The sequence below is a fragment of the Aquila chrysaetos genome, chromosome 11 (genome assembly GCF_900496995.4).
Source record: "Aquila chrysaetos chrysaetos chromosome 11, bAquChr1.4, whole genome shotgun sequence".
Taxonomy (NCBI): domain Eukaryota; kingdom Metazoa; phylum Chordata; class Aves; order Accipitriformes; family Accipitridae; genus Aquila; species Aquila chrysaetos.
Window position 1 is genome coordinate 4907106 of NC_044014.1, and position 72089 is coordinate 4979194.

General features: G+C 42.5%; 1 protein-coding gene across 1 annotated transcript; it reads right to left on the reverse strand.

The window, feature by feature from the left end:
- Positions 1–440: 440 nt before the first annotated feature.
- GPR26 (G protein-coupled receptor 26) lies at positions 441–15781 on the reverse strand. The gene is made up of 3 exons (XM_030030971.1): positions 14663–15781; positions 8957–9070; positions 441–1365 (listed from the first exon to the last, which is right to left on the reverse strand). Exons 1-3 carry the CDS (start codon positions 15328–15330, stop codon positions 1134–1136), a joined length of 1014 nt encoding a protein of 337 aa, XP_029886831.1. The 5' UTR covers positions 15331–15781; the 3' UTR covers positions 441–1133.
- Between the last annotated feature and the right edge of the window lie 56308 nt (positions 15782–72089).

Below are 72089 nucleotides of genomic sequence, written 5' to 3' on the forward strand. Positions count from 1 at the left end.
TGCAAATGTTACTGGTATTTAGACCTATGTTAGCTGCAGGCTGAACTGAATGCATGGTAAATGTTAATAGCATTACTATGCATAGGTGCAATCTAGAGCTATAAAGATCTATAATGAAACCTTCTGAGATTTGCACATTCGGATGTGGATTCAGATTATTGGCTGCACTTTCATGGTGGGGAAGGGGTCTATTATTTTTGGTCCACTTGCTTTGGAAATTATATTTTTAAACTCAGCTTTAGGCTCGTATTTCCTTTAAGTAACATATCTGTAGGAAAAAAAAACCATGATTAATAACACCTCAGGAAAAGATTTTTTTTTTAATTTTTTTTTTTTCCCCTGGGCACAGGGCCCAGTTCTGCAGCTTTGGGCAAAATCCGTCTCTTTACAGCTCAGATATACTGGAAGGTAGGCATCCTGACCTTTCCATCCTGTCTACCGTTTTTACTTTTCTGAAATTTAATGGGAAGAAAACTAATGGGATTCTGTGGAAGTTACTTAAAAAACTTAGAGAAGACATGGCTGAATCCAGCCTTTAGCATGCTTCAAAACTGATTTTTCTCTGCCTTCAATTCTACAGGATTGTTCAAAAAATATGTATCAGAAGAGGTTGAAAGCTATGTTGGGCACTCTATGAGTATCTAGGTAAAGATTTTTCTGTTAAGTTTTTCCTATTAAGAGTTTTTGTAAAGCCAGGTTGGCAGCTCCATCAGAGGGAGCGTTCCCTGCAGCCAGTGAAAAAAAGCAGCACAAATAACCCTGTGCAGCTTTTTAGAATAATCTTACGATGGCACCAGTTTGCTCCCATTACTTTCATGAGTCCTTCTGCTGAGGACTAGCTTTTTACCCTATATGTGTGTGTCACTGCCGATGGAAATCAATGGGAGATTTGTATTTGCGGAGCCTGCAGGACCGCGATCAATAGCGCTCTTTCAGTCGGAGGCAGGAGGTGCAAAGTAGCCTGCTTCCCTTAGGTGTTACGTGGGCTACCGGAGGGACACGGGCTGGGCTTCAACCTCTCCACGACTGCCTCCCGAAACCTTGACAGCTGAGGATAGCTACTAGGGATAGGCCAGTTACTCTTGTTTCCCATCTATCTTTCTATGCGTCTCGTAGGTCCCATACCAGGCTCCTCATTCGTTCAGCTGCAATATATTCTGATTGTGCGATTCGCTCGTGAGGGCTGAGGAATTGATGGAGCTTCTTTTGAGGATCTTGTTTATGATGTCTTTCCATGTCTTCTTGTACTGATGCCGTAGCAGAGAGTACACAAAAGGGTCTGAAACAACTTTGCTGTAAGCTAAGCACTTGGAAATGATTCCCCAGTGGGAATTGATGTGGACCACAGAGGATAATTCAACAAGTCTGTGGAAAGAGGAAGGTTGAAAAAGTGAATATTCACATTAAAAACATGGAGAAACAGCACAACTATAAGGCAATGACCCCCCCCCCCACCCCCCAAACTGCAATTTATTCCTGGGCAATTGCAAGAAAACAAAGTAAAGAAAGCCATACTCGTGAAAATGTGAATGTAGTCTTCCCCTTACACATTTCTAAGACTGCAAATGTAAACTCGAGGTCAGTTTCCCAAGGATGGGACTACACAGCTCCTATCAGAGCGTCTTGACCTCCAAACTTCAAGGCATCTTTGACTCTGTAGATTTAGCTGTACATTCACTGAGGCTGGAAGTGGACCTTGGATGTGTTGCCTCCTAAAAGGCTCTCTTGATCATTTGCCTCAACAAATGTTGAAGAGTTTAGTGCAAAATGGAAAAGCTCCATGAGGATATGAGGAAGTCTTCAAAAGAGCCTATTTATTTGTTATCAGAATACACCTTTTGGAGACTGAAAACTGAGTCCAAATCTTTGATGTAGAGCTGGGTTTTCAACTCATCTGGCTCACTCAGGCCATCAAGTTACTTTATAAAGGGGTACCCCTCTCTCTAAAGTACTGTAACCTAGCCCTAATTTTACTGTCTAGTGAACACCGTGTTTGGGATCATAAATACTCTGTGGTAAGCAGGTAAACACTTCACAGAAAGTTTACTGTTGATGAAAAATATCATGCAGCATCTACTCAAAATAATTTCCTGCATAACATATCCTCAACCATTATGCTTTTAGTCTCTGTACCAAAACTTATCCATACGGGCAATGTGTGTTACTTTCTCTGATGACTCTAGGGTTCTCAGTCCTAAGAAGATCTCTTGTTAGATAGTAACATTTCACCGCTTTTTTTTTTTTTTTTCTTCATTTAGTGCTTTTGCATTTTTCTAGTCATGTGGGTCATAAGATCATGTTTCTGGCAGCTGAAGTTCATCACAGACTTAATATAGCTCTAAAGGGAATGAAAGGAGTAGGATCTCCCCAGGTATGTTTCCTCATGACTTTCACACTCATTATCACTATTGAATCCATCCTGCACAGCAAATTTAACTGCAAGTATTGTAAAAAATAATTTCTGCATAGCCTAACATAATTTTCTAAATATTGATGCAAAACCACACTTCGAGCACTAAAGTTTGAGATTGGGACAAAAACTGCCATTGCTTGGTCTCATAGGACTCATATTGCCTTAATTTTAGCTATCTAAAAATCCAGCATCTAGTCTGAACTCGTGGTTCTAGGTCCCCTCTAGAGTATCTGAGAAACCACCTCACCAGTGCTAGCCAGCTTTCTCAGCCAGTCCAGCTCCTAGAGAGAGAGTCTGATGCTTTTGAACAGTTTGTCTGGGTCACAGGAGAAGCACACAAGGAAGGAAAATTCATCATTGAGAGATGGCATAATATATCTTGAATTTAAAAACCAGTCAGTTAAAGGCTAAACTTATACATTTGCAACAAATTTAGCAAGGAAAACCTTTTAACTCATTAGGGGAGGGAGGGAGAGAGGGAGGCAAAAGCTTTATATACTCCTTATACCTACATTAGCACAGACAGTTCACTTTGTACTGAGACAGGGTATTTTTGACAGTGAAATATTGATAACTCCACAAGGTTTTCTTTCCCTGTGTCTTTGAGCAACACTGAAGGGCAGTTCTGTTCAATATGTCTCTACAACTGTTGAGAAACTATTGATTTTTCTAGAGGACAAACAGCCGCGTGTCCTACTAGAGAGCACCCCTATGCAATGGCAAATAAGATCTTTGCTGAAACTGTCTTCAGCTGCAGGTGCTCTTACACCTGCCTGGAAAATACTTCAGTTGCTGATATTTCTTCAGAAAATGCATCGTTTCCAAGGAGCATTCTGAAGTGTGGTCTCTGCAGCAGCAATGACAATAGTGGTGGTACTTCAAGCAGTTTAGAGATGATTTTTTTTCCTCAGTCATTTTATTCTCATTCCATAAACTTTCACTACATCATATTGTTTAAAATAGCGCTGGCAGATGGCATGGTCCAGTCACTTGAGCACAAAAGTGGGACTAAGGAGCCTTAATTTGTTACACCACTGACTACCAGCTTCTGTCTTCTCTCTCCGTTCTGGTTTGCCCAGACAGCAAACTCCACGGCAAAGGACTGTTTCTCCCTGGATATGTGTGCTGGGCTTAGCACCCACGGGTCTGCTGCCAGTGCTCGGGCTTTAGCCGCTGTCATGGAATTGGTAATTCTAATACCGAGAATAGTTTTGTGTACTTTGTGCTAGTAATTTTATCATTTTGTGTATCACTTCCATCAGGAGTGAGGCACACCTGTACAATGATGTTTTTAGAGGTGGTGACATTAGCCAAAATACTCTTTGGGCTCACAGATGCGTGAGACGGTTGAGGTGACCAGGCTAGGTTACAGGAAAATACTTGGGAATGGCTCTTGCCTCTTGACCCACTGGTGCCTCTTGGCTCAGCTGATCACTGTTAAGTAACTTCGAGATACCAAAGAACCGCCGTCTGTCCCATTTCTCTCTCCTTTCATCTCAACTAAACAAATGCTGTTCTTTCAACCTCTCCTTGTAACTCATGGTTGATATCTTTCTTACAAGGTAGGATCCAAACTCAGACATAATTATGTACTCAAGCTGTCGGGGGGTCTCATCTGGTATATTCTCTCTTGTTTAATAAAACGTAGCTTATGACACCCACATTAATATGCTCTAAAATGAGAACTGACTATTTGGAAATTAATAATCTACTGAGTCATATTTACTTTGTAATCTACCATGAGCCATCCTTCTTCTTGTCATTCTCCACTTCACGTATTTGATGCCTTCTTTGCATTTTGAATTTCATCATGTTGAATTTAATCTGGTTGATATACTTTTACCGAATACTTTATGGATGTGCATATGATTAAGTTTAATTAAATTCAGTGGATGCCTTGAATGACCAAAATATGACAAATTTGTGTCTGAGTCTCTGTCAATCAGTTCTACGAGATGTTAACAATCTCCATGTAAAGCATATCAAATAGATACTTCAGGGTTGCAAGCCTAGACTTGCTAATTATACCTTCATTGACCGATCAACTGAAAAGCCTACACTTTTCTTGACAGAGTTTTAAATATTTTCTTTGATTATGTTCCCTAACTGTCCTTGATATTTACACATTTTGCAATTCTTGTGTATTATTTTTTATAGGAAATTACATTTGCAGATATCAAGCATCAAACACAGAAATGCAGATAAATCCTAAGCTATGCTATTCCATTTCGTCTACAAACAATTAAATGTCAGTCTTTCAAGGCATATCACATACTTTATTGCCTTTGAAAGAGGGTTTTGTTTCTCCTTTATGAGGGAAATTATATGCAGAGCTTCAATTTTCATGAAAAGTTTCAGCCAAAAAGACGACACTTTCAGTGAAGGAGCATTAATATTTCAGTGCTCCCTGTAAATTAAATTCTACAATATCAACTACATAATTCCCTATCTTGCTTTCATAACCCACTCTTCTACTGTCTGGTCTTCAATACCTCTTTATTTCAAAGCTATAAGCTGTTTTGCTGTGATATTTTGTTAATATTTTAGAAACTTATAATTCTAGAGCGTGTATCATGTCAAATGGCTAGCCAATTATTTTATTTCACTTTCAGTAAACAAATGAGAATGTTACGTTGAAGATTAAGACCTTGATCTTTTATGCAGATAATGAATACACACTGAAAACCCTTTGCGTACATGTGCAGTTTATCACTTTAATAAAATATATTACTGAACTTGTATATGACCAGCTGGAGGCTACTATGATGGCAACATATCTGTTGTGCATTGCTTAAACTTGAGAACTTAACTGAGTTATGGGGAATATTCTGTATAGATCAGAGTCTCAAACAAGCTAAAATACCTTGTTGTTCAGGAGTGAAACAAAGCTGGCACTACATTGTGGAGCTGGTAGATGATGAAGTTCTCACAAGAAGAAATTCAGTCCTTTCCCCAGGAATTTGGATCAGCTCTTTAAGCTTGCATTCCTAACATTTCTGTTTGTGTCTAATTCTGATTTTTCTTTTTCCCACACAAGTCCCATAGTATCAGAATTAGACCTGAGTTGTTTCTTTTGTGCTAATGTTATGAATAGGCTGACCATGAGTTTTATCTTGATGATGATTTTACTTTATTTTCACTTTATCGCTTGGTAGACTGAATCTTTTATATGTTGTCTTGCTAGTAAAAAAAGCCCTATTTTAATGATCGCTTCTTGATACAAAAATGACATCGCAGTGATTGTTAGCTGATTTACCCTTAGCCAGTTTTGCCTCTTAAGTGGTGCATATATTACAACTGGCCAGCTTCTGTGCAGAAGCAGACCTCTGGACTCCTATAGCTAATCTTGCAAATCTCTTGTAGCAAATCTTGCAAACCATTGCTTTTAGCCCTTGCTGTTCTCCAGAGCTGCAGGAACCACCTGTCAGTCCAGAGATAAGAAGACAGCAAGGCATCGCGGAGATATGGTGATAGAAAGCAGCACTGTCCAGCTTGTACCGAAAGGTTTTTCTATCCAGGAGGAAAATATCTCTACCTCACATCAGCTGAGACATTTGACGAAGACTAGAAGGCCACTTTCTTCGAGTATGTCAGCCTAAGATTGCATAGGAAAAATCATGCATTTATATGCACAGGCAGGCAAGAACATAACTTGCAGAGGAATTCTGAACTTGCTTGTCTACCCGAGCAGGATTTGCATGCAGAGGGCAGGCAACCACTTTAATAACAGAGGTTGTTTACCCCTTGTCCCCAGAGATGCTACAAGGGAATTTTAGTATTCTTCTGCCTGTTCCACCATCCTCCTCTGTAACCTGAGGGCTTGGGGCTATGAACTTCTTTCTGATATTACTTCAGGATTTTTAATTTAAAAACAATTTCCTCACACATTGACAGCACTTATTAAGTTACATGAGCAAAGTTCTGTATTTCAGTATGAAATGCCTGGAGTTGGAAATTAATATTAGAAATTAGTATGACTTATTTTAATTTTTCTTGTGAAAAAGCTCCTTGGAGAAAATAGGTTTTGAACAATGTTATTTAATTGCGTAATGATAAATATAGCAAAAGGAGAGATGTGTACTAATAGAATTTTTACAAAGCAAGAAACAAGCTATGCCTAGAAATAAATAATACAGGTAATACATCTGTCATACTGGTACAGTGGAAATGAATCAAGAAGAATCAGATTCTATTGAGATAGTACTTAAGGTCAGCCACTGAACTAATTAGAAAGGTGTTTTCTTGATAAAAGAGGTGCTTAATCTGTTTTTTTACCTCAATGTAATCTGAAAAACTCTGGTGTACCCAGAGAAGAATTTATCTAGCTGGGGTTATAAGCACAACTGCTTCACTGGTTCGTGGAATTGCTAGAAACAACTATTTGGTTTTAGTGTGGAAGCAGAAAGATGTTATAGTAAAGCCTTGTGATTTGCTGCTTTCAGGCCTCAATTCATGAAATACTTAAAAGCATGTTTAATTTAAGCATATTGCTGATTAGAGCTGGCTGTCCAAATGAGAGGCTGAGCAATACACTTCATCGGCTATCTTCTGTTCACTGCCTTGAACTGTGATTGATTGCCTCTATCTTGTGAAGGCAAAGCTCTGAACATAGTCCAGAAAATAATACTTGCTCAAAAGCCTCCTAATCCCCTTGACTTCAACACCCTCAGACGTACGTGTGAGGCATCGGGAAGCACAGCAACGCACGTCCTCGAATACCCATCCACGCGGTGTAGGGTCCAGTAAGGTCTCGAGGGGGATCCGAGTAGCTGAAGAGGGAATTCCCCATAGCCTGACGTGCAGTGATGGCCCTAGATGTTCTGGAACCGAAAAGGCCAGGGAAGTGATAGCCTTTACCCCACCTGGCATGCCTGGTCAGCGCCCAACCCTTCAAGAATTCTTCGCGCATTCTTCATGCATTCAAGACCCCACATCTTGAGTCTTCTCGGAATTGCTCCCTGCGGCAAAGCTATTAGTCCTCAACAGACCGAAGACTCAGGGGAACATTTAAGTGATCCTTGTATGGACTAAAGGGAGGAGGATCGGGATTTTTCTAAGCCCTCTTCTGTATCTTAGGGCTACTGGGACACCAGTTAGGATGCCACAGAGTTGAGAGGAGGTGGGGAGGTGGTGCCTGAATGCTGGGCTGAGGTGCCCATGGAGAAGTACAAAAATACTTCTGACAAGGACAAAAATACTTCTGACAGTCCTGGTTAGAGCACTCGGCGTCACTCGGGACAGAGCCACGAGCTATTCTGTGGCTGCGATGATTTTCATTAAGTTCCGAGACCCAACATAAAAGGAAATTTAACCATTTGTAATGAGACAAATACTCTAATATCTTACAGCCTGAGAACTAAGACTGAATGCCTGTAACTATAAATCCTTTCATACCCTTTTAGTGTGTGTGGCATGGAGTGTCTTCTCATGACTACTAAGTGAAAGTGAAGGTAAACCTAGTAACACTGATACAAATGTATTTGCAACATTGTTACAAATAAACAGCATGAATCAATTAGCTGTTAGTCACGAACAAAAAATCAATGTGACATGCAGGTTTCCATTTTTACCAAGAGACCACAAGACCTTCTTGAGAATTGTTTTGTTAGAATTAGAAATACAGGATATTATACTGAATTGGAAAAAGTTGGGGTTGGCTACATGCCCACTTATATTGAGTCTTATTTCAGCTTTCTCAATGATTTTTTTATGATAGAGCTGAGTTTGACTGAAGTCAGCCCCAATAATTTCTATTTGATACTGTTGGAATAGGAGATACTTCAAAAATATTTTTTTCCTTTCTCTGTTCTGCATAGCAGCATTTCAGTTTTTCCAGAGTCTTTTAATAAGGAATGCAAGTTGTAAATTTCCTTCAACAACTAGATAACACTTTGCTGGATATACTCACTTTTAAATACTTTCTGTTTCATAGGAATAATTTTGTGTTTCCCAAAGGAGCCATTTCCAAAGATAAGCTAGTAGATAGATAGACATCTGACCATAAATCACAACAATTTTTTTTTAGCTATGAGCCAGAACAGCTTTGATATTTGATGTTTATGACTAATAAACTCTATCCAGTCAGACAAAACTATCGTTTAAGTCTGTGGACATGTTCTCACCTCAGCTGGATCTTGTTGACCAGATTTTATTACAGTCTGACCTATTCAGACAAGTGTCTTCCCCTGCAGATCAGCCCCTGAACCGGGGAAGCAATCTGAGGAGTAGGTGACTACTTGACCTGAAAAAAGTCTGCAAAATCCTGTGTACTGACTTCCTAAATCATTCCCACGTGGCCAGCGTCTTGACTGGGCTGACTGAACAGAGTTTGGCTCACAGACTGCATCAGGATTGTATCAGATAAGTGCTATGACATTTTACATAGTTTTGTTAGCTCAGTAAATGCGATCTCTGTATAGGAGTGGAAACATTGCACAAAATTTTCACAGGAGACTTGAATCATTTTCTGGTTAAGAGTGCCCTACTTCTCTGAGTTAAGAGTGCATCTCAGTAGTCTTTTCCAGTACGTAGGTTCACACTTACCTTGTGATTACATAAGGTGCAAAACAAAGTATAAAAGTACCAATAAAGGTACTTATTTTCTTTGTTGCTCGCTGCCTCCGTCTCTTTTGTTCTTCTAGACAACGCTCTCTTACGCTGTGTGACATTCAACACAAACAAGAACATGAATCATAATATCAGGTAGCAGATTTTAAAGGCTTTACATACGGAATGATGGAAATCAATCTTTCCAGTAACTGTTGTATTCGCATAAGCCAGTACCAGGTGCACTGCATTTATATGGGACAATACCCAAGTATTAGTGCATTGTATGATCGTCTTAACCTCCAAAAACAATTACTGAGAAATACGTGATTATATATTTATATACACACACCCCCCCCCCCCCATTATATCGATTTATATATAGTCAAATTGGTGGAATTCAGCCTTGAATTCAGTTGCAGCTGCTTTTTGAATTACTGTAAGCTGTATTTGCAGGCCAGAGTTTGCCTCATGATATTCAGAGGTTTGTAAAATATCCAGAGTGGGGTAGGCAGCATGCTACTTCCCTAGAAACAGCAATTCCAACACCACTACCTTAGATAGATAGGAGAAACTTCCCAGCAAGATAAGCAAGAAAGCACAATAAAATCATAACGGGAAAAAACATGCTCTGAACATTCAGCCCAGTGTTGGAGCAATCACTATATCCCATAGCTTTGAACTGTGTGGCCATAAATCTTTCAGCAGCCTGTGCAGCTCTGCACGGCTGCCGTGCCGAACGCTCTGCAAAGCCCAGAATTGTACAATAAATCCACAGCACTGCGATACTGACTCCTCACCTCAAACCAGCCTTGTTCCCAACTAAACAGATACAAATTAGTCACACCCTGGGTTTTATCCCACCTGTGGCATTTTAGGACAAGAGTTTCTCCTTTGAGTTTCTCGCTGGTGGTCTCACCAGGCCACCCCAGAGCTGCTAAGACCCGCGGTGTGCCAGCAAGGTCATGGGAGCACGGGGCTGAGACCATGCTTCCACTGCAGGAAATCTTTGAAATCATGCCAGAAGAGTGATAACATGAAAGCCCATCTCCTCCTCTACCTGCTGGTGTGACTCCTGTGCTGGCTGTGCATTTAGAGGGAAATGGATGAGTTACTGTCTTCTCCGGGTGGGTAGGTTGGATGGGCAGCACTGGTTGTATCTCCCAGAGCGCCAGGACCGTCTGTACCTGAATCAATCCCTTTGGGAAAGGGCAAAACCAAAGCCAGACTACAGTCCTGAACCCCCTCTCTACGCACGTAGCAGCGCTGCTACGTGTTGACTCATTGCACAGGTCTCGTGGTAACGCAATCATGACTCCGGCAAACTGGATGGTCTGGCCCATGCGCTGTATTTTGTAACTGCTTGGCATTGGTCTCGCCGTTTTTATCGTGAATTCGTAATTGATGACTCACTGTCAGCTTCCACGCTCATATATGTTAATAGCTGTGAGGTTTATGGCCATACCCTTACGTTATTTGCTGTACCTGCAAATGTTTGATCATCATCTAAATGCATGTTATATCCTGAGGATCTCAGTGTGCTTCGGTGATCTCTGTGGCAGTGAGTTCTTATGCTACCTTTTTGTTGTGTTAAAGAAAGTGTGTTTCCTTTGATCCATTTTATATGTGGTCTTACATTGCCAGTCACCAGAGCAGCTATCATGATGTGCAAAATGAAGTAAATGCTGGAGGAAAAGTTTGTTCTCCCTGCAATAACAAATCATCTTGCTCTTAAAGAATATGCCTAAGTAGAATGAAAACACATCTAGAAGTGTTACATGTTCTGTGTCTGAGTTATTTGCAGCTAGAAATGACAGCTGAGAAGGAAAAAAAAAAAAAATCCACCTTTTCAAGGGAACCTATGTGCTTTCAATTCTGTAAGAGCTGGAAAACTTGGATTATTTTTAGGTGCAGACAGATGATCTTAGAGGTCTGAGAGCTTTGCTTAAGATCTGTGTTATTAAATTCATAGTATCCCAGGCACACGGCAATATAGGAAACGAAATCTCCAAAGTAGGTTCAGTTAGGGTGTTATTAGGGTGTAGAGGGTGGTATTTTTTTTTTGTCTCTAACAGTTTCCCCAGTTACATCTTTTCCTTACTGGCATATACAAAGCTGTCTTTGACTCTGGGAGCTCACACATGACTTGGGAAGTCCTGATAGACTTCAACCCATTTCTTTTGTTCAGCCTTTCCAGATGCAGCTAATAAATACCACATCACAGAGGAAGGCATTTTATCTCACTGCTTCATATAGACAATGGACGCAGATGAGTATTTGGCTTTTGCACACACTTTCATGCACTAAGATAAGAACGCATATGCAAGTTCTTGTAGTGACACTAGTAATAGAACTGGATTATTGACTAAGCTTTCATTTAAATATTCTAATATCCTGGAAAATCTTAGATATATCCCTTTGAAGGTCTGATATTTTAAACAAAGTTTATGAGATACTGGACCTTAAGATATGTAGAGCTGGATACACCAAAGAGATAGTATAGATAATTTGAGTGAAGAAAATACATGGCTTAAGCACTTAAGTGAAGTCTTGCCCAAACCTCTCACAACACCTAAGATATCTTGGTTTTAAGAACAAAGTCAAGAAAGAACAGTATCCAGTAAAAATGCCTAAGATAACTTGAAAGGACATGTGCCCTAAACATTCACACGAATTTGTGCAGTATTTAGAGGTTTCCTTTGTACTCGTCTTGAATGATCTTCAGAAGATCACTCGTGTCTTTCCAAGTCACAGGTAATAAAGCCATCTGTCATAATGCCTGTCGCTAGACCCCCTTGCGGGTGGATTCTGAGTCATAGGAAACAGAAAATTGTCTGTACACATTTCTCAGCATTGAAACTAGACCGTGCAAAGAGCCAGAGAAGTCAAGGTAGTCTAAGGCGGGATCACAAACTTTGTTCTCATGTGCATTCTCCCAGCATCCATGCCTATGCTGCTAGGTACTATAGTAGACCCTGAAATCGCCTGTATATATACCACTTATATAATTCAAATGATGCCTTTGGTATGTCAGAGCTTTATGAATGTCGCTGACTGCTCCAGGAGACCTGCAGCCTTTGTGTAGCTCTCACAGCAGGGAAGGCAATCCGAGGTCTAACCCTTTCAGCGGCGGTAGCTGTCACCAGTTAAGGCAGCACCACCATAGGTCAAACCAGCCACTCTTTCTGTAGTCTAGAAAAGAAGCTAAAACTCTCCTTTCTTAGAGAAAGGCATTAGAATAACCTGATGTGAGAGATAAATAAGAGTAATACACTCGCAGCAAGGTGCCCGTACAACTCTGTCTCCTCTGAAGAAAGGAGGTATCATTCCCACAGCCCCACCGAATCCACCCCTCAGTGAGATGATTGCAAAATGCACGAGCTCCCTCAAATTAACCTAGACCAGAAAAAATGCAGAGGAGGAGAAATACCATTGAGATTTTTGCCCTTTTTCTAAACTTTGCTGTGCAGTCCAGGCATACTTTAAGCATTAGGCATAATGATTGCTATTTCAAATAGTCCCAGTGGGTTTATGACACTGTCCTGGGAGTAACGACCACATCTCGTAGTGCGTGCAGGAACTAAGACCAGTCGAGGTACGGTTTAGCAACCAGACAGCACGTAGGGCAGAAGGGTGTTTTTTCCTCAATGTGACTTGGTGAATAAGGGAAGATTTATGCATGTGTTTCTCAAGAACAGTAATAGGACTTGCCCGAAGTTCTGCTCTGCATTCTTGGTCAAGAGGCAGATCAAAGAGCTTAACTGGAGAATTTTGAGCAAATGTTTCTGTTCCTTTAACAGTCTGCTGTCCTGCCCTGATCCTTTCAGCCTTATTTGCCTTAGGCTTAGGAATCCCCAAAATATGACCTTTTTTTGAGGACAGCCACATGTGCTTTCAGTCCTGCAGCTCTGCTCCTGGCTGGCTGCAAAAGGAGAGAGCTGGTGTTTGCCTCCAGCTTGCAGAGCAAATGACAGCAAGGGGGTCAGGTGGGATGTCTGGCGTGGGACTGCCCTCTTCCACTGCTCTCGGCTTTCCTCTCTTCCAGGCAGACTTCTTCCCCCGTATCAGACGGCTCCCTGCGCTGCCAGCTGCCAGCATTTTTCTGAAAGACATTTCCCTTCCCTTCAGTCTCTGACAGACAGTCTAAACCTTAAGATCCCGTCTCTGACTGTCTCCCAAGCAGCACACGCATGCCTCCCAGCTGCTCTGCCACCCTACCTAGCCAAACCATTTTCTCCCTTTTTTTCCAGGCAAAGACATCAGACCCTTCCCTTTCCAATCACCTGCTCCAGCCACGCTAAGCCCTAAGACAAACGAGCTCCTCTGAGCAAACAAGGCTGATTTCTTTGCACGGTGTGACCAGTGCCCCTGGTTCCCCTTTGCAGAGCTCACCCGTTGACTTTGCCGCCCCCTCCCAGTCACAGCTGGGTCTTAGCCCCATCGGCCCCAGCTCACCGGAGCCTCTCAGCCCTCAGCCAGGACATGCTGATCCATCAGCCACCCTGTCCCACTCCGTCCCGCCTCAGCTGTGCAGGTTCATTTCTCAAATCCCCATTTGCCGAGCAGATCACTCTGGCTCGTCCCGCTGCTCCCTTCTCACCAGCCTGGTCCCATGTCCTTCCAGCCATGCCTGGTTTGGTCCTCTCCCATTCCTCCTCTCCGCTTCTCGTGGGCAGAGCCATCCCGTACTCGCAGCACACACTGCCTTCCTCGTCCCCTGTACACCGGGCACCTTCCCCAGCATCCCGCCAGGACCGCTGCCTGCTCAGCACCACCCTTGGGCTTCATCCAGCAAGGCTTCCCCTCCCTCAGCTTTACCACTGACCCAGGGAAAGCTGTCTCTCCCACTCTCCCTCCTCCAGCCAAATCTGCATCCCTTCCAGATCCAGACATACCCTATTCACGCAAGATTTATAGTTTGTGCATAATCCCTGACGTGACTCTTTTGCACAGCATCCCAGCACCAATTTAAACCAGTCTGGTGCTTGCCTCCAAGCCCTTTATCCTCCCAGCCCCTGGAGACTTTTCTCCTCCTGTGTCTAGGCACAAGGGGCTTGCTTAAAGACTGTAATTTGAAATGAACTTTCTACATCCCTTGCTTGTCATATTAACATTGCTGCTGAAGTCTCTCTCACTTAAATCTAAGTACAGGCACTCAAGCGTATGCGTTTTGCAACGTTATTCCCTTCGAATTCTGCCTTCAGGAAAGATAAAGTTACAGAGAGCAAAGCAACAGGGAAAGCGCGGGGCGAAGGAGCGGCACGCAGCGCCCAGCTTCCCTTCTGAACTCCGACTGAAGGGACATGTGCAGCCTCAGCCTGCTCCCGCTCAGGGATCCAGCAACGTTTTGGGCTGACAGTGCCAAAAAAAATGCAAATCTATCGACCACTAAATCCACCTTCGAAGACAAAGAGCAGTGATCTGATCGCTGTCTCAAAGGGGAGTGCACGCTCAGCCAAAACTGCCTGTTTCTTTGCTCACCCTGCCAAAACAAGCCCTTAAGCATAATAAAAGAGAGTTGCTTCTGCAAGCAGAGAAATGAACACAAGTAAAAAGAAACATGCAGAATAGAGACTGGCAAGAAGGATGCTTGTTTTCTCGCCCTCCCCATCCCCTGCTGTGATACAGATCAGACTGTATTTAACATAACACCGAACCCCATCCTCGCTTCCTCTGCGCTTGCTGAACACACAGGCACCTTACCTGGGATGGATGTCCACAAGCAGCACCAGGGTCTGCATAGTGATCACGTCAATCCGCTTACAGTGAAACCGTGCCACCTTCAGCACTTTTAGATATGTGAAACACAGGACTATAAGGGAGAGGAGGAAGCTGAGGGTGTGAAAGACCCCTGTGAAAATCACAAACTGTGTCCTATCCTCTGGTCTCTTGTTGTACAGGGTGCAGGAGGCATAGAGGTGATGGAAACCCACCCAGGAGAGAGAAGCTGCCACTATCGGGAACGACACCGAGTGTAACCACGTGTAGCTCAGTATGAGAGCAGCATCTCTGTACCTCATTTTGGAGTGGTAACTTAGAGGGAAGACCACAGCAATCCACCTGTCAATGCTCAAAGCTGCCATGCTCAACATGGAGTTCGTGGTGAGAAAAGTCTCCAGGAAGCCCACAACGTGGCAGATCTGATCTCCTCCTGGTTGACTCTCGTAAATGATCCCAGCCAAGGTCAGGGGCATGTTCGAAACAGTCATCAACAGGTTGCAGAAGGTGAGGTTGAGGATGAACAATCCCGGGACCTGCTTGCGGATGTCGGCGCTGTACAGGAAGCACAGCAGCACCAGCACGTTGGCCAGCAGGGCCACGAGCATCAGCACCACCACCACGAAAGCCAGGATCACCTCCCAGATGCTCATGGTGCGTCCAGTCACAGGAGGGACATCTCCGAAACTGCGCCGCGCCGGCACCCGGGCAACATGGCGCGAGGCGCGCTCACCTCGCCCTCCTCGCCAGCCTGCTCGCACTCTTGCATGCCCTCCGTATTTTTAGAGGAGCTGCGGGTTTTTTTCTCCAACCTCCCCCTCCTCGCTGCTCCTTTCCACGTCAACGCTTTCCGAGATGTGCACAAAAGCACTGGGAATGCCCATCAAACTGCGAGGAGGGCTTAAAAAATATCAGCAGGACTGAACCACCGTCTTCATTCGGTCCGTTTGAAGGAGAGCAGGTGATTCTGAGAAACTGCTCTCCCGAGATCCCTAATTATCAGCCCAAAGCTTGCAAGCGATTCACCGAGTGAATTGTGCTCTCTTTCTCCCTTGCTTTCTGTCTCTCTCTCTCTCTCTCTTGCTCTTTCTCTCCCCTCCCCTCTCCTCCAACCCTCACTCCCTTCCAGGCTGAATGTAACCTGCTTTTTATGATCACAGATAAAAACCCCATTAATGGATTAAAGCATGCACACTGCTGGTGATTCGCAAACGTGATTATGTCATCCCCACTCCACAACCCCTCCCCTTCTCCTTGCGATTGTGACTAGACTTTCCTCAAGAGAAATCCCATGCTTTCATTTAATTGATTTAGCCATTAATTTGCAAACAGCCATGTAACCAAATTCCTGCGCTCCACTGTGTTTCCTACAGTTCGGTGCATCACTTTCACAGTTCCTGCCTGCTCTCAGCCAGGGCAGGGCTTTTCTTTTCTCTTCATTAGCTGTGCTCAGAAAGATGGGGGAAAATGGATGTATTCTGCCACTTCTCTGGAGCTGTCATTAGGCTACCGGCATGGTTTTACTGCTCTCGTTTAGCACTCTGCAGTCCTGTGTCTCCAAGCACGACGCGTAGGAGGAAAATGATTGCCTCCCCTCCTCCTTTAAAAGCAGGGAAACCAAAGCCCCAAATGCCACTGTCACATGCCCAAGGTCATAGAGCAGGTGAGCGGCAGAGACGGCAACGTGCTGCCCATCTCGCTATTCAGTCGGGCTTTGTCCCCTCCAACAGCCTTTGCTTCTTCCTAATGAAAGCGTCCCTCCCTGTGAGGGTGAGCACCCTGTGAGATCAAAACCGAGAAGCAGCTTAGAAAGGAAATAGGAATGAGTCTGTATTGCAAATAATTAGGTGTTAAAATTAAGTTTGTTTTAAAAGACGGAGCAGGAACTGTTTTCTGATTACCTTTCCTGTCTCTTTAAAACAGTTTGAACTGGGAATGCTGAGAGTTTGCGAGCAATCCGGACAGCTTTCTCATCAAGGCAGCCAAGCCTTAATCCCTGCACAATAAGAAGGCGAAGGATACCCTGCAGCACAGTTATTGTGGCTTAGTAAGTGCCTCTGCACGTGTGCGAGAGCTGGATGCTCAGGCGGATTTTTCCTCTGCTCGCAGCCCTTGCCAGAGCCGTGCGTGCTCGATTGACAGCAGCTATTCGTCGCAGACACTCGGGCTCATCCGCTCAGCAGCAGAGCTGTCACGCTGCACGGTGTCAGAGCTTTATGTGCTGTAGGAAGGCCCTTTCTCTTCCAATTTTGGTTTGGTTTGTTTTCTTAAACCAGGCTTTAAAGGGCTAATAGAGACAGAAGACGGTCATCAAAGACAGCTGGGACTCTCCAGGACAGTTCAGCTGGGTGCGCAGCAGCAGAGGAGCAGCTCAGGGTGCAGAGCTCGGGTCTGTCCGTGATTCCTGTGAGCTCCCTGGCTCCAGAACACAGGTACTTGTCCTCGTTCTGGGTGGATGAGGAGCAGGACTTCAGTGTCTGGTCTTTTCCTGAGGCAGGGATCCAAAGCTACATGAGAAAAGCCTAAAGGTGACTCCTCCTTTAAATAAGAGGGGTCTTTACCCTCTTAGGAGAAGTAGGCTGAGTTGATGAGAGAGAAGATGCAGATCTTGCTGCTGTGTGGCACCAGAACCTCAGCAAGTTTCCTTCTTGGGTAGGAAGCAACAGCCCTGGCTGAGAAAGGTGTCCGAGCATCAACAGCCTGAGCAGGGAGTCCACGTTACGGTACCTAGCGTGACACCAGCTTAAAGCTCAACGAGCAAAGACAACCGGAGGGCCCTAAGGAAGAAGCCACATGAGTTGGGAGGCACTGAGAAGAAAACTGCGGCAAGACTTGCTGTGACACTAGGAAGGACAGGGAAAAAGGAAGGGAAAACCTGGTGACATAAGGGAAGCAGGTACTCTGTGACGGTGGCAGAGGGGAATCTCATGCCCGCTTGGTGTCAAGGTGATACCTGACGACTCCTTCCCATGCTCAGCCTCCTCCCTGGCTCAAAGCAATGCTGGAAGGCCCCCAGCTGCACAAATCATTCAAGGGCCAGCAGCACAGGTGCTGGGTAATTTAGTCATTTATCTTGCCTTGCAACCCACGAGGCTATGGGTTTCTCAGGATGGTTTCCTGAAGCAGTGTGCTGTTTTCCCTCTAGTGAGCTGTGGTGCCTCCTGGATTCAAAAGTTCTGCTTGTGAGTAAGTCCCTGGTGTGACGGGGGGTCTGGCATCACTGTCGAGCCTGGGTGGACAGGGCAGGAGGAAATTTCCATCTGGAGATAAAGGATTTGGGATTACAGTCAGGAAAGGAGGATTCTCCCAAAGTGATGGATCGGTGTGAGATAATGTGAAAGAGATTGTTCAGTGATGGAATACAAAAGGTCAGATTTGGGGATGGCATGGGATAGACACTGCAGTGGACCTGTGGGGAGGGGGCCAACATGGAGCTGATGTTGTGGAGGAAACAGTGGACAAAGGGTAATGGTGGAAATGCCTTGAAGGGCAGGAGAGTCCAGCAGGACTATGGACTGGCTCTACTGGATCTCTTTACTGGGGAGTGGAGAAGCATACAGGAGTGGATAGCTGCAGGACGGTCAAGAGGAGACCTGCTGTCTCCTCTGTGTGGTGCCTGAGCTCCTTCCTCCAAGACCTGCAATCTCCCCTTCCTCCACCTAGCCCTTTTTCCCTGGAGTTTGGTAGGGTGCTACGACCGTTCGTATCGGTGTGGGAAAGCTAAATTAAAGCACCAAGTTTGGCATGTATTTCAGTAATTGTTGGCCTAAATGTATGAAGCATTCCTAGTCCTATGCTTCACAGCTTACTGATTGCTTTGCCTTTTTCTTTTCTGTTCTGTTCTCCTATCAAGCTATTCTGTGTTGTACAAGTTTCTCGGGTAAAGGAAACATTGTTATCGGTAAGACCAAACTCCCAATGTTCACGGGAAAATTGTAACAGCTAAAAAGGGCTTAAATCTACAATCAAGTGAAAAGCTTTCTAGATTTCAGGAGAAAGCTGAAGTTTTCTCTTGATGACTGATTTGAGTCTCAGTATGAAAGTCTGACTCTAAAGGCCCAAGTAATTTACATAATTGATTCCCCCGTTGGTAATCCCTGCAGCTGAGGATATTTACCGAATGCTTCTGGATTTATTTATTATGCGTACCTAAAAGAGCATGATGGACCCATCAAATAGCTTCATTTTGTACAAATCAGGAGGAAAGAATATGCTGTGCATATTTTATCGCTGTAGAGGAAATGACTGTGTTGCCTGCGAGTCCCTAATGGCAGGGACTGCAAGTTTGGTTTGTAATATTTCAATGACAGGCTACATTATGAATTAGCAATAAGCACTACTAATAAATATCAATTCTCGCCAATGAACTCTGACAGTACTAGTTCTGCGTTTAGAAGATCGGTAGTGCTTTGGCATTTGCTCCGTTATCAAGCACACGAAACCACAGAACATCTATTGTACTTTCTATATATTAACTGCAGGGGTGACTCGGTGAAGCAGCATGGCCCAGCAGATAGAGCAACAGGCTGGTAACCAAGAGACCTGAGTCCTGAGTGACCACGGGGACATCAGTTCACCAAAAATCTTCCATCTTTGCTTTGCCTCATAAACTCACAGGGACAAGGGCAAGGTGTTTGTACACAGTGAGGCCCTGATCCTGAGTTTAAAGGCCTTATCTTAATCAAATGATGAATTTTACCCACAAATGACCAGGTTTAGAAGGATCACACAAATCTCTTGCCATTCTTTTACAACAGCCTATAGCTAATGGATTTGTGGCCTACATACCGCATGCATACCAGTTTACCCTGATGGAGATGTGGTTTGTACTAGTATTGTACCAAACCGGAGGGATATTGCAACAATATGAAACTCCTGTAGATAAGAGATTAATTTATTACTCTCCATGCAGTAATTTTTATTACATTTTTGTCTGTATTTGGCAATGGACAAATGCATGAAGCTGATTAAATCTTCAATATTTCAGGTTGACCTTTCAGTTTCAAAAATTCTATGACACATGGATGGAAGATTTGTCTTTGCTGGGGTGTTCATGAAGGGAAAAACTTTCTTGGCATGTTGTCCCACTGAGACAATGAAATAGCTACTTTGGATAAATGAAATCTTCAAAGTTATGTCCTAAATATCCTAGATAGGAGGCTATTCTGATGACCTAAATAAAACATCTAAGACACTCATTTCACGGGAAACTAATGTTTAAGACTTTGCACCACTGAGAAAACTACTTGAAAATCTAACCTGAAATTGCATTTGAGATCTGATGCATTTCCTTTGTACTGAAGTTTGTCGCTTTCCAATTTTCCTCTGTCAAAACTGGGGAATCTCAGTTTCATGCTTTCACTGCACTTTCCTTCTCCTGTTGTCTCACCTTCCTCCTTTGATCAGCAGTGTACAAACTTTACAGGACTTTAATAACAGCAGTATTGACACATGGAAGAGATTGTTTCTCCTTTATCTGTGTCTCAACCAGTTCAAAGACAACCAATTTTCCCCAGAAAGCCAGTGTGCCTGCAGACAGCCCATGGGTATTTCCTCTTGCCTCCATCAGCCTTTACTTTTTGCTTCACGGCTGTTTGGAGAGTTTGTAATACATTCATGAACTGTAGAACTGGGTCATTTCACTTTATTGTCAATTAAACTAAATTTTAGTAACAACGGTATCTTTAGTCTGATTATTTGAAGGTCAAGTCACATTGGAAAAAACAAAGTGTTATCCTCTTTTACGTGAGTAAGATAATGGCTCATGAAATCATCGTTCTGCTGGATCGGTGGTAAAGTCTCACTGACTCCAACCGTCAGAATTTCACCTTGTATGTATAGTACAGATAACGTGAGTAATGACTTGCGTAATGTCTACGTACTGTGTCAGGATGGTAGACAGACTTAACGGGGCAGGTGGCCCTGGTAGTTCATTGCTCCATTAACAATGTGAGAAGCAGCAGAGAACACTTTCTCCTCTGCAGCTGCAAAATCATAACTTTTGATTCACTGCATGGCAAGTGATCCAAGCCTTTGGTCGCCGTGCCAAGACAGAAGCTCGAGAAGAAAAGGCACAAGGAAGCTCTTTAAGCACTCGTAGAGTTGACTTCGGTCTGTCGTCAGCCCAGTACCATGCAAAACCTTGGCAAGGTCGCTCGGTGGAGAGAGAAGCCGCGGCTCTGTCCCTCTCGGGCCCTGGCTGGCAGGGTGTCATGGTGCAGAGGTAGCTGCTACGCCTTCTCTGTCACCTTCACCGACCAAAATTTATTTTACTTCAGCCCCCACTCTTCCTAGACCCAAATAACTAGCATCACGCCGTGGCTTCTCGCCTGGCTCCTTGCTCTCCAGCAGCTGCCGTGTGTTGCGCACAGAGAATGCTGCATGGTACGCTGGAACTAACTGGGGGTTACTGGCCAGCCAGATGGTTTCTCATGGGCCACTGCTTTGGGGAACTGGGGAGAGAACCCCTCCGCTGCCTCTCCCTGCAACCCATGTAAGTGCCACCACAGCTACAGCAGCGCTGCTCACCAGAGCCCTCCTGGTGAATTATTCATGCTCAGGTTGTCACTGTTAGTTTGCTTCGTGCAATTAAAGAAACATCAGGTCCTGAGGCACGTGGCTGATGCTCCTGGCACTTCTGCCTGCTGGATGGATTTTTAAGGGCTCTTAGGGCAGCTAAGGAAATCAAATCAAGCCGGCAGCAGCAGCAGCAGCAAGCCATGCGAACCTTCGAGTCGGGGATTTTTGTGGGTGGACGTGTGTGTAGGTGGAAGGCACAGCTCTCCCTTTCCCTGGGCTGCTTCCGAACCAGGTGAGAGCTTTCTTCCTGGGGACCAATTAGTGGATGAGCAAGCTCAGTCACTTGGTGCGAGTAGGAGAGTAACTTGGTCGGTCTGTGTTATTCCTGCAAATGCGGGATGTTAAATGACATATTCCAGCATGGGATTTGGGTCACAATTTATATTTTGGAATCACTCCATGTCAGTGTCATCAGTGATGCAGATATTGAGTCACACTTCATGTTCAGCTATATTAGAATAGTATTCATTTAAAGGAGAGAGTGCATGGATGTACCTGCTTTATTTGGTTTACCTACAAAGACAACAAGGAGGGCTCGAATGAAAGCTGGGCAGACAGATTTTAAGTGCACTACTATTTCTCACAAAAAAATATATTTATTAGCAAAAAATAATTAGTTACATTTTAATTTTTTAAAAGATGTAAGAGACTTTTCGTTTTGTTTTCTGATTTTTTTTCGTTCTCAACCTGTCCTCACCTCTTTCTTATATGTGAATGAATAAAAGAATAACTAATCTGAAATTTAACACAATTTTTGAGAGATGTTGAAAAACTCAAATCAAACAAGCAAAAAAAACCCCTATTTAAATTAGAATTAAATGATTAATTTAATTAATTTCCATAATATTGCAGCCTTTAGAATAATATCACTACTTTCAGAGAGGGGAAGTAAATTTTTCCATCAGCTCTTTCACCATTCAACTTCTTGCATACACATCTGCAGAGGTTAGAATTATTCAGCACGCCCCAACACACTTTCTGACCCCAAACCTGGAAGGTATTTCTAGAAAGGCTGATTTCCAGCCTCCAGGAACTGTTGAAACATTATCTAGTATGCTACTTGCACCAGCTCAATGAGAATTGCCTTTGGAAAATTGGGAGAAAGGAATTCATGCATTTGAAGTCTGCTTAGATGATGCCATCATTATTTGCAAGCTGCATAGCTATTCTGATGTTATTCAGATGAAAACATGCCAATCAAATATCACCTGAATTTCAAAGACTGTTAGTATTGCTCTGAGTTACTCTTATGTTTTCCTGTCAATGTTGTCATGAGAGCAAACTGCTGTGCACGTAAAACCGGCTCCGTGAGTACCCACGAGCGCTTCTCCCACAAGGAGACACAACGAGGACTTTCTCAAACATTGAGACTGTCTTGACAAGAGCTCAGCTGTCCCAGCTGATGGCAATGACCTTTTCTTTTTCAGGTTTGCTCTAAGGACGTGGCAGGGTCCCTCAGAAAAGCGGAGCTGCCCTGTGAATTGATGGTAGCAACGTGAGCTCAGGTAGGGCTGCATTTCAGAGTCGTCGCTGGCAGAGGTCCAGCATGGGTTTAGGGCTAACAGGGGTGGCTTTCTCATCAGGACAGTTTAAGGCACAAGCCATGCCTTTCTCTGTCTTTGTTCATTAACTTTAGAGACTCGTGATCATCTTGCTGTGTGGTTAATTTGCAGCAGGAGTCCTAGAGGTCTCCGACAAATCCAAAGGCGCTTCGTCTTAGCTATGTCTACATATACATGGGAGGAAAGCTTTGCCCTGGGAAGTCTGCGCTTGTGCAGGTGATTTCAAAAGTGCCTGAAAAGATTTAGAGACCCATGTCCAAATGAGAAGGCAATGAAACTGGAAAGGCACTCATTCAGGGAAAGTAATTAAACTCAGGAGTGACCTCTGGTACACTGCTCATAATGCCACCTAAGATGTGACAGTCACTCTGGGGTTTAAACTGGCATGGGAAAAGCATTGGATATTTAAAATGCAGAGGAAGAAGAAAGACAGTCACTAATTAAAAGACCCGAAATATTCTTGGGTGTCTGAAGACAGGTAAAACAAATTCATTCCCAATTTTTGTGGAGGAAAGGCAGGACTGAATTTGCTAGATACTACATTTTATATTGGTCCCGTGTTCTGACAACCAAGTGATATCCATCACATCCACACTCTTCTAGGCAGAATTTGTTCTCTTTAGCCTGTAGTTCTTCAAAATGTCAGAGCAGAAGTCACTTTTGTCACACTTGCTCTTTTTAGATGTGCAGTATTTCAATTTCCTCTTGCCTTAAACTGGGCTGGCTCCTTCTCACTCAGCAAAGACGAAAATAGAGGCTTGCAACAGAAGGCTTTTAAAACGATACGTAGATATCAGTGCCTATTTCTATATAAAAAGTCATGCATAAACACATACTCTCATAAACTTCCATTTAGCAATTAGTTAGGTATTTTATTTTTTAAAATTGCTTCTAGTATAGCAATTTTACTTGGATATTCATACCTATTCACTTCTTTGGGTGACATGTCCATTATTAAAAGTGTTATCTTGCGATTGAAATAAATGATTTTTGCATCTTGTTTTTCTATTGAGCAGAGTATCATTTCTGCCCTTTCTAATAAGGTCTGCAGGGGAGGAGGTTATTATACTTATGGGGATGATCTGACCAAATACCTCTGCTTTATTAACGAAGGATATTTGGATCTTTGCCTCAGGCTGGGCAGAAGAGTTTGGGTTCAAAAATATTTTTAATTTACGTGCTCATATGTATTTTTTACACAGCTTGCTTTTGCTTTGCCCCCCTTACTGTGCTGGATTTGTGGACTTCAGAGCTCAACTAATTGTGATCACCTGCAAATTCTCGACCTGATTGCTTAACTATTTTAAATATACTGGAAAGCTTATTAATGCCATTCCAGCTCAGGGAAGGTAACATTCAATTCGTAGGTCTTTAAGAGACTAAAAGACTCATTGCAAAGCAGTCTATTAAAGGCTTAAGTTATTTCCCTGTAACAGCTCTTCTGGGTTTGTGATTCCTTTGGATTTGTGATATATTGATAAGGTCTTATAAGGCTTCTTTTCGCTGGAAGCTTTTCTACAGGTCCACTAACTTCAAGGACTTTGAAATTCTAATTTTAATTATTGCTTTAACTGGCTTACCATGGTAATGAAGGAATTATGCAATCCCTTCGATAAGCCCAGGCAGCCTTTTTAAATAGATATGTTATTTCCAGGCCCATAGTTTGGGAAGCACTATTAATGAGGTATGGCATGCCCTTGCTATCAGTTCAGCCTTTTTGTTTTAAAATGTTATTAATGTAAACGTTTTTAGTTAGAACCTGTAAATCTTAGTCAACATTTTACAGGCAAAATGGAGGGCAAAAAGGAAGTGAATACTAACCATACTTGGTTTCTGTGTTAATTCAAAACAATCGTTTGACCATCGACTACAAGCAGCAGGTTCTTAGACAGATTGTCATGTGAAATTACCACAAATGCAGCTGTACTGGCACTTTCTTTGTAATCAAGAAAGATGGATCACCGGCCTCTGTTTGAAAAAATCCTTGCCTGCTTGTATCAAATTTTTAAGATCACGATAAACTGGAAGAGCTGATTCTGCGTTCCTCTGCTGACACCAAACAGGACTTTATCTCTGAGATATCCCCTTTAGTTCCACCAGTGGCTTTCTGCAGCTGGGAGCAAACACGACATTCGTTTTATTTCAAATCATGTGCAATGGCTCTCCTTGGGCCTAGAGCAGAGCATGTTCCGGAAAAATACAGATGCAAAACTAATTGGTGGGTGGGTGAATTGCTGTAGCTGATATATGCAGGTGCTGCAGCCTGCCTGGAGCAGCAGGAGGTGTATCTGACCTACAAGAGCTCACAGAGACACCGGAGCCAAGAAGTCAGAATGCTCTGCAGGACTGTAAATGATTTTAAGCAAAATGAAAATGCAAGGCAATAAACGTGCTGATAGCATACCAAGTTGGACAGGAATATCGCTGAAGAATGGAGCAAAATCCTTCTGCGTTTCTGTTTGGCAAACGCTGCAATGTGTGTGGATGCATGAATCAGAAAGCCATGGATCGAGCATTAGTTTAAATTGCCTGGAGATTAGTGTCTACTAAGAAACAGGGTAACTGTATCAGACTGATTTCTTTAATTTCATCTTACTTAATTTCATTTACCTTAGATATCATTTATGTGCATAGTCAATAAAAGATACTGTTATTGATTGATTAATATCGTAGACTTTAAAAGACCTCTTCAAAATTGCCTAATGATGAAGGAAGCTTTTAATGTATTAGCATTTTTTGGAAGGGCTACTCTGTTCCTCAGGAAAAAATGAATTGCGTGATGAAGAGATTTAAACCCTTTTTTCTTTTGATCCAGTTCTCATCACGACCCAAAGCCAGAGGACTGAGCCATCCACAGTGCCTTTATAGGTTAGGTCTCAGCCACGAAAATGAAAAATGTTCTGAATCCTCTGTTGGCAGCATCAGTGGCAAAGCATTCATATACTCAATAAGATCTTGTCTTCCTGCTAGTCTTGAAGTGAAGTAGGCTTACAGAAAGGAGGAATGGGAGCAAAGCAACAAGACAAATACAAATACTGATTAACTTTTCTTTGGATTAACATTACCAGACAAGATGAAACAGGAGTTAAATTTCCAAAAGAGACCTCAGTAAGTGACCGATTTCAAAACAACAACCATTTTGAAAGCTCCCACCAAAACACAGGGCATTCTACCCACCTACCTGGACCTTTTACTAGTGTAAGTCTCACCTTAAAAAAGAATCAGTTCTGTAACAGAGCATGCACGGCCAAAACGCCATATTACCACTCTTCTCCTATGAACACGGGAAAAATCCACCAGGATTAGTCTTCCATTCATTAAGTAGCTCGACCAAAAGAGTACTGAGGTCTTGTTTTGATGCAGAGTCTCATATTTTTCCAAGATACTTAGCCGCCACCGCAGCCTGTGTTCAATATGTTAACAACATCCCTTATCTATCCACTACCCTAGCGCATGTGGATAAAACTCCTCTAAAAAAGTCATAGCCTTTCAGTCAGCTATAACTCTGCCTTGTCATCTCCTTCAATTTTTTTTTCAATGCAGTAAATGTTTAAAATAAACCCAAACAATGAAATTAGTAAGTATTGGCTGCTTTCTCCTGTGTTTTTATCAGTCAGCGTACTCCATGTACGTTGCTGATAATGAAAGAAATCTTAAGTAAAACTCATACGGAGAGACAGAGCCAAACTGGTGTCCAAGGTTAACAATCTCCTGATGGAACAATTTGGAAAACTACCCAGTTCACAGTAGTACTGTGCAATTACTAGCTGTAAACAAATGGGGACAGCTTCAGTTTATTTTTACCAAGGACTTCTTATGACTGGTCTCAAGTAAGCTCCTTCCTACAGTGGAAGAAGTGAATTTAATCCACATTCATATAGATCGTTTCCATGTCTACTAGCTAATCCATTTGTCTTTTTAAAACACTCTTCTGGTAAAGGTTCAGAGCAACAATGAGAAAAGAAAAAAGCAACCACACAAGAAGATTTAAGATTTGTGGAAGGAGCAAGTGAGGACAGAGACCCTGAAGTCATCTGTTATGTCCTTTATATCATAATATTCTAGAACATCTTTGACTTTTCTCATATTAAATTTCACCTGGTAGTTGAGAGTCTAGCTACAAAATCTAATTATAAGGCAGAAAAGAAGAAAGTGATGAAGTTTTGTCTATGTCCTTAATCACTATTTGATTTTTATCAACCCTAGGCATAATAAACATCGCCTGCAATTATCTCCCACGCAGAAAGATTACTTCCTTTTGTCATAAATACCTGTCATCCAGACCCAGGAGCCCTGGGTTGTTATTACTTGGGGCTCGAGGAACACCTGCGTTTTCTTGGCAAGCTCTGGAAATGATAATGCTTTAGCAGTATTCATGTAAGTATTTCCCCTGCATTCATGAGTATCTCATTGATCTGGCAGCTATAAAGAAAGAAAAATTAAAGGAGTTGCTGACTGATTTCTTTTCACAGTGTTGAAGATCTTCCACTCTTCAGCACAAGTTTTAGGTGGATTACATTATCACAGAAAGTCCCCACTTTCGTTATTAGCGGGAAAGCTGAACCCCCTAAGGATTTGGACAGAAAGGTCCAAATGTGTATTTACTTTCCTGTAAAAATGCTGAAGTTTTCTCTTATATAAAAGAAAAAAAAAAAAGATAATTATTGCTAACAAAAGGTTTATTCTCTTTTAATTTTAAATCAGTATAATTCAATTAGCTCTGAGGAGTTGTTCATCCTCTAGCTCGGGACCCCGGGATGTGAGGAAGCACAGCAGGCAGAAGGAGTATCTCCACGCCTGGAGACACAGGCAGTGTCCCTGCAGCCTTACAGATAGACGATGCCGAAACTTTTTTTTCTCTTACAGGTATATTTTCTTTAAACTGAAATAATGTCTTCAAAAATGGCTCTAAATGCAGAGAAATTGAGGTTGTCTTAATATATATCCTCTGCAATATTTCCTCATTTGCAAGCAGTGTTGCCATTTTGGATTTCCAGCTATCATGTCTTCCCTCTCTATGTAGGTTTCTCCCCCTTTTTGATACCAGCTGTGTAAGGTCACAGTGGATTTTGAATTTATTTTCTTCTAAACTTTCTTGCAAGTTAGTGGAGGGAAGCAACCAAAACTTGAAACTCTGTTACTTTCCTTATTTTTTTCTCAGTAGACGTTTTTAATATCTGACAGTCTGTCTTTTCTTCAGTGTTATCTTAAGGGAAGGAAAGAGCCTTACAATGAGTTATATCAGAGAGCACACACAGAGAATAAAAAATTCAATCCAATTAGTATAAACTGCATGTCTGCTCCTCAGGAAAACCTCTAACATACATTGGCAGGGCAGAGATTCAAGTGTCAGTGACCTCCTTCAGATAAAAGACCTTTCAAAACACCGTTCCAGATCTAGCTACCAAACTGCACGCTAAGTCTCTTAGACAAGAGGACGTCTGCACTGAGTCTTGCCGGCACTTTCTCGGCAAGGTGTTTTGTCGGAAAGGCCTGGAGGAAGAGCCACCTTGCTGGCCATGCTCGTACTCTGGAGGAACTTGGCAGCGGTGATCAACGCACGGTGATGTTTGGAAACACCTTGGAAGGAGTCAGTCAAGAGAGCTCCAGAGCAGCCACACACTGTCTGGATTTTGAGGCAGCTTTGGCCAGAAGTAGAACTGATGTTGAACGAGGTGAAAGAGAAACACGTGCTTTAGGATGTATGAGTAAGCCTGTCCTCTGGCTCCCGGCACTGAAGGACCTACTAGCAAGACCAGGCCTCATTTATGGTTTCAAGGAGACCATCATAACACTCCAAAATCCCTGAAATATTATTGTTCCAGCCGTGCCCTTTTCTTCTGTTCGTGATCCTAGCATGTCCTCTTAGCTCAGTGGAGGTCAACAGCTGCCTGCCAAAGCAGACTTCTGGGCTGCCAAAAGAGAAAAGGACCCATCCCAGGAGCAGGATACAGCATGAGCTGCGGGAAGGCCTGTTTTTTATATACAACATGCATTTTAGTTCTCTTAATCCCCCTGTCAGGCCAGAAGATCACGTTTAGTAATACCTGTCTACTTAGCAGATAGGGAATTAAACTACTGGTTTAAATTCTGTTTAATAATTTAAGCATTATGAGATGAAAAATGAGTGTGTTTGTGTGTGTGTCATGTATGCAAACCTCTGTATTGGAATACGTACAATGAATGCTATTATTTCTCTTTGCCTACAGATACTTAAAGAAAAAGCTGCAGGGTAGCCTTCTCACGCATGTCTTTCTTGCGAGGGTGATATTTCAGATCATTTTCCTCCACCTTCCATCCCCGGGTCGTTTATAACTGCTGAACAGTTGCCTTTGGCCTGGGAGGTCTTGCCATGGCTAAGGGCACCTCGTCAATGCTCTGGGTGGAACTGGTGGGGCAGTCCGAGAGCAAGGAACGTGCCTGAAGCCATCCTAGATGTCACAGTTTGCAGTCTGCTGCCACGTTCCAGGCACTCGGCCTGCCTCCTTGGTTGCATCTAATATAAATCAGTTGGAGACTATGGTACCAATCTCTGTTCACAGCTGCGTGATTTCCCTATACATTACTCGGAGATGGCAAGGTGATTGAAAGGGCAGAAAATATGAATCTTTGATTCCAAAAGGCTGGAAAATTGCCAGTCATGAATTGCAGGTGGTCCCTGGCATGATTTCCAGAAGGAAATCTCAGAATTTGCCTGTCTTAGGGGCAAGTAAAAACTGCCTTAAAAAGACTTGATGGGCTATTGCAACTGGAGGAGATGATAAAGCAATGTTGAAGCAAACTCCAGGGCATTATCAACAAACAGCTTGCTTGGTCTCATAAACTGAAAGTGTAATTCTAGAGGCAGCCCATCTCTCTTAGCAGCAGGGACATCCAAGCCGTGTATTCCCAGGGTTCCCAAAGCAGGATAAAAGCTCATATTTATCCACTGAGTCACGAATCAGCTAAAATCAATATTTTTATTTTAAAGTATGGTTTGGGAATTTTTTTCTTTATAAGGCTCACAGGATGAGGGCTGCACTGCTAAATCGCAGCTTTAAAATAATTTTTTCTGACAAGACATGCATCACCGAAAATACGGGTCTGTAATGAAAGTGATGGCACAAGTTTATAGCGCTGCAAACACAAACACGCAATGACAGTATCTCAGAGTAATGCTCTGATTTTTACGTGTATATTCTTCAAAAGTCGTTTTGCCTTAGTGAGATCCCATAAGGGTTTAACCCACAACGAATTTGAGCCAAGGGTTTGTGTGGTTTTCCAGCGTTAAATAAAATGGTCTAATCTGTGGTGGCAAAGGGGATGCTGCAGGGTGTAAACCATCCCCCTGAAGATACTCTGGTGTGGATGGTGTCCCTGGCTGGAGCAGTCAGCATTTACTACCCCTTCCTCGGTCAGATCATATAGGTGTAGGGGCTGCGGTCGGTGCAGCCCTGTCCTGCTACCGTCCCAGAAAGGACTGGGGGCTCATTACAGCCTCAGCTTGCTCTCAAGTTATCTACCGAGATCCCACAATGAGGAAGGCAGAAAAATAGCCTCTCTCCTCCGTTCCTGAGCCGATAACAGGAAAACTGGATTTTTAATCTTGTTCATTCTTCTTATACTTCTCTCTTTCCTAATAGAAATATAGCTATTTCTTCCCTGAGCATGATAATAACCCTTGCTTCTGTAATCTTTCTTAGTAAAATAGTGTACATAGATAGATAGACAGAGATACAGACAGAGATACAGATAATATCCACAAATATTCCAGGATATTACCCTTATCCACCAAAGGATAGGATTACTTGCTGTGCAACTTTATTAAGCGCTATGTTAGATGACTTTCACCACAGAAAGCTGTATTATAACATGGGTGAAAAAAGCGCAGGACCTGCAATAAAAATTCTAAGAGGCAATACATTATCCAAACTGAACTTTAAATCTTCTAAGAGATTCTGGTAACAAGGTGCTATGTCTCATCTCCTCAATTTTTTTTATTGCCCCATTGCAAGATGCTATACTTTGCATATAGAAAGCCAAGGAGGCATTTTCTGATAATCTGATTTTCAGAATAACATACAATATATCATTTCAGTAACTCCTGGATCAGATGTATCATATTAGCTCCAAGACAAATTAAGAGAAGGATTTTGTCTATATGTGTATTAAAGGAGCACAAATTCTAAGAAGGGCTGGGTTTATGTGAGCACTTGTAGATATAGGTGGGTATGGGCTTTGAAAAGCGGGAGCTAGGAATTGTGACGTACCTTACAAAAACAGTGATTTACTCAGACTTCCAGCCATGCTAGCAAAATATTTTCTAGCTACATACTTGAATCACTTGGGATCTCTCCTGACTGCAACCAGGCTCTGCAGCTGCAGAAATTACCCTATTTATCTGCTGCTGTCTCTACCAGAGGAAGACGCTTTAAAAGATAGCCCTCTTTATTAAGTTCTCCTTCTGTGATTTACTGGATGTATGTTGAAAGGGTTTGGTTGGGTTTTTTTCAACAAGAACAGTATCCTTATTCCATTTTCTCTAAAGCTACTCCTTCCAAGTTTGCTGAGTCTGTTAGCCCTGAGCATTTAGTTTCCAGATGAGTGTGGCAGCATTACTTGTTTCCTCAATACAGCAAGACAAAAGGGACAAGCAGAAGTGGTGTTTTCTAATAGGATCTGAAAAACTACAATTAAGGTTGGGTTTTTTCCAAAGAAAAATCTCATAGGTGAGAAAGACATGACAAGAAAAAAGACATTCTCAGCTAATACACTGAAGAAACTGTTCAGGAACAGTTAATCCCCCCAAAAGATTTCTTGAGCAATTCTGGCAAGATTAGATAGAAAAAACTATTACTTATGTGTCTTGCCGTTATTTGCAGCATGGATAGAAGGTGTCAAGACACAAGTCTATTGGGGTTTCAATATTTTAGGTCATTCTTTCTTCCACAATGGGCATTATTTCTCATTAATGCCACTTCTATCCTCTTTTCATTATTCGCTTTAGACTTCCATCCCTATGGCGTACAGTATTTAAGGCTGATCCTAAGCTTGCTGAAGTTAGTAGAAAGACTTATGGAAAGACTAGTGGAAAGACTCAGAGGGCTTTTAATTAACCCTTGTTAAGCTTTTCAACAAACAGGGAAAAGCTTCCCAAATAGGTAAAAATAACTGGTTCCTGTATTACTTGGGAAAGGCTACTGACAGACCATGCATCAAGTCACGAAACTATAACCATGGCCATTAGGTATATTTGTACCAAATAAAATGAAAAAGTAAACCCAACAGTTAGTTCACAACCAGTCAATCATTCATGAAAAAAAGGCTGAAAAGCTATGATTGATGCTAACCGCAAAAGAGATGTTTGCATTTCAGATTTATGTCATTCTGTGATGCTGTCTTTTATACACTGACAGTATATAGTATATGATCTGTCTGATCACCACAATCACTGTATTTATGTTTCTTGCAAAAGACCAAGTATAGCAGTTCTGGGTAGAGCTGAGAGTCCAATAGACTACCAACGATCTCAAGGATGAGCGTCCCATGACTGTTACTGGTATAAGTATCACAGGGCACCAAGGCATATATGATCCCAGCCATCCTAAAGTAGATAAACCAGCACATGGAGTAATCAATTCTGCATGGAACCGCAAAGATGTTTTGTTACTGAGTAGTCTGTGATGCGATTGACCAGGAACTAGCTAACTATAGCAGATAAAACTAATCTGCTTTAAAGGGAAATGAGGTAGAAGCCACACAAAAGATCTGCTCATGTGTAGAGGTGGGTCTCCACTGAGTTGTAAAAGCCCAAAACATGAATAGGTTGTCATGCTTTCCAGAGCCGTGGAGACACTTCTCTGCATTGGACTCCCTCACCACTAGTGTCTCTCAATGGCATTGAAAGGAAAGATGAGTGAGAGCCAGTCCCTGTAAGTGCCTGATTTAAAGCCTTCACCAACTTCCAACACATCTTTCTCAGCAAAGCATCTGCCAGCCTAAAGGGTTTTCTTCAATCAATTTTTACTTTACTCGTTGATAATTGAAAATCTTCAATGTGTGTCTGTGAAGATGCCTCCATCTTTTCCTTTTCCAGGGAAAATTAGGAGTACATGTCTCAGTTCACATCTCTTGGGTCTTTGTAATCCACAGTGTATGTTGTACCTGCCCAAAATAAACTGTGTCCCATTATAATACTCTACCCTGTACAAAGCGTAATTAGAGCACCCTGACCACCAGATCATCACAACCCTCTGAGATTAATCTTAATCTTTCCTGCCTATTTTAAACCACATTAGGCTACAATAAGCCAAGGCTAGCCTCATTGCAGAAGTCCCAATGAGCTCACATAGTAGGACATGATGGTTTCTTTCTGGCATAACTTTGCTACCCAAATAAACAATCATCACTATGTGGTTGTTCAGCTGGGGGTGATCTTTGTTTTTGAGCAGGGGAGAAATTCATGCCTCTGGAGCTGGGCAACCAACCAGTGATTAACCATGTCCCTCAAAAAGAGAGCAAAAGTGGAACTCGATAAGATGCTCTACGTCTTAGCTGAATAAATGCATTCAGGGATATGAAAGTAAAGACCCATCCAAATTTGAAGGCTAGGCTGAGACCCCTTTTAAGAGTTTGACCTCTTATTCTGAAGAAATGCCCAAAGAAAAGCACATTGTCCCTATCTTCTGTGAAATATGGCTTACATTTCAGAAAGGCAGTAGTTGTGTTCTCGTGTTTCTAGTTCATTTATTGCCCCAACAGCCTGAATTATAGAGAGTCATGGATTTCTGTAGTACTCTAATTCTTAATCTGTTCATAAACACGAACAAGCTTCCTAAACAGCAATTATTTCTTTAACAGAAAGAGTTTTATATTTGTGTGGCCTTTGTTCTAGTCATGTTTTAAAGTGCAATAAGACGACTGTACTAGATAAGATACGTTACAAGCTTTAGAGTTAATTTAGTTAGCTTAATTATAAATACGTATTTTATTCAGCTTCATATCTGAAATTTATCAGCCTCAAGATACTCTGTTGCCGAGGTAATCATTCAATATTTAATAAACTGTGTAGGCATAGACTGCCATTAGAATTCAATGGGAGTGGTATTTCAAAGAGCATTTTGGATAAGGGCTGATACACACCCTAGTGGTTTGTGCAATACAGACATGCAAGGAAAGTTTTCCAGTTCTGTAGAATAAAACAGGCTTAGGAAGGCATGGCAAATGGTTCAAAATGGGGTAGAAGTCCTCAGTAGCATCTCCAGTATAATATGGGCTTAGTGAACAGACTGGTTTAAAAACCACTAGTTCTTTTCTTATCAACAGTGCAAAGCAACTCACCTTCTTCCTGCGACTCACGCTTTCCTTGCGGCTGCCGTAGCTTGCCTGGGAGAGCAACATTACAAAACTGAGTTTTAATATGATTTATTTCCTGGACCTGAAGAGGAGTAACCACAGTAAAATCAGTCTGGTGTCTGTGAACCATCACGAGTCTGGGGAAACAAGATTCAGATGTTGTGGGCATCTTGTGTCAAACCAGACTGCAGTGCAGAGTTTTGATTTAGTTTAATGAATCCAAATTAAATGTTTTGACTTGGGCACATCCAAAAGTTTTGCTTCCATTTAAAAAGTTAAAACCAAATGTTTTGCCATAACCATGCTTTTTTCAACTTTCCATTCTACAAATCACTCAGCTTGCTGACTTTTCAGCTGGGCTTAGGAAGAAAAACATCAGGTTTTCCACAGAGTGGAAAAAGAGCTGGGAAAAAAATGCTTATGCTAAACCTAATTGGCAGTAGGGAATAATATCAGTTTTCTGAAAAAATGTTTATGTATGGCAATCCTTGCTGTTTAACTGGCAGGCGGGCTGAAAAATGCAGCTGGATTAACCGTGTCCCAAACTCCTGGCTTTCCTGAAGAAAGTGGCACCGGTTGACATGGATGCCAGATCAGTAGTGGGGAGGTGACTGTGGAGCCTCGAGAAGGAGCAGGGGATCCAAATCATTCCCAGTTCTGTGACGTTTCTGCTGAATAACCAGAGCAAGAAGCTTTCGGTCCCCCCAGCTGCAGCTTGCCCCATGGCAAATGGCGAGCACACGTGCCCCTTACGTAAAGGATTCTGCTAATGAAAGAGTGTTCAAATGTACAGATATGAATTCTTCTGTGTGAGCAACGCAACGTTGCATTTTTCTACCTCTTCAATTAATGAGAGGATTTCTAATGGCGTCATCTCTGTGGTCTGTCAAACCTCACTGTGGTCCTATTCCATATGGAAAAAGCAGTCAAATGTATTGAATCCAATTAAGTTCACGCTTAAAATTAGAATGAGAAATAATTAACAGTGAAAGTCTGGGAAATTTTTCATACAGTAAAGAAGTGGTGAGTTTTGCTTTCCCATAAACTTGCTAAAAGCTTAAATATCACTGTGCTCTAGGAGAGTTTGGGTAAAATGTTATGTTTGATTCTCAAAAGCCAACATGAAAATGGTATTTGGAAATGGAAATGGTTTTGTTTTCACAACGAAACCCTCAGCAAACCTTATCCTCTCTCCCCCTCAGTTTTGTGTGACAAGTTTCACTGGCTCAGATAAAATGTATTTATTTCCAGAGAACGCTTTCAAGAAAATTATTTTTAAAATGAGTGTACTTTGGTTTTTATCCTACACTTTTTCACATTTTATTAACTTGACTCTTAACAGATGGCGTTTAATGAATAATTACACAGTAATGAAAAAAATATTTTGCATTTAAAGAAAGCTTTATGCAGATTTACTAATCAATTTAGACACTATATTTCATTTGTTTATAGTACGTCTCCCAACTGGAGTGTAATTATCTAACTTTGTATCTATATTTGTGTCTAAATTGAAGGAAATAAAACAGAGTTGAAGTAACTAATTGTCAGCATTACCCACCGATTTGTATTGAAGAATTAATCAGTACAGAAAAGTATGCTTAAAATATTCTAGGCTTTTGTAGATACTGAAGAATAATATTTGTGCGTGCTTCCCCCTTCTGTGGATACTCCGTTACATAGTACTATAATCTGCACCATCCACTAAATATCTGTTGAAATGCACAATTGTATCTGAAGTATCACAGTCGTTTTTCACTGCAATAAAATAGTGGATGGAATTAAAAAAGACACTTTCAGGGCACTGTAAGGCATGATGCACCTTACTGTCCAGCACCGTGAACTTATAAGATGACAAGCCTGGTCCAGTGGGAAAACATCCCACTGATTGCTTTGAGCCCTTGATCTGTACGCTTAGTTTAAACATGATGCTCAATATTTGGATTTTCCCAGATTTGGGGACGATGTTTTCCAACAGCTGGTGGATGTCTTTGCACTCACACAAACACCAGCCTCCCAGTTTCCCCATTCCTCAAGAGCTTCTCAGTCCTTTCATACCCCTTCCTCCCTTTCCATCGTTTGGGTCTCCCATAACACTTTTTCACATCCCTCATCCCCATACACATTTTTATTCATGTTTGAGCGTTCAACTTGTAAAGCAGAACTAGCAAATCCTGGCAATATTGTATTTGTCACAGAGCTCACCACTAAGCAGAGTCACAAATTGGGTGGACTTGCTCCACCGTTACGTGCTGTAAAAACCACAGCAGGAATCCGCCATGGCGTGAGTAGCTGCAAGCGAAGCTGATTTTGTGGATCTGTGAGGCATGATCGGATTTCACAGTCCTTGCGTGTTTTTATGTCTCTTCTGTCACTGAAGATTTTCCATTCTTCTCAGCTTTTTCCTTCTCCTTGAAACGAGCTCCTATAAAGAATACTGTCCTGTTTGGATTTAGAAAAAAAAAAGCCTTTTACTTAAAAAGGAAAAAAAAAATTAAAAGGAATGCAAAAACACTCAACCAGCACCCTGGGGCACTGCCTGGTGTAATTTATTTTTTTTCTTTATTTTGCCTATCTATTTCCTGTCTGCTATGTCTAGCTTGGCTTCCATATTCTGAAAGACTATTATGTTAAAGCTTTTCCATCCAGTGAAACTCATCTTAAACACCCGTAGGGTTTGGTGTTCTGTGTATACTCCCCAGGTATTTTTCAGCTCTAGATGCAAATTGTAGAAGAATTTAGGACTAATATCTAGGTCACTTCAGCTAAGTACCTGAAAATTTTAGGCAAATAAGTGAAATTACAGATCGATTTCAGCTAGTCCCTTATTTCTTCTAACACTTGAGATGGGTTGGAAGGACTGAAGGTTGTTATTCCTTCTTTTTTTTAAAAACAGCTGTTGTAGCTGATCTGAAGTACTATTAGAATAAATATTTCAAGCGTGTTTGGTTTTGTGATTTATTGCATTGTTGCTGTTCTAAAATGTGTTGCTGATATTCTGCATGACATCAAAGAGCACTTTTAAAAGGTCATTTAGCACATTAAAGAAATTTAACTGGATGAATGTCTATACCAAGAAATCTGGACAACCTCAGCACCATGTTCTAAATAGCAGTAACCTCTCGCTCCCTGGTTATAAAATATAAAAATCAGTGAAAGATTGAATTTGCTTCCTGTGGTCTGCTACACTTGAAAACTACCTTATATTCCTTTTTTTTTTTTTTTTTTTTTTTTTTTTTTACAGTCCCCTAAAATGTGCTGAGGAATAAACAGAAAGCTTAAAGGTAAGGAGGGTAAATTTCCTGGTATAACATTAGATGGGATGTAGCAACTGGGTACAGACATAAAAATACAGTGTATATCTGGAATGACAATAACATTCGACCTAATATAATATTACTACAAATACAAATATGCAGATTAAATGAGCCACAAATGTGATACTTCTCAAAGACTCCAGGAACGCAGCATTACCCAGTAAACCCAGAACTGTCTCAGAATATGAGTGCAGCAGAATTCTAAAACTGTTCTCCCTGGAAAAGTGCACCAGCCACCGGGCACGGACGTCACCGATTAATCACAGACTCGGGGAGGTATTGCTGCAACGAGCGAAGCGGAGCCGAACCCACTTGATGCCCGGGCGGGAATGCCCCCAAAGGTAGGTGTTAGATTGCCCAAACTGCAGAAATCAGTGCTGTTAGGCTCTTCTTCAGGCTCCTGGAGATGTGCTGGGATTTTCAGGTGATACCTAGCTTGTGCGGCAAGCCTTGTAAAGACATTGGGTTGCTGAACCTGCTGCTCCGTGGAGGCACTGGGCTCGCTGCTCATGGGAAAGGAGAGTTGCTGCATGTCAGCTCCTCCTCATGCTCTTCTTTCCCAAGTGGAAGGATGCTCTTGCATCCTTCCACTCTCAGAATAGCAAAGGCCTATTTTTGACCTCAGTTACTGCAGCGTCAAACACAAAAAACTCTGATGAAGTCACTTTAAAGTATGCCTATGGAACAGCCTTGAGGTCAGCATCTTTGTAACTGCCTGCAGGTTATTTCCGAGAAGTGCGAAAGTGTTAGAAAAACACTGTGCTGCACTCAGCATTTCATGCTCTTCTGTAATACTCAAAAGCAACAGTTTGGCACAGCAAAGAACATGCATTCTGTGCCATCAAATAAGACCACTCGGTACAAGCAAAATACGTCCTGTGTATGTAGTATAAACTTACGATGTACTGGACAGAAACACCTTTTTTACTTATTAGTTGCTACCTGTGGCTGAAAACGCTTGCAGTGCAATAGGGATGGCTATCACTGGAAACCTAGGGAGAGAGCAAGTCAGAGAGATCTAGATTGATCCAGACGGCTTTAGATATAGAAACAGGAGGCAAGACGTGGTAATTGTAGGTGGTAAGTCTCTTGACTCCCTTTGCCCCAGTTGCTCTTTCGGTGACAAGTCACTTTAGGAAGGAAATCTAACTGTTCGTGGCATTCTGCCTACGGGGAGTGACTTATGAAGATTGGAAAATGTCAACCCGTACAAAGGAATTGTTAACCCTTCTCTGGGAGGGAGGAGTGTTAATTGCTAATGGAGGACAGGGCAGGAATAGCTGTGAGAAAACCTCTTAGCTAACAGTCCATTTCGCTGTCACCAACATTTGAAGATTTGCTAAAGGCTCTTCTGCCACCTCTGCCAACCGGGAACCTTCTCCCGGTGATGTGTGGGAAGCGGTGCTGGATGAGACCCCGTCTGGTGCTGGGCAAGGGCAAGCCCCATCCCCAGCACCCTCCCTGGGGTAAACCCAGCCTCCAGCCCTGCCGCAGAGATGCAAGCTCTGCGTTTCTGATGGGAGACCAAGGGGAGACACGTGTCAGTACAGTGAGATACCACCGGCTGAAATCAGGTGCCCGTAGAAATTTTGGATGGGTGCTGTTGGCTTTAGCCAAGCGTAGGCATTTGTCCCCTTCCATACTCATCCCGCTTGCTCTTTATTAGCTCCCTATTCTTGTGCGACAGCCTCAGTGACAGAGAGAAAGCACAAAATTGAAGGAAAACTGTTCTGTGAGGCTGCTCCAATGCACACCAGGGATGGAAAAGACCTTTTTGGCCTCAGACCACAGAGGCGGCTTACAAAGCCCTCGCTTGTTGTCCTCAGTCCTTCAAGAATACGTACGGAAGCAATGGAGAACGAAGCCATGATTTGCTGCTCATATTTGTGGTGAGCCACAGACTTCAGTGAGCAAGATCAACTATGTCAGCCTTGTTTGATTATGAAATCCAGATAATATCCCAGCAACAACCATGAAAACCACTCTTACTGCGACGTGATTTCAGTGGGTAATCCTCTCCTATGATAACTACATGAGAATAGTCGGTTTTCACTCAATGCATCAGGTGGATTCACAGCCTGAGCTCGGTGCTTTATTGACAACAAAATCCCAACCAGGGCTTCTCTGTTCACACTATCCGTTCCTGCCTCACTGTGTACCATTCCTGTAACACCGACACCGCGGGGTGACCTGCAGGGCCAGAGCAGGCAATGCAGGCAAGCGGCTTGCCCAGCTCCAGCCAAGAGAGGTGATCATCCTCTAAACCTTTGGGACAGGTGATGGTCAATAAAGAAAAGTCAATAAAGACCTATGAGGTCTGAATACTGGAAGGGAGAGGGAAGGGTTGTCTTTTTTTTGATGAGGAGCTCGGGAGCAAAGACCCAACACGCCGATTGTAGAAGTAAAGTTGGAGAGCAGAGCGTGAGCTGGTGGGTTTCACTGTTGATCCAGCTCAGCAAACCATGCCATTCCTTTTGTTATCTGTGATGAAAAGACCTACAGGTAATACTAAAGCAATGCTCATCAGGGAGAAAACAACCCCTATGTACAGGGGATGAAATGGCAGGGAGGGGATCTGCTTTTCAAACCCAGGCCAGGCTACTACCTGATTAATATCTCACATAAAATGCGGTAGCACTAAATATGCATAGTGTCAAAGGGAGGATATAATAAAGCATGAGAGAGGATGGCTTTGCTCTTCCCTGCCTGAATTTTTTCTCTTTGGGAGCACTCTGCAGAAAAACTCAGGGCTGCACACCAGCAAGCGGGGCCGTGGGTAGGAGCCGGCAGCAGCAGGTCTCACTGCTCAGTGCGGATCGGTTCATTAACAGCAGGTTTCATTACTGTTGCTTCTCACTGGATTTTCAGCTCTGCCTTCTCCACCCTGCAGAAAAGCACTCAAAACTCGGTCGTCCTCTGTGGAGAGAGCTCTGGCAAACTCACCCTGCAGCCAGCCAGCTGAGGCGATGCGGGAGAGATTTTGGAGAGGTATATTAGTAAGCTCTAAGCGACGTTGCTTTAAATCTGCAAGGCTGGAAATTTATGCACAAGGCTTATTTTGTTCAGAAGTTCTGCTTATTTGCAAGCATATTTTGAACAGACACACTCCTATTTTAAAGACTTCTGTAATAACTTCATTATATGTGCTACAGAATGGTGAGATTGCCCAACGATGCTGTGAATCATTTTATCTTGGCAGTAAGTGTTATAAAGTATATACAAAGTTATGAAGTATTATAATACTGTTTTTTTGTCAGGAGCTTGATGCAGGATGAGATCTTATGGGAAATCTTGCTAATAGGGAGGTAATTGCTGAGTTAAATGAAAGGCTTACAGCTGCTGAGAGCTGGCTGCAACAGGAACGGAGGAGAGGACTGTCAAAGGAGCTGAAGGGAATGAGACACACAAATCCCACTGAAATGTAGCAGATGTGGGGTGTCTGAAGCTCCGTTAAAAATCCCAACCTAAGCAAAGAGAGCGATGATAGATTTTTTTTTTTTTACACTTGAAAAGCGCTTGTGATTTGAGGTCGGTCCCATTGCAGGTGCAGTGAGAAATGCCGCGGCAGGTTCTGCTCCCGGAGCTCTGGCGGAGAAGCGGGCAGTGCCACTGGGAAAATGCCGCAGGCAATCAACGGTTGCATTTCATGCAGAGAGACCATTTTGGGATAGAAAGGTACGACGCGTTTATCTGAGCACAGGTATTATAAGCCAGCCCTTGAAAGAGGCAGCAAAAGCTGCGGTTTAGAGAAAGCTGGGTGAAAAAGCAAAGAGCTTTAAGAGCATCTTCTTGCCTTGATTCTCCCAGCCCCTTATCTCTGTTTAAGTTGGGGAAATTAATATCACTAAGATTATTAAGGAAAAGTACTCAGAGGGCTGAGAGGTTGTACAAAGACAGTGCAGGAAAAAAGCCATAAGCATCAGGAAATCACCCAGACCAGAGGAGCTCTCATCTCAGCTGCCTGCCAGAGCTTCAGAGCAAGGAGAAAAGCCTGCTAATTGTAGGGGACATCTCAGTAAATTGGCCCGTACCCCAGACTGGTGAAAGCTATTGACTTTCATGCCTATCCTGAGAAAGGCTCCATGGTGCTTAGCTTATTTTTCGCTCATACTTTTACTGAATTCCAGTGGTTCTTGCATGCAAATGAGGCTGCCAGAGAATATTCAGTGACCTCAAACATAGGTATCTTGTGCTATTCTCACACCTCGGTGTGTCTGAGACCTCCTCCGGGACTGGTGGTGGTGGTGTGGGGCAGCTCAGGGGCCGGCACAGACAGCCTAGAAGGACTGAAATAGCACAAGCACTTAGTCTGGGCACCCAAATTGCTCCCATAATTTGAAATCGTGCCAGCAAAAAAATAAACATGGTCATTTTTTTGCAAGGAGAAGCCTTTTGCTGAGTTACCAAGGCAATGCCACCCCCCCTGGAAATCACTGCGGCACCCCGCAGCAGCGAGTTGGTGCAGGGTGAAGCTGCACAAGTCCCTTAGCCGGGGAAGGGACAGATCTCTTGTCTTGAACGCTTCTCCTATTGCACACAACCTGGCTTCCCCCCCCCGACACACGATCGGTTAAAGCCCCTCGCACCTTCCCCAAACGTGGCCCTGGCACACTGAACGCCAGGCATGGGTTTGCAGCACTTCTCTCTTCCAGACGTCCGCGGCTGCTGCCATGTGCAGATCTGCCAATGCACAGGAAAGAAAATAGCCCAGAAAGTCCTTCACCAGCCCTGGCGTACACCTGCCCTGCCTTGCTCTCCTCCCACGCTGTCTGGCTGTTTAGGGAGGCCACAGAAACCCAGTGTTATTTTAATTTCTTTGCGCAGCTATCAAATGAGTCAGGTCTACCATGCTGAGCAAGACCATAAGCAAAATTATGAAGAAACTAAACCCCACCAAACTGGGAATACAACCCATATAAAAGCACACGTGTTTTTTAAATCCATTACAATGTTGACGTTGAATCTATGGCAGTGTGGCAGTGCTGTCAGATTTTTAAAAATACGCTATGCCAGCTGTTTCAGGCTTGTATCCCAGCATTATTTTTTAATAAGTTCCTTCAGCCAGAGTGTTCACAAATAAACAAACCAATAGGTTAAGTGCAAGACCAGTTCCACCAAAAGGATGTACTCTATTTGCTCTGCTCAGGTATTCCTAATGATAGAGGTATCGTAAAGTGACTCAAACTGTAACAGAAAGGTGGAATGCTTGAGTGCGCAGTGCAGAGGAATACCCGGCCACATAGACACTGAAATCACGTCCTTTCAAATTAGCGTGGGGAAGTAAGTAAATGCTGCATAGCCCTGGTACACCCTGTCCAAGCAGCAGGGGTTTAACGATATTTCAGTTCCTGTTTGCCGGGCTCTGTTTGGGGAAGAGAGCGCTCCCTTGGAAAAACTACCTCTTCAAATGACAGGCACAATATTTATTCATCAGAAAATGTGCATTTAACAAGCTCAGCTGGCTGCCCTCTGCTCCAGCAGTTTCAGGAAAACCTCTCCTGCATTGCACTCTGCTTTCCTAGCGGGCTGGGGATGCCATCCGCTCTTTCGCCTCTGCTGGCTGTTTTCCACTTATTTGCTTACTCTTTTCCATCCCAGTTAGCTCTGCATAGCCTGGAGGGAGTGAACTAGATTCTCTTTCTGGGGCATCATCAAAAGAAATGTTTACCGAATTGCAGACAATCACATCTGTGTAAATCTGGTGGCAGCACATGTGCACTGGAGTGGCCTGCAGAGATTTTATTTTTCCTGATAACACGGGATGAAAAACATCCAGTGCCCCCCACCCCAAGCCCAGGACCAGTACACAAGGCTGGCCATTCGTCAACACTTTCTGTCTGCTTGGAAACAAAAGCACTTAAACTGAGACTATGTGGGGATTATAAATCCCAGGCTACTATTTAATTCACGTATTGAAACAGTCTTCCTCTGAAGCAATCTTCTTCAGTCTTCCCCCATCAGCTGCAAATTACCAATAGCCAGATTATCAACCACCATATTAAAGAGAAGTTTGTAGTTATTTGGATCAAATGTGCCAGCCAGAAAAGTAAAATATTCAAAGTAATATAGAGTTAACATGCATATTTCTTGAAGCAGAAATTATTTTTCCTGTTTCATAAGGCACCAAATTCACTCTCAGCAATCAACCTGCACCGACAGAAACAAGACTTCCTTTTACATTGAACTCCTTGGTTTCCAAATACAGTTTTCCAGACAAACTCTCCTTTTGAACAGATAGCATGCCTAACAACAACCCAGTCCAATTCCATGCTGGGTAATGCCAGGCTGTGTCAGTACCGGAGCATCTGCATGGAACCAACTCCTCTTTTCTGGAATTCCCACCTGAATTGGCCAAAGAAATAAGCATATGCAAAAGTAGAAACATTCACTCACATTTATGGGTTTAAATCACATCAAAGCCATTTTTTTGCATATGCACCCACTGGGTTTAATCAGAATTTTAATGAATTTGTCTTTCAAGATATTTGCCTTTTTTCAAGAATTGGATAATGCCCATTTTCTAACCATGTTCCTGGTCAAGCCCTATTCCTAGATCAATCCTTCCACTCTTGATCTACAAATGAAATCTCAAATATAGCCTAAAATATCCTCAAACAATTATTCATCATACAACATAAAGTTATAGCTCCAGAAAGCATCTCAAGGGACTACGCAGTTCATGTCCCTGCCCTGCAGCACCCATTGCCCTTCTGACCAATCTGCCCCGGTGCATCATTAGTCTTCCCCTTAGCAATATTTGGTTTCTTCTTTAAGTAACATCTCCAGCAGGTAAATCATCAAGACCTGATGATTGGAAAACATGTAGTTTATCCAAATTTTATCTAACCTGTTTTTTCTTATTCACTGACGTCTTGCTCTTTTGTTACTGGAATTCATTGTGCTAGCCACCTGATTACAGTTGACCTCACTTATAAGGATTAATGCAAAAAGACACTAAACACTGTTTTCGTAGCATTATTTATTGATTGCAGCAAAGAGTCTGGTTGGGGCTGAGGGACACGCTCAGCTTCCAGATGGTGCCAGCAAACTGCTTTCTCCTGGGGGGGATTCACACACGCACATCCGAGGGAGGTTAGACGTAGTTATGCATTGGGATATCACATTTAGAACGCTAATCCCTAATTAATATCAAAGGCAATAAGTTTATGACCTCGGGAGAGATCTCCACCAAAGGCTGGTGAGGCAGACGCACACGCGGAGCGGAAGGGCGCGTTACAGGGCACACCACCAGCACAGCCTTTCCACGCGGGACGTGTGAGACGCCTGAGAACTGAGCAGTCAAATCAACTCCTATGGGAACAGATAGGAAGAAATGTGGGAGTGAATCTGGCAGAAAAGGAGGCAGGTAAACATGTCACATATGCTGGGAAGTGAAATTATTAGGTGAGGGAAAGTAACTTCACCAGACAAACTTTAGGCTTTGCTCGGATTTATGGTTCCACAGCGTTCCCACCTTTCCCCTTTCTACTGGTAAAACTCAACCAGTTGGCTTTCTTCCCACCAAGAAATCCATCGGTCCTTGACTATGCATGAAGATTTATTTTGCTTCTTATGTAGCTGGGGAGTAAGCATTCGAAAAGGGTTTCTTTCCATGCGCTCAGCTTTAGAATACAATTCCTCTTACCAGTATTCTTACAGCTATGTTTTCTTTGTGTTTTGTTTTATTTATTGCAATTATGTGGGTTTTATTTCACATATGCTTTATTGGAAGAGCAGCACCGCTAACTGAAAGGCAGTTTTTACTTTTACTGGAAAGGCTTTTCTGAATATTAGCTTTGGATTGGCAAATTTTCAGTAATTTGTACTCTCAGCAACACATTGGTATGAAAATTGGATTTGGGCAATGGGCACTCCCTGAGCTACTTTACTTTCAGTGTAATGACTTTAGCTAGAAGTTGAGCATACATCATGCTTCCATCCATTGCTTCTCGGCTCAGGATCAGCTACACGTTTGGGGTCTCAATCTTTAACCCTTATTCACACTGATAATAGGAAAAATACTATCACTTTGAGTGACTTGTAGAGCTTGACAGTTTAAGCCTCTGTTAAGAGAGGCCTGTGAAGATTAGGGCATAATTTAATTGTGCTTAGACCACAAGGTGACCCCAATTTCTTTTTAAAGCATCCTGATTTCAGTGGCATGCTTCTTTGATTTCTAGACTGGTATTTTAATCATATTAACATTTAAGTGGCTCTTGTTAAGACCTGAAGTAGCACTTATGAAGACAGAGGAGGAAGAAGGATTGCAGTCCGTGCATCAGCTCTCATGGCTGACGTTGTGGATGGTGGACATCAGGGTCAAAGGAGATCTCTATATTCTCTTGTACTGAGAAAGTTACTCTCTTCTTAAGAAGAAGGATTGAAAGTTTGATATTAAAAATCAAAATATTAGATGATATCCAAATGTCCCTGTCTGCGAGTTTAAATGAGAGGCCATTGATTTAAGAAATAAACAGACTTTTTTAAAAATGGCACTAAAATGCTGTTACTGCTTATCCAAACAGGAAAAAGAAAGGAGGGCAAAAAAAGAGATCCCTCTTTTTCATCAAGTCTTGTAGTTTTGCTATGTGAAATCTGGTTTTATTGCCAATTAAGAAGTTCCTCTGAATGGTGGAAATTCTTGTCTGCCTGGGGTCAGTCTCTCTCTGACATAAACACCAGGCAAATTGAGTTAGAAACTGCAGCTCCCGAGTTCCCTCTTTCCTCTTCTCTAGTCCTGGTCCGTCACTGGCAATCAAGCTCCCTTGCTCCCGGCTTTTGTAGTTGTTTGGGGGAAATCACATAATTTGGGTAGCCATAGATCTAACCAGATGCCAACTGTGTTCACCTGCTACATGGCAGAGGTGATACACTTATTAACTCCACTAATTTGCCTAACGACCCTGACGAACAAGTTCTTCCTCCTTTAACAACTTGCAGGCCAGGTTTTGATGCCTGGTCAGATACAAAGAGTAAAAGTACATCAGCTCCACGGTATAAACCATGCAATGTTTTGGGTTTTTTTTTTTCTTTCTGTCCTTGAGCCCCACATTTGTATCTCTTAAAAGTATCAAGATATATGTGCAGGATGGTTTTGGATTAAAATTTTAAAAGGTAGAGAAGCAATGGTGGATGCTGATTTCAGACCCTTAAAAGGAGGGATAGATGTAAAACAGTTTCTCCATCCCCATACCACCAATGATCTAGAAATAAAACTCATCATGGAACCCATGCTGTAACTAAAGGAAAGATGGTCAGAGAGGTATGTGTCTGTCCTTCTTGCAGTCATTTAAAAGCAGAATTTACCTCCATAGCCAGCTGAAGGAAGGAAATTGTTGCAGATGTCATTTTTTCAACTATCCCCTGCCTTCGGATGGGGTGACACCCCCTCTGAAGTCGCTCGTCTCACTATTGATGCTAAAGTCATATAGCCTAAGGATCCAAGACAGCCAGTTCAGATTTTCAGGTCACTTACAGTAGTGAGAGGGTTTCTTCCTTAGGATTAATTGGAGTATCTTGCTGATCTTCCCTCAGGAAATATTTGTAAGAAAAACAAAGGAAGAGAACTATGTCCACTTCTGTGGGGAAGTTATTCCTGTAAATGAATGCACTTGCAAGTAATAAAACTTAATTACTTCTCCCAAACCCTCTGAAATCCTTGCTTTATCCTTCCGCATAAAGACTTGCTGCTTACAATATTTTGCAAGAGCTCTGAAGACCTAATTTTGCATACTCCAATTAATAATATTCTAGAGAGACAGAAGATATAAACAGTCTTTCTAAATTAATACTCATGTTTCTGCGCAAGCTTTTAATCAAAGAAGACAGCATGACACCTCCAGAGGCTTGTATGCCATTGTGTTGCCAATAACATTATATTGTTCTATTCAAAATATATTTTATTCCCCTGTTCTCCTGATGTTTTCAGTTCCTTATAAATCACTTCTAGTTATTAGTTTTGTCTGTGGTTGGTCTTCAGTTTGGGAGAATGATTTGGATTTGGAATGGATTTTTATCATATATATTTTTTCATTGCTGCTGTAAGTTATTTTTATCAAGTATCTTTATTTCATGTGTAGTTCTGGGATAAAATGCCTGCCTTATTAATATCCCTGTGAAGTGCTAAATACCGACTGGGGTCCCAGGAAGCTGGAGGTCCTCCAGGCCATCCCATGTGGCTTTTGACATGTGTGTGGGAGTCCAGGAGATACTTACTACCAGTGGTCTTTGTGGGATGTTTCAGAGGGGGCTGCCATGGGCTCTTCCAGAAGGTGGGACTAACACTTTCCCAGAAGGCTCCCCCAGATTTTCTCCGTACGCCTGGGACAAGTCGCACAGCCCTGGGGTACATGTGCTGGTAGACACGGCAGCTGCAATCAAGTCATTTTGTTTCTCATTAGAACAAAACGTTGTCATCAACAAACTCATGAAAACAGCAATACTGCTGGATATACCATTCCTTATAGCTTCGGTCCAGCAGCCTTTCCAAAGGAACAAATCTCCCCAGTTGTCTTGGATTCCCAGAAATCTGAGGAATACAGGACAGTATCTCAGGAGGTACTGATTTTAGCAGAGGAATGGCTGAAATCAAATCCTCATTGTAGTAGGCATTGCCAATTTTGAGAGATTCCTGGCTCAGAAGAGTTTGCAATCTATTTAGGGGCATAGACAAAGATTTTTGAGGAAACCCTGGCCAAAAAAAAATAGCGCTTTGCTACAGCATTGATCAGAAAAAGGAACCAAACCCTTGGGTCTGTGTTCAGGAACTTCACCAAGAGCTATTGCTGTTGCTTCTCGCCAGCCTTGCTTTCCATTTCACGAGGACATTTTTCACACAATGGTCCTCAGTGTGCTTGAGGGTTGGCATTGGCACATATTTTTTTTCTCTATATGTATACACAAGCATGTATATATATATATGTATATACAAGCATGATGCCAGTTTGTAAAAATACCTGTACCTGCTTACCTGAATAAAAATAGCATTTTCCTCCAGGCTACCTTTTAATTCCTCCTATACAGTCTTCATGAATATCTGTGCAAATGACCTTTTTTTATTTATGAGAACATTTTTACAAAAAAGAAACTCTGATAAACTCTTGTATCACTATGTGTTTTCATGACTATTTCCACAGAAAGTGATCCTGAAGGCTCATTGGGAGCAAAGGTGGCAGGGAGGAGAAAACGATGTGTACAATTGGGCTTCGCAGTTTTAGGAGTCCCTAGAAGACCCTCAAGTTTTGGCCACTTGTTCCTCTGTCCCACTCATGTGCTGGCGACTCTACCTTGTGTTCCCAGTTCCCAACTGGGTCAGTGCAGCTTACTGGGAACGAGGAGGCAATAACCACCCTGAGCGCGGTCCAGGCACGCACCGGGGAGCCCAGCAGCGTGGGGTTACATCCCCACAGCAGCAGCGAGTGGTCTGTGGGGTGCGTCACATCACCTAACGTGGTCTAGGCCATGCATTTGTGCCATTTCTTTAATTTAGAGGAGCCGTTGCCCTCCAGCTCTCTTTTGGCTGGAGACTCCTGTTTCGGTCTCTGTGGACGAGAGCCCAGCACTTCCATACGGCACACAGGCTTCTGGGGAACAAATGATATTCTCACTGTCTTCCTTGATTCAAGCCTGGAAGAGTAGCAAGCTGTGATTTACACAACTCACTGCAGTTCTGGTCCTTTTCTTTTGACCGCAGAGGGGTTGCAGTGCGTACAGACCGACAGTCCAGGTACGCGGCACAGCCGGGAGCACAGACTTTAACACATGGACCCTTCTGCTCTAGATATTGCACAGAATTACTCCTCTGGTTTCCCATTCCGTGGGGCCACCACGGCCTTACTCCAAGGAGTAAGGACTCTCCAAGGATGGTGCAGTCTGTAGACTGGTTCTCTACGATGGAAACCCACAGGTAGATCCAGGCTGCAATTAAGTCTAGTACCCAATTTTTCAGTTTATCTGTATAACACAGTCTGGACATCTGATTCCAGCAAGTTTGTAGCCAGCCAAAAAGTGCCCAAGATAAAAAAAAAAGGATTGTGTGCCTTTTTTCTTACCCTTTCTTCCTTGCTTACACCACTGAGTTCTGCTATGCAAGTAGATGGATTTCTCATATCTCTTGATTCGGCAGTGCAAAGCAGCACGAATCTCTTGATGGTACATGCAGAGGAATTTTTAGATTTGAAAGCAGACAAATCATTGCACTTGAAAAAAATTACCAAGGATACATAAAGGATGGGCCAAAAAGACTGTCCTGGTTCTTCTGCTTCATCTCACAGAGTGAAATACACAATGAGTCTATCACAGAAATATGTAGATCCTACAGTCTTGATATTTGTGCTGTGAAGCTTAAATATCTTTCTTTCTCACCCAAGGAAAATGTCAAAGGCACATAGAAATAAATTATTTTCTTCATGTTTTAGGCAGCTGCATCTGCAGCGATGGATTGCTCTTCTGGAATTTTTCCTCTTACAAAGTAATAAAAAGCTTTGAAAAAAAATTAGTAAGCTGATGACTTGTATTTTTCTGCGGTAGATTAATTAATTCTGTTTAACAGAGTTAAAATTAGCCTGAGCTGTTTGTAATTGCTTGGTTATTCTTTTCTCCTGAATACATAATATACAATTTATTTTGACAAGTACTACTGGGCGATGCACAAGGAGACTGCTTCTGTTTGGGGCGGCGGGGGAGGTGCTGCTTTTTTGGCCTAAGCAGAAGAATATTTGGCTCAGAGGGCTGGAAACCTTCTTCCAGCCCCACCTCTTCTTTTCCCTTTGAATGAACGGGTTTATTTTCATGCCTGTTTATGCAGCATGGTGTATAGCAACCACTCCTTATATGTTGGAAATATTATGGTTTGCCATTGACAAAATAGCAACGTAAACTAAAGAAGGTATCAACACTGTCCTTAGCCAAGGGAATAAATATTTTCCAGTAGAACTGCCTCGGTTGTTCCAAAAAAGAAAGAAACTGAATGAATTTGAATGAATATCATTATTCTAAAGAAACTGAAAATGGAGCCATTCAAAAGATTGTTGTGATTTTAAGAATGTGTCCTGGTTATATTCCTGTTTTTAAGAAGACAAATGATAAGCAAGATTAATTCAGATTAGAAAAACAGATGGCTGCTGTTTTAGCAAAGGCAACTGGAAATATATACTTTCAAATGGTTAATGAAACGTTAAAATGGGTAATAAAATTTTACTCCAAAGTATTACTTGTTGAGTGATATTCATTTTACTCTTACCCAACTTGTTTTCCACTCACTCTCTGTATTTTTGCCTACATTTGTTAAGACTAACATCCTTGCGTATTTGCAAGTCTTGCAGAACACTTGCAGGCTGAAATGCTTTGTTTCTAGAAGGTAAAACTGCTTTTTTCATCAACAAACAGAAAACTCTTCCCCATTAAGTTATTAATTTACATCAGCTAAACTGAAAGCTATTTTGTCATTCAAATGGACTTTTTGAGATTTTGAAAACTTTTCTCCTAGGAGCAATTAAAAATGTAAAAAACCCTGTGACGCTCCCCAACAAAACTTAGGTCAAAAGCTGCGATGGAAATAAGAATTACATATTCTTCACTGGGCTTCATACTCTTCCAGGTTTCTCTGTAAGAAAGGCACACAGAAAGGATATGTTTTGATGGCTGAAATTTCTCCCAATTTTACAATCACCACAGCTTTCCCGAATATTGATGACATGAGAAGAGTTTCATTTCATGTTGCTGTTGAAGAGGGTGAAGAGCACAGAGGTCCATAAGAAAAAAACCTGGTGTCACAAGCTCTGTGACTCTTGGCATCAGTCTGTAGGAAAGACCTTTCCTCTCCAGCACAAGGGGAAATTAAAGAACATAAAATCTTTGCCTTCCAACCTCAGGTTTTCTGCTCTCTCTCTTAGCAGTGTCGGTAGCAATACAAGGTTGGATTCTTGCTGTCCTGGTATTTGAAGTGTAAGATGAGTTCAAATGCTCATACAGACACTTACTTTTGATTTTATCAGAGCTCAGCCCTGCTACTGTCTTTCCCAAGAACAACATAAAAATCAAAAGGGGACATAGATTAAAAGATTAAAAAAGGAAAGGGAGAAAGAAAACTCTGAGCAAACTGAAGTTTTATTGGCCTTTTTTAAAACTCAACTTTCTTTCTTAAAGGTGGTAATTTCCTTGTAAAAGTGACTTCTGCCATGGAATTTCTAAATCCAAATACTTAACATATGAGTATTTGGGAATGGGGTCTTTCAATGGGCAGCAGTGAGCAGACTCATTAGTACAAAACCCTAAATACAATAACAAGAAGAAAATCATTGACTCTATTCTGAAAATATATGTAATGTGAATTTACATTAAGAGCTACAGAACAAGCCACCTGTGAACTGTGATCCTGCAATACCTTGCTTGTACCCATGGGACTTTTCCATACCAGAGCAATCAATGTTTCTCTGCTCTCCTTCTCAGCTTCTTCATCCCCTTGTATTTTGGTCGAATGAGGCAACCGGCTGCCACAATTAACCCCACACATTGTGGTATATTATCTTTTCTGAAGGTGCTGTACGTCAAATTTCAAACATTATCAACAAAAATTTGGGACCTATTCTAAGGACCCTTGGCAGGCACAGTTAGCAGACAGGGTAAGAGAGTCCAGGATGAGTTGGTTCATCGTTCTCCTTTACCACGTCCACCCAGTTTCAGTACATTCAAATACAAAAATCACACAGCAAAATAGCCCGTGATGGTGATGTGCTGCATAGCCTCACCTTCCCGTGCTCCTCAGCTTCCCACTACACCACGCAGAGATGGAGGACATTTGAGCAGCGCATTTTGGCGAGAAAATAAAATGTTAATGAATCGTTAGTCATACACTTTTCCTGAACTCTATCAAGACCTCTTTGCAACTTGAATATAAAGTTGCACACAGAACGTGGAGGTCATTCCAGTTATTTTAAAATAATACAACAGTTGGTTAATATTGACTTGGTTCTTGAGGAAACTATGTCTTTTCACTGATGCCTACAAAGAAAGTAAAGACAACTGGGGTAAAGAAGTATTTGAGACCTAAAAAAATGTGAGGAGAAAATCTGGGGGGAAATAATTTGTCTTGTGTTTATCATAAGGATAAATAGATGTCTTCCCTGCAGAAGAGTAAATTCTTTATGGAGACAGTAATAGAAGCTAACAGGCTACTTGAACGCAGTATGATGGAGAGGCAGGCTAAACCATTGCTAATAGTATCTAACTTCTGCACACCTATGAAATCATCATAAGGAATATATTATTGAGCACAGGGATGAGTAAGCAATAGGAAATGTCTGAAAGGATCAATATCTTTAAGGATGCTTGTCTTGTCCCTTCCTGGCTGGTGCCATCAGCCACAGGTTCCCACGCACAAGGAAATCATTCCACGGGCAGAGTTACCTGAGTTATGATTATGGCTATGGCTGTACCTTCAAAGAAAATACGAACTTACTACATATTTCTCTTTTTTCCTTTATTTTGCATTTCTTGAAAATTTTAGACTGTAAGCATTTAAGGGAAGAAACTGATTTTTTTTCTGTTTTAAAAAAACAGCTGCCACTGGTAGTGGTTAAACCTTCATTTCACTAGGGGTTTTTTTTAATGAAGAATATGAAAAATGACAGAAAAACCATGCACTTCCTTCATGAACTGTTTTTTGTCAAAAAAAAAAAAAAAGATATAAAAAAGAAAGTTATTAACTGAAGACAAACCTGCCAAAATAAAAAAGGGATGGAAACTTTCCACTCCAAAAGTGAAAGATGTGTTAATGCTGTTGGGGCCCTCATGGGACGTGCAGCTCTCCTGCGATGGGTGGCTTTCCTCCAGGGATGGCAGGAGGTGCAGAGCAGCCGACCCAGGGACTGTCACAGCCTCTCTGGGGTTTCAACAAAAAGGCAGACGGTGGCACATCACAGCAAATATTTCCAGGCAAGAAACCCAGCACAGCAAAGAGTAAACTGAAATACCTGAAATGTCATCAACTGGGGTGAATTATTTTATTATTATATTATTTATTATTATTTTATTCACATTTTTACAACACAAAGCTATCTCTGCGAGACATAAATACAGGTGTATCAAAGCAGCTAATACCTCTGCTGGCGCTTAACTGATTAATGCTGGCTAATTACCCAGCTGATGGGATCAACTGCTCAATGGAACTGAGATATCATGAACCAATGTAATCATTTTGATTGCAACATTTTAACTGAACTGAATTACTTTTCAATTCCTATGTCTAAAAATCTACATGCAGAAGTTTATAATTAAGCAGCTATTATTCTGTATTGCTTGGTAATTGCCATATGTATCTAAATGATGATTCTTTTTCTAACTATTGTAAAGCTGGCTATATTGGATTTTTTCATATAGGCTGAAGTCATCTGTGATTAGCCCACTTCTCTCTACAACTATTGTTTAAGCCACTGAGAGACTCTGAGTGCCTGAGGGATCCGGCTCTCTTCAGTAAGGTTTAATTTTATTTAATTTCATATTTAAAGCTTCTGTGACCTTTTTCAACATACAGATCATAAAAATACTTTCACACATGGATATATCAAATGACATGTCCACCTAGGCTTGCTAATAAAACTGCATTGCTCTGTTACTGCTGGCCCCTGGCTATATTAGCTGTCTGCTTGCCTTATTTGTGAGTTATAAATAGCTAAAGACTGCATACTCACTGTCTGGTTACATTGAACAAACTGTGATTTTAATTCTCTCAAACAAGCCTGTCTCCTGACACAGGTCTGTCCTGAATGCTCAGTCTTACCTGTTTTCCTTTTTTGTGTGTGTTTCTTACATGGCTGGGAGATTCTTAAGCAAAATTCCCCAACTGTAAAATATTCTAACAATTAGCAGAGCCACTGAAGGGCATTTTTACCCTGTTAGCAAGCCATTCGTCTCGCAAAGTAATCCTCCACGCTGTTTGTTATGTTCTGATTTGATAACATTCTGTACTCGCATTGCACAAGTGAAAGGCATCAGCGTTTCTGACCTGGTCTTCCTGGCTTAGCTCACGCCAAGAAGTCGTGAAATCATCTCAAGGCCCCGCTGTGCTAATTTCTCTGCAAACTGAAGGCAACAGGCGCTCACTTCCAAAAGGCTTCCAGCCTCAGGACAAAAATGCTTTACAGGTGGACTAAAGCAGAGACAGCTGAAGACTAGATTCGATACAGGATTAAATTACCTAAAGAAGGATTTAGGTGGAATTTGGCACCTAAATCTAAAACCGCAAGCTGAATACCCTCTGCTCTGTATCTGGGCATCTCCCTGCCTGACTGGGAAGCTCTCTGGGGTGGTACGAGGACGCAGAGAGCTGTATCTGCCCTTGGCTTCTCAGCACCTATTTTTTCTGCTAAAGCTCCGTAAGTGCTCGTGTGCTGTCAGACATGTCCGGAGCACACCAGACACCCTGCCGTGCTGTTGGGTCACACCGCATTGTGAGTTTGAGGAAAAGAGCACTCCACCATTTTAAATGCAATAAAGTCCTGGGGGTCCAGTGGGCAGCAGTAATTGCTGAAGCACGGTGCAGGAAAGCACAGAAGGCTGCCTCTTCAGGAAATTATGTTGAAATGACTTAATGTTGGCCTCTTCTCAAAAAAGAGAATGGGTTCCCAAAAATCTCTGTTCTGCTTAACCGGTTCCCTGGTGAGTCATTTGGTCTCCACTGGCTTCCTGAAAAATATGTAAGGGGTACTTGAGTATTTATCTTGGAAAGACTTGCTTGGGATAACTGATCCTTTGGTGAGAAATCCAAAATCCAGACTCTGGTGCCTCCCATCCGTCAGAGCATTGCCCTCAGAGAAACAGAGAAATTAGTATCCCCAGGCACCGTCCTACAAAGCACTGAGCTCCTCTCGTTCCGCAGGACCTGGGCAGGCTCGGGGGTCCCCAGTGGGACTCTCGGTGAGACATGCCACCCCAGAGGACTATTAGTCAGGACCAAAAGCAAAGCACAGAAGTGCAAATATCTGCAGAAGAAATTATAGGCGTGATTAGTGCGTGAAATGAATTAGAATGAGCAAGTTCCTCAAAGAAATTACAGCCTCTGGGGAAATCATTTACAATGGCCACAATGAGTAATATCTCACTCCATGACTCCGTTGACTTCCATCTTCCCCTACAGTTACAATGAGCATGAGAAAGATCAGCTTAAAATTGTCGTGTGTTTATACTGGCAGGAACTGGTGCTAGTTTCATCATTTTTATTAAGACTCATGAGGCATTTGTATTTTGTTCAGCCATACTACCAGCAAGCTCACTCAAAGGATCTTATCATCTCCATGAAAGCTTTTCCATGTATTTTCCATGTATTTGTGTGCTTGGCTGGAAGCATAACTCATGCTTATTTCCAAGAGAAGACATATACATTCTTTTCATATCTTTACATACTGCAACATATAGCCCACCCAACAACACAGCAAATTACAGTGCTTAGTAATGTGGTTTGCTGCTTTGTTTCAAGCATCATGCCATTATGTCATATGTTAACAGGAAAATAGACATAGTTTTTTCTCAGTGACATTAATTGAAAAGCTAAGTTCACTACTTCTTCCCCTTTCCTCATTATACGTTATTTGCTATTTTCTTATCTGCAGTTGTCAGCCTGCAATTTAATACATTTCTTTGAAACAATTGGTGTCAGATGTCATTTCTTGTGGCCAGTTTCTTTGGCTTTCTCTGATGCAAATTGTTTTATACAATTTGCATTTATGAAGCAGTTTGATGCAGTAATTTCCATTTACATACCCTCATTCACTTTCTCAATTTATTCTTTTCTGCAGCACTTGTTGTCTTCATCTCTCAAAAAATGAAGAACTTCCATTAAGTTTGGGCCTTATATGGATTATTGCTAATCTCTAAAATATACTTTCTGCACGATAATCCATCTTCTTTCCTTTTTGTAGTCACCTGCTTAAACAAGCTTTTGCTGTTTGTATTAAAATCCTTCCCAAAAATTTGATTTTTGTGATTTCTCATTTTATTCCCTTACTTAATGACATCTAGCACACAGAACTTTTTCTTATTATGCTTTTGTTTTTCCATTCCTCATAAACTATGTTTTTTCCCAATACTGCTTTCTAACACAATTATTCTTCTGGTTAGGCCTGGCACCTCATCCAGCACGTTCAGCGACTTTTTTTTAATATTAATTCAGGTGCAGGTAGCTTGTGCACCTTTGATTTAAAGACTCATTAAAGTCACCAGGTTACCATGTTTAATTTCAACAACTTGCTTATTACAGCCTACCCTTCAGAAAATGAAAATATTCAGACTCTCAGCTAAACTTTAGAGGTAGTTTTGACCAAAATATACTATGCTTTACAGATTTTTTTTTTTTTCCCCGTCTATCCCAGCTTTATCTAAGGACTTCTGAGCCTTGCACACCTCAACATAGATGACCAAGATGCCTGTAGGACAAAAGTTTCCCCTCACTACAGTGCTGAAGTGTTGGTCTGGATTTCCCCAGGCTTTGAATCGCATCCAGAGAAACCTCCTTGACTTTAACGTCCCAAGTCGTATTATTATTATTATTATTATTATTATTATTATTATTATTATTATTATTATTATTATTATTATTATTTCCCCTTCATTTTAGGCCTTTCAGTTTGTTGCTTAATGCCCATAAAGGCAGCCATGCTGCTTCTGGAAATGCAGTTTGTCATCTCTGTCAGCACTCAGCTCCATCTGTTGCCACTTCAGAAGCAACATACCAGGCTGCTAGGCAATATAAATGAGCCAGGCTGCATCGGGCCGCATACAGTTTACATTTCATCTTTTATAATCAAAGGCATGATTTCTCACCCACATTTTTCACAGGATGCATAATCACCGTGTAATTTCTGTTTTACGTGATTTACAGGGCACTCTAAATTTAGGTAACTGTATAGGCTTCGAGAGAAGCACAGCTTACATGGTCATTCTGACCAGACTAAATGGTTGTGTACGCTTTGTAACACCTTTCATCTAAAGAGCACAAATAATATACCTATTAGCCTATCCAGAAGCATTTGAAATTCATAGGGACAACTGGGGAGAAAAGTACGAACACACTGTTTAATGGCCTTGAAACAGAACTCACACAGAGATCTCCTCTGGAGGCAATCAGACACAAATATTTAATATTATATTTATTGTCTGGCTCAGGTCTCCGCTGGTGTTAGGTTCCTCGCCCATGGATGTTCACACAAGCAAGTTTTCTGCCGCAAGACCCTATTCCTATGTCTCCAGCTGTTTTTGTGTGGAGACCTAGTCAAGTCACGTTCCCTTCTGGTTTTCACCATTCATCTGTACGGTTTTGGAAATGACGTTGGGACAGTCCCTTCACCTGGACGCGGAGGTGCTGCTGAAATCCTACCTGGGAGCCACTCCCTGCCCCAAAACAGGTTTGTCAGCTTGGGTCCTCGGGCAGGGACCTTCATGCCCATCCCTTGGGGCGCACCTCGGGGAGAACAGAGCCCGAGACCCCTTCGTCAGGCCAACACAAGGCTACTGCTGAGCTGAGAGTCAAAGCCGCAGGTCCCTCTGTCCCCACGGCAGAAGATCATGGGACTGAAGGTGGAGGAAGGTATCTATACCCAGCTAAGGAGTGACACATCTCCAACCGGTGGCACTGCACTTCCACTGTTTGCTGTCATCATGCAGGGGTGGCCGAGCTCTGATAACACGTCAGCTGTGCCTTTGCAGAGCTATCCTGTCACTAGTCCAAGTACTGCCTTCGCGGCTTCCCAGAGACTAATGTCGAGAGAGCCCATTAAGCCGTCCGGCCCATCACCTTGGGTACCACAAGCTCTTCAGGCAACGTCTACACCCAGGCGTGGGGTGCTGCGTGGAGATCAGAGAATCATAGAGCAGCCCAGGTTGGAAGGGACCTCGAAAGATCATCTGCTCCAACCTTTCATGGGAAAGGGAACCCAGATGAGATTATCTAGCCCCCTGTTCAACCACGTCTTGAAAACCTCCGGTGATGGGGACTTTACCACATCCCTGGGAAAAATGCCCAAAGCAACTCCAGCTCGAGCTTGTGAGTCCATCAACAGAGGGGCTCCTCTCTGGAAGCGGTGCCAGAGCTCAGAGCACATTTGTCCTCTGGAGACTGAAACAGTGCTCAGAACCAGAAAGCTGAAGACGCTGATGTGTCCTCAATGCTGAGACCAGGCTGGCCTGTGATATAATCCCTGCCAGAGAACCAGATCCTGTGCTGCAGACAAAGGCAAAACCACTCTACTCTGATCAAATAAAAACTGCCTCACGGGTTTTATCATTTTATCATTATATTCTCAGCTAATCAGTGGATATGGTAACCCCTGACAGTCAACTGCTGCCGCTGGTGACCTCTGTACCAGCACAGCTGCGTCCCAAAAAGTGCAGCTACCCCTGGCCCGAGAAGGGGGATCCTCTGTAACACCCCCACATATTGGGTGCTGCTTGGTTCCCCTCCCTTCAGCTGCAGCGAAAAACAAAATTAAAGCCCACATGGGACATCTAGACAGCTGAACGTCAGGGACAGCTTCCTGGGCCTTGAAATTGGCCAACACAAGCATGAGATCTGATCATAATCCTTGTGTCGGCGCACAGCTCTGACCGCGTTATGAGTATGTTGAAGCAACAGAGCCCTTCCGATACTCCTCAAAGTGGGCAAGACAGGGGCTGTTACTCAGAGACTGTCAGGCACCAGGATCAGAAAGGACCTTGCACCGTCCCTAACAACATCGGTCCCAATGCCGATTAACACTCATAATAGTAGAGAGTGCTTGCAAATGTCCAAGTAGATTTGGGAAGGACACAGAGTAATAATTAATAACAGGGATAATAATCAGCCTATGACTATCTGGATTAATTGCCATTCCTTTGAATAACAGAGTTGCCAGAACTCATTCCTCTAACTACTTTTCTTTCGGCAAACATAAAATCAAGAAGGACATATCTGAGCAAACAACTCTTGCCACCAGCAATAAAACCTATAAGCTACAGTGAGTGGCAAAGCTTACCTCTCAGCACACCATTTTTGGAGCTATAAAGCTGGTCTAACAATTACCTATTGTTGTTAAGTGGGGAAAAGCACAGGAGGTTAACACGTGATGGCATCTAGCCTGTTTAATCTGGTTTTCATATGCCCGTGGCAAACACCATACTGGAGAAGGGAATGGGCAGTCCAGTTCAGAAACAAAATCTCAGCATTCATACGGAAAAGAGGAGTCATAACTCTTGCATGTTGCTTTTGTTTTGTAGCCGTATCTCCTCTTAGCTCATGCTCAGTACACCATTGCTGGATCTCAAAAGCCTGTTGTTTATAAAAACAGTCATTTTTCATGGACTGCCCTGAAAAAGAGACTTTAATTGATATTTCAGACATTGTTCCGGGTATTCTCTGTTTTCAGCCCTCTGGAAACTCGCTGAAGCCACTGCCATTTCATCTACTGATCCTAGGGACACATTTGTATAGCCGGAGAACAAGGTGTGTCTAAAGCAGGTCTCAAATCTTCCAACTGAACTTGACAGCACATTGTTAAGTTTAACAAATGAACTAATTAAGAAAAATATAAAAATACAAAGTCATGGTAAAACATTTAATCAGGAAGCTATTTGATAGAAATAACTGCTTAAGGGAAAGATTCTGCACTATATGCTACAAGTGAGTTCTCTGAAAGCTTGTGTGAGTAATAGAAATGTATGCTCAGTTGTTTTGGTCCACTATTGCTGGTGAAAAAAAACCCACACATGTTGCTGTTCTAAAAAGGCCCTGGTTTGCATGCATTTTTCTAGGATGGAATATTTTTTTCATTTGGAAATTCTCAGCCCAAACTATGTCTCATAAGGAGAATCAAGGAGAAAACAAACAAGGCATGACCTGAATTTTGTGAGTAAACAAGAACAGGTTCTGAATATTTGCTGAAAAAAAAAAGCGTTATCACCAAGTCTGAATAATGAAGAAAGTAAAAAATTGTATTTGCAACCAATTCTGGAAAATAATGAGATAAAATTTGAGGAATATACTGTTCCTGCAGTAGTGAAGTTGCATCATATCCAGAGGGCTGGGAAAAGAGTGATGCGTTGTGTTGAGTGTGTTCAGGTACTGTGGGCTGGTGGTACAATTGTCATCTAATATTGTGTGATTGCAGTCCATATCTACTGCTGGTCCTACAGCCCTTACCTATGCCACCATCAGTTACTTGCCTCTGATGCTGAATTCCCAAGAAAAGCCTCCGGGCTGGTTCCCAAGTCTGCTACTAAATGTGGGATCTGGGTAATTTTAGCTGTACACCCCTGGTATTTCCCAGCTGTCTGAATCTTTAGGTGGGTATGTATTTATGGCCTCAGCCACTTAGCTCTAAAAGATTTAAATTCTCTGCTTTCCATTTCTGCTGCAAGTTGCTAGAGAATTTCCTAATGCTGAGAAATCCCCCTTAGCATATTTTAGCCGTCACAAGTAATCACAGGAACATTCATATGGTTGTATCTCACTTAGTTATCCTCTTGTACAGAAGAAATAATTGCACAGAAGCAATAAAGAGCAGACAAAAAATTCTAAGAGACTGTAACCCCAGGAACACAGCAGTCGCTGCAGGGTGTATTGCTGTAAATCATCTACAAAATGAAAGCAGTTGTCATGATATTTTATGAAGTCATGGTGAAATGAAATATAAAAGACATTGAAGACAGGTATAATTGAGATAATCTTTAAATCCCATTTTATTTAAAATACATTTTTAAAGTATCTGTAATTCAATAAGTTCTGCAAATACATTATACAGTGACTGTATGTGTCCTGTGTGAAACTTGGGAATGAAGACTGCCATTTTGGGAAAACCGTGCTAGAAGCTCAGTCAGGAATCCTAGCGGCTCAAAGCAGGAACTTGACTGAGACATGACATTTAAGAGCAGAGGAAGAATGCCATTTTTTTGCATCACCAGCCAAGCATTGATGAAGCTTGACCCTCCTTCGCCCATGCGGACTGAAGCAGCCACAAACTTCATCACAGACCTTTCCGACCATGACTATGCTGATACGCCCCTCAGATCCATGCTGAGGAAGGGCGAAAGGCAGCTCCAACATTTTGGGAACACCCCTAACAGCCCTTAGATCTCAAATCTTAGCCCTTAAATCCAGGGTGCAAACCTGCGCTGGTGACTTTGTCTTCCTTCATGGACATGTCTTTGGCATTTCTCCTCTCTCGGTGGGTGACGCGTTTTCTCCATACGTGCCCCAGCGGTTTGGTTTGAACCCGGGGCATGGTTTCACCAAAGTGAGTGGTGCAGAGGCTCTACAACCTTGTGACACCTCCTGTGCTCGTGGACAGGCGGTTCCATGGATGTGATGTAGCAGGCACTCGCTCCTCCGCCTGCACTCCTTTCTTTAAAAGGAAGCATTAAATAATCATTGCTAGACCCGCAAAGGTATTTATGCACCTAACCCTGATTTAAGCACGCTAAGTGCCTGCTCCTTCGTACACACATACACCACACCCCCCCCCATGCCGTATGCCCCGCGAGCTGGAAGCAGGACTGTAGAGAAGACTTTTTTTTTCCTTTAATCTACTCTATGGCATCTTGGCCTCAGCAGTGCATATAACTCGTAAAAGCAGCAGCCTGTAATGGTAGTGGCAAGTAGCCTTTGGGCTTCTAGAGCAGAAGAAAACCTTTCAGGAGAAAAAAGCAAGTTTTCCCTGAATTGTATTTATACCTGCTGGATAGCTGCGGGCAGAGCAGGCTCTCGATTTGTCTGAGAGCACTAGATTTACGTTCAGCAGGACCTCCTGAGCACAGGGCTTTGACCAGTGTCAAGACACAGGGCAAACTGCCACGTAGGATGGTTGGCACGAAGAGAGGATGCCGGCATCACCCTGCAGCGATTAAATTTTAGAGCCCGATGCCAGCCGTCCTCCTTCACGTCAGCAAAAGCTCTTCCACGACCAGCTAGAAACCTCCCCGGCGTTAGTTCCCAGCTGTGGAAAAACACGAGTGGCGTTTTTCTCTCGAAGGCTGCCAGGTCTAAGAGGTCATTTAATTGCCTTTTAATTTCTTTAACCTGGGATTCCAAGTGCCCACCGGTGCCGGGGGATGCGCGGAGTGGGGAAACGCTTCTCCCTCCGTCCGTGGCTCGACGGCCCCCCCGCGTGGCAGCGGAGGGGGATGCGGGGTCGGGAAGGGGGGGAGAGCTTTTTTTTGGGGGGGTCCCCTGTACCGGCTCAGCAGTGGGTGGTGATGGTAAATGTCGGAAGGAAGAGAGGCGAGCGTGGAGGGGGGTGGTACTGGTAAAAAGGGGGTTGAAGCAAGGAGAAAAGTTGAAAGTAACACTTTAAAAAATACTCGGAAAATGAGAGGTTTTTCAAAGCGTCGCTTTAAGGGGGTGACCAGAGGTTCTACAGGCAGGGTCTGAAAGATCCCAGAAGTAGAAGCAGGTCTGCAGGCATGCCTTGCCAGTTCTTTAGTCAAACACCCATCCCGTCTCGTTCATAAATCATCACCCAGCTCAGAGGACTTCTGCATGTTCAGCGCTGCAGCACAGGAGCTTCAAAGCCTGAGTTCCAGAGTCTAAAAAGACATCCTCTCTACCAACATAACTAATTAAACATTACCGATTGCTAAGCAAACATTAGTAATTACTAAGTAAACATTACTGACATATTTCACACAGTTAAAGCTATCAAAATCCTGAAAGCGTATTTCTCCTCTTACAGACGTCTGTGGGGTCTCCAGACACTCTCTCTGAAGCCTGGTGCACCTGCTTTCATCCCTTGAAAACCATCTGATAAAATGGATTATCAGCTCTCCTGTAAGCCTAGCAGCTGCCAGCACAGCAGAAAACGTACTCAAATTAGTGTTAGGGCTATGGGAAATTCATCTTCAGGTCTTCCAAAGCAGTGAATCAACCCAGGGCTATGCGAGGCATCATTAGTAGTTCAGAAAGGAACTGTTCCACATTCAGTTTAAATCATTGGAAAGAAATCTATTGATTCACTGAACCTTGGGGACAGCTCAAACTCTTTGGGCTTTGAAGACATATTAGGTCTGAATTTTCTCAAATGTTTTTGTAGCCTGAATTACATTCACTTGCACAAGTATTTTTACATAAAGGGGTATCTAGTCCCGCCCTGAGATTCGTCCAGGCAGCAACAACTTACAAAGTAATTGTCTTTAGCTAGGAGAATATGTTTGCATTTTTTGAATGATTTAATTTGCTGATTAGAGGTAAAACCCTGGCCTCACTGAAGTCAGCATGAATTTTGCTAATGACTTTAAGCAGAGTGGGGTTTCACTCTGCCTCTTCTAAGGCAGATCAAACATATCCTTTAGTAACTATGCTGTCATTAAGTCTCATTACTCCTGTACAGACAAGGCTAGTTTCATCTTCTATAATACATACCAGAGATTCATATTATTGGCTTTCATCCTACCCAATTCTTTCTTTGCTTTCAGAGACAGCAGGACTGGCATCCTCCAACACATGGCAAACGTGCAGGACATCGCCCTAGCTGTCGGTGGGATGTGCTCTGGTCCTCCTTCCAGCAGGCCACTATCAGCCCAGGACCCTTACAGCACAAAAAGCTGCATTTAGTAAAAGCTGCACTTTTTCACCAGAGTTTTTGACAGATGATGCAGGAAATCCAGCAGGAAGCAGGGAGATGAGCTTGGGTCTCTCAAGCCTCACTTATCATGAGATTATCCTTATTCTCTTAACTGTGAACTTGGATGAATCTTGAAAAAGGTGTTTGAACTGGAAGAAAACAACTTTGTTTCTCTGCAATAGATATGCCAATATAGGAAGTTTTACAGTGGGATTTCAGAACAGGCTAAGAGGTTCGTAGTGTGTTGCAAAGTCCTTCTTTTAACTGTGCATGTTACCTCCCTGACTTAGACCCCCTCCATCCTCCTGTTCGGACTCTCCAAATAAACACTTTCAAAACTTTAGGAAAACTACTTTTCCTAGGAAAACTAACAGCTCAGCCTAAAAGGGAGTTGCTGGCTTACGCCTGCACTAGCAGGGTAAGACTTATTCCTAAAGTAGCAGCAAAGAAAACAGCAAAACCACGTGCAGCATGCGCAAGGATTGCAGCATCCATCTGAGAAGGCTCTTCCACCACAGAGACTATCTCAAATTTTTTCTCAGGCACAGCATTCTGTCTCATTAGAGACAGGAATATTCCCCTATCAGCTTTACACTTACACTGTATTTCATTTTGTTATGGCAATCTTTTTCAAATTTTAGCATATGCTTTTCAGAATGTTTCATGTCTTGAATAAAAAATGAAGTAATAATATAAATCAAATTAAAAATAGCCTACACTTTTCCTTTTCAGATGCATCCGTCTGTTGTAAGTTTAGTGTTACTGATCTAGTAGTTATTTTAACTGCTGCTTGGCTTCAGCCCTGTTGATATATTGGTTATTTTTATATATGGTAGGCCATTTGTGTGACTGATTTTGCAATTCATGCTGCCTGCTGAAGGACATCCCTTGAAACAGACCTCATAGCTGTATTCGCAAGATGAAAGCAATTGGACAGAAGTACCTTTCTGAAAAGAGGGGCCTCTATTACATTTATTTTTTTTCTGAATTGCTTGCTCAAGCCAATTGGTTGGGTTATTGGAAGAAATGAAACAGGGAAAAATTGGTAGGATTCAGGTGTCGGTGTGTGGCATTAAAGCCATTTCTTATCCTTAGCAAATGGTGACTGTTGGATCAAATTCCAGTATATGGCCCAAATATAGTACAAGGGAGAAAATGATTATGCTTATCATGCTAGCATGGGGTTAGGGGAGGTGAAAACAAGTGCATCAAAAAAGCACAACCAAATTACCCAAGGTTGTTATTTTAGGCCACCAGTCGCTCAGTCTCCCTGCCCATGGAAGAAGGATGTTACAATAACTGTAATTTCACAGATAAGCTGTATTTTAGGGGCATTTTAGGTGTCAATATGAAAAATCAGGAGCCAGGCAGGAAAATATCAAAGGCTGCAACAGAAATAGACTTTACATTGGCAAGGAGGTTTGTTTAGCTTTTCTGTTAATTCTCTTACAAGATATGAAGATGTGACCAAAAGGCATCCTAACTTCAGTGAAATCATTGATTTAAATACATATAACCTGTGTGTTAAGGATCTACAGTTATGATTCTTCAAGATGCGTGAGCAGGTGTACGAGTGCTTGCCAAAAACTATGCCATGAACATCACTGGCTTCATTTTGTACATCTTGCTGAACTTGGTCTGTATGAAGTTTTGGGGATGATGGGATCTGGTTCTATGTGATGTTGAACATTTCTGGCCTTCCTCATTGAATGTGAACAAAAGAACAGCTGCACTTCATCAGAGCAAAGCTTATTGATATTATTATCCCTTCCCTAGTAGACACTTGCAGCAGATGCTTAAGTAAGAGCAAGACAATTTATAGTGAAATGTTTTAGAGTAATTGCTCATCTAGGGGGTGGTCAGTGCCTTAGAGACTTTCTGAGTCAGACAAAGAGCTTATATATATAAATGAGCAAACGGATTTTTCTTCGATGAGTTTGTCCAAACACTTTTGGAACCTGATCACACTGTGAGCATCCACGCGGTGGCAAGGGTTAGCTATGCCCTGGGTGAAAGAGTATCCCCTTTTTCGTGGTTTAAACCCGCCTTGTGGTTTCATCGGATGCTTCTTAGCTTTTGCACTCCCTGCCAACATGTGCCAACACATCTTATACGTCTGTTGAGCTGTATCTGGTTCTTACACACCTGGTTGAGGTGTGCCTGATGGATACCTTGGGCTGAATAAAGCCCAGCTGGCTGAGGCTGAGCTCAGTGAAGCCTGAGGTACCACTATGTGGTTATGGGGAGGAAGGCAGCAGCGCGATACCTGTGCTGATGATGGACGGAGTATTGCTACTCTTCTTACAAGCAAGTTCAGCAATAGAAAGAGGTCAGAAATCACAGCTTGCTCTGTTATCCCAGGTGACATATGAATGTATTTTTTAAATTTCTGTTCAGTTCAGTGGCTGCAACTGTTTCTGTCAGATGTGGACCAAAGTAAACAAGGCCGTAACAAATAAATACATAACATTTAGAAATTACAGCTGTTTTCCAAATAAAAACAAAAGGAGCCTAAAATTCTCACTTTGAAATAGTCATCCATCTGGATGCACAAAGCACAACATCTGCGTGCTCCAAGGGAAGTGCATTGATTCCAAAAGGCACACACAAAACCGCAACCCGAGCAGACTCCTTTATTTTTTCCTAATTTTCAAAAAGTTGAGTCCAAAAACCAAGAGTCATTATGGGGCTACTCAGATTGAAGGTTTTGCACTGGACCCATCTTTGGCTCCAACATGCTCGGAGAGATTTCTTATGCCCAAACCGAATGTGAAAGTCTACCAAATTTCACACTATCAGGACCAGTTTCCCACCACGAGCACGGATGAGACACCAAGCTGCCAGACACGTTCCTAGAGCACCATTCCAGTCACTCAAGGACACTGAGAACTTCCCCAGTCAACTGAACCCATTACAAAGCTTTTGGGGGAATATGGTCTACTTCGCTTCCGTCATTTCGTGGCTGCTGCTCTCATATTTCATCATCAGGATGCCTGAGGGACTGGGTTTGGGTTAAAAAACTGAGCGTGACATAAGACATTTTCATCGGTCAAATATAAATAAAGATGTTAAGCCAGAAGGTTGTGAAACACCAACAGCCCAGTTACAAGCTCTGTCTGAACACTCGCTAAATTCACAGGAAAATGCCAGCTAATGTCCACGCACAGTGGATTAGACCTAACATGCTGATACTCTGCAGTGTCTCGGACTTTCTTTTGGGAATTTAATGTTTTGTGACTGCTAGCCAGGAAAAATTTACAAACAAAATCGCATGAAGAGACAATACACAAACTCTACCATCAATTATAGAATCAGTTTCCTCCATCCCAGAAAAAAATATCACTGTGGGGTGAATACTCAGCATCCATTCCCACTAAAATGAAGACTGATGTGATTTTCCCAGTGAACTGACTAGTTTATCAAATACCTAGTTTAAGTGAGAGGTATTTTATATGGGAGTTGCTGCATATTTTTGACACTGTGCCATTTTTGTTCATAATCTCCTCTTACCCTTTTAGAAGGCAGCATTTTCCTTCAAACCCGCCTTGAAGAGAATTTACAAACATAAAAGATTAGGCGACTTTGCATTTTATTGTGAATCAAACTGATAAATGGATTCTTCTGGTTTGGGGCAGAAAAGACAAGAAACAAGGATGGGTCGGTTCTTCCACTGCGTATATGTCATTTTGCTTGAAAAAAGCTGATAAAAGAAAACTAGACCTAGGTTCCAAATATGACGTTTGCTTGTTTTCTCTATGAAAACTTGCTTTCTCAGGGTCACATGTCACTAGCCCACAGGGTAAGGAGCCCATTTGAAGTAGGCTGAACCAGATGGGGAAATCTCATGTACCGGCTGCGGCAGATGGGAGCTCGGGAGAGCGATCCCACAGAGACCCTCTGTCTCAAACTTCCCTTCCTTGCCAGAAGCTCTGTTTTTTTGAGGCCTGACCAGATGGTTTGTAAAGCTCTCAAATACAGCAGCTACAGGGGTTTGGGAAAAGCTGGGCAAGTGGAAGTTAAAGTTAAAGGTGAGCTGCTTGGTGCGATGAGGATATGTCTGTTGCTCCAATCCTTTCCAGCCCTAAGATGCCGGTATCACCCAGGAAACACTTCAAGTGCAAATTTTCATCCAGGTGCACAATTAAGCTAGTGCATTTCTTAAATATCTAACCCCAAATGCACTGAAATAACTTGGCATTGCTGTGTGTTTCCCTGTGCTCTGGATAGTTTGTTCACAGAGCTGCTGCCCAGCCTTACCCCAGGTACCCCGTGCTCAGAGCAGTAATTCCCTTCCAGCCGGACAAAGCATCGCTGTGCTGCAGCTTCACCTGTCTTACTGGTAGCATGCGTTTACCAGTATATTCAAAATGTTGGAAATGCTATAAAAGGAAATAATTGTGAATTAAGAACTTGCTGCAATTCAATTTTCGGAGAAGTGGAGAAGCTTTGTAATAAAACAAAACAAAACAAAACCAAAAACAAAAAGAAACAAGCAAAAAACCACACACACACACACACAAAAAAAAAAACCCTAAACAAACAAACAAAAAAAACCAAACACCAGACTGGGAACTTTTTTGTTCTTTATGAGCCAAGCCCTCATTCGCAGCCCCCGCAGAGATTTCTGCTGGTGCGTTTGGCATCCCCCGTGCAGTGCTCCCTCCTGTCTCTAGAGGGCTGCCTTAAACCGCTGAAAAAGTGCCAGAGTAGTCGGTTTTCAGCACTTTCCTTTTACCTCAGATCCCAATTTGTGCGTCATCATCAACGAGTTACCATCGCCATATGAATTAGCTATTGTCATGAGCTAGAACCAAACGTCCTTTGGAAGGATATTATTGTCTGCGGCTCTAATCTTTGGGTTTTCCAACGTTACACAAGTGAACCAACAGTGCTGCGCTGAAGGTTTCTATTAAATCTTCTTGACATTGTGCATTTAGGCTCAGACTAGTGCAGAGGTGCAGGTTTATTATCTGGCTGGTTTTCATTCCGCAGCCACTTCACTGGGAAGGATTAAATCAGGAGCTCTGCGCAGTTTTAGCAACACCAATGCAGCTCAGAAGGTGGTACTTCTTATATAAGTTTGTAATTCCAAAAAAAACCAAGAAATGAACACTCAGAAAGAGTTAAAATAAACAGCTCTGCTGTAAGTGTGTCCTTGTCCAAAACGATGCAGTGTTATGCTGCATTGTATGTCACTGCATAATAAAAACAAGACAAATGGATCGCATACTAGTTCATATTCGATTTTCAAATGTCATATTTTAAAACTTAAAATGACACCTTTTATTTTTGATAGCTCAATTTTTTTGAGAATAGATCTATTGAGGAATGTAAGTTTCAAGAGCTCAGTTTTTAAAAAACTGGAGAACCGACTAAGAAGAAAACATGAAACAATGTAATCCAGTAAGGACCTTCACTCCTGAAGTAGTTTATGTTGAAAACAGTCTTGTTTTGTAAATCTGATGACAACAAAGAACTGGCTCAGTTTTAAAATAAAATAGATTCAGTACTTTTTCAATTACGGGAAATGCTTACAGGAAGCATCCCAACTTTTTAATAATTTGCAGCAAACTCCATTCTCTGTAGCCCCCAGATTAGTTCATGAGCTGATTCACAGGGAAAGCAAATAAACTGTTGCGCTTGCATGAAAAACAAATAATTAATCAAAACTTTGAAGATACCCTGGAGGGTTCTTTTGAAATCTACCACAGAAACCTTGCGAGAGCAAAATCCCTTCGTGGTTGTTTGGTTACTCTAGGAAACCAGATTTTTATGTCCTTACCATTTCTAGTACTATTGTATAGTAGGAATGGTGGAGAAGGGGGGGTTAAGAGTCCTTGGTGCCCTCAACTTTGGCTTGAATGCAGTCAGGCAAGGTCGCAGGTTGTGCGCACCCTCCGGCACCCAGTCCCGTCCCCGTTTAAACCAGGACCTCCTGCACTTCAGGAGAGCAGTACTGCAGGAATATAGAGCTGCACTTCCACGGGTGAAGGTTTCCCCCGCTGAAGCCATCCCGTGTGACCCCAAAGAGATGCCACCCACCCGCACACACGCACACACGTGCCATCGACCCCTCCTGCAGCCGAGCCCACCAGCTTGAGCCCCTGCAAAACCAGAGTGGGCTCACGCTCCGGTGGCCTGGTCAAGCCCATAGCACGAAGCCACCCTAAAAGCTTGCGAGTGAGAAAAACGCCCTTGGAAGTCTGCGGCTAACGGCTGCGTTCAAACTCCGTCAGAATAAAAACCCCATTCTTCTTCTCTCCCCTGCTTCTTTCGACCATTTAGCATTTTTTTTTTTTCTCCTGGGTCAAGCATCATCTATTAGAACATATTGAATTAAGGGTGTTTTCTTCCCACGAGTGCTCGACCAGCCCGCTGTGCTCCCCAGCCCCACCTGAGCCAAGCCCCTGAGACGGGATTAGCCTCAGTGCCTGAACGTCCCCTTGTCCCTGCGGGTCACGCTCCGAGGATGGGGGTGAATCTCACCTGCGCTCCCTCCCTGGGGGTCTGGTTTAATCTCAGAGTCATGAGACACTAACAGCGGTGTGGAAACCCTTTAAGGACCCTAACATCTTTTAAAAAAAAAGGCAGCGCTTGAATAATAAGATCGTATGCGCAAGGTGAATGTGCTACACCGTATAGACACAAACACGTTAAATGAATTTGCAAATATTCCATTTATTACATAGCATTTAAGTACGTACCATCAACGGGATGGTTGACAAGGGGTAAAGAGGTTGCATTTACTAAGCTGCTGTGAAAATTATAGTAGAAGAATCAAATGCATTTCCTGGCTTAACCGAACGTAGGATATGATTTCTCTAAGTACTGTCACGAGTGCTAAAAATATGTGATGGGTTATATCAGTAAGAAGCATCTTCAAAGAGGATTAAAGGTTCAGATTTTTTTTTCTTTTGTTTGAGGCAATAATATATTGAATTCTTCTGGAGTAATTAAACTTGAAACTGATCCAGCTTTTTTTTTTTTTTTTTTTTCCTTTTTGGGTACAATGCTTCTTACAGTTTATAGCTAATTGGCAGGTGAGCAAGATAAGTAGCACTGAACGCCACTCGATGCTGTTACCGCCTAAGGCAGAGACGGGCAGCCTGTTGTACAGGAAGAAGCTGTTCAAACACACATAGAAGATGAGCATAATGAATTTTCACCTGAGGAGATAATGCAATGACTTAACCTCCCACAAGAAATAAGACCTCGGTGTACCAGGAAATTTCTTATTGAGAAAGTGTTTCAGAGATGACAGCAAAGCTGCTTTGTGGCAACCTAAACACTAAAAAGCCTGTAGGTTGCTTTGCTACTTGGTTGAAATTACAGAATCAGACCACTTGACTTGCATTCAGACTTCACTAATCCCCGTGGAGCTTTATCCCCTGTTTGTCATTAGCTGACTGCATTGACAGACTCCCCTGCTTGCCCTCCCTAACCAAAACAGCAACAAAAACTCCTTTGCATCAAAGAGAATTTTCTTTCAACTTCGATCGCATTTCTTGCGGTGCTCAAGCCTGTTGCTAAGAGAAAATACGGTCGTGAGGAATGGGCAAATCATTATTATAATTACTCTTGTTACACCCCAGTGAGAGCAAGCCTTTCCTAGCACTCGGCTGAATTATATAGCAGCGTACGCTTTAATTGATAGAGTTAGTGACAGGCCTGCTGGGTTTGGAGCTGCAAGAAAACCCAGCCACGACATCAGCACGTGGTGCAGGAGCTTGTGCCGCCCTGGCTGCTGCTAGCGAGGGTATTAAACCTCTCTGCCAGGTAAGGGGATGCGCATTGCCCTGTCTGCCAACAGCGTAGGTTTTATTGCATCAGCCCACTTATTTCAGTGAACTCGGTACCAGCCAGCAAGGAGCATAAAGGTTTGCAGCTCGTGCAATGCAGCCTGTGCTAAAATATCTGCTCCTGCTGTGCCAGTGTTTCTGTGTCTGAGCCAGCTGAACAGAATTGATGGTCAAGGCTGGAGCAGGAGCAGAAAATGGCTCGCTTGGATTCATGCAATGGAGAAAGTAGGACCCAAGTCTTCTGG

Bases quoted from the DNA above. Each gene is read 5' to 3' on its own strand.
- GPR26 (XM_030030971.1), bottom strand. From the start codon at position 15,330: ATGAGCATCTGGGAGGTGATCCTGGCTTTCGTGGTGGTGGTGCTGATG. The intron at 9,071-14,662 runs GTAAGGTGCCTG...AATGTCACACAG, and splicing joins CTTGTGGACATCCATCCCAG to CGTAAGAGAGCGTTGTCTAG. The intron at 1,366-8,956 runs GTAAGTGTGAAC...CTCTTTCCACAG, and splicing joins GCACCTTATGTAATCACAAG to ACTTGTTGAATTATCCTCTG.